This window comes from Silene latifolia, unplaced genomic scaffold (assembly GCF_048544455.1).
Source record: "Silene latifolia isolate original U9 population unplaced genomic scaffold, ASM4854445v1 scaffold_362, whole genome shotgun sequence".
Lineage (NCBI taxonomy): Eukaryota > Viridiplantae > Streptophyta > Magnoliopsida > Caryophyllales > Caryophyllaceae > Silene > Silene latifolia.
The window spans coordinates 52,846-113,956 of NW_027413291.1; the positions used below are offsets into that span (position 1 = coordinate 52,846).

Genomic DNA, 61,111 nt, shown 5'->3' on the forward strand with positions numbered 1-61,111 from the left:
TATGATTAAACACGGCTTAGTAACTCGGAAAAAGAGTAAGAAAAGGAATACCTTACGAGAATAATTCAGGATATTTAGCTAACATAGAAGCTTCAGTCTCCCAAGTCTCTTCTTCGACATTTCCACAACGCCAAAGAACACGGACTAGAGGTACAACTTTGCTCCTAAGTTGCTTGTTGGCTTTTTCAAGAATCCGAATTGGCCTTTCTTCAACCGCCAAGTTAGGCTCCAATTCAAGAATCTCTTCTTGGATGATATGGCTAGGGTCACTAATGTACTTCCTCAACTGAGAAACATGGAAGACATTGTGAACCTTGCTCCGATTTGGGGGCAATTCTAAACGGTAAGCAGCAGGACCAATCTTTTCAACCACCCGGAAAGGTCCAATATATTTAGGGCTCAAGCTTCCTTTTACGCCAAACCGTTTCACCCCTTTCATAGGTGACACTTTAAGGAATACTTGATCATCAACCTCAAAAGAAAGTGGTCGACGACGGACATCAAGATATGATTTTTGCGGTCTGAGCGGCTTTCATCCGCTCCCGAATGATCTTAACTTGTTCGACGGACTCGGTCACCAAATCAGGTCCTAACATTGGAACATTTTGGGTTTGATCCCAACAGACTGGAGTACGGCATTTTCTACCGTACAGAGCTTCATATGGTGCCATTTTAATGGAGGCTTGATAGTTGTTGTTGTAAGAGAACTCAACCAGAGGTAAACATTTCTCCCAGGAAGTTTGGAAATCTAAAGCACAGGCACGAAGAAGATCCTCTAAAGTTTGAATTGTTCTCTCGGTTTGACCATCAGTGGCGGCGTGAAAAGCAGTGCTCATCAATAGTTTACTACCCAAGGCTCTCTCGTAATGCAGTCCGAAACGAGAACAAAATCGAGGGTCTCGATCCGAAACTATATCTTTAGGAACCCCATGATAGCGCACTACTTCATTCACATAGGCACCAGCTAGAACTTCTAAACCCCAGGTCTCTCTAATGGGAATAAACCGAGCACACTTAGTCAATCGGTCCACAACCACCCAAACAGCATTCTTCCCAGTGGAAGTCCTGGGTAAAGCCATCACAAAATCCATGGATATAGACTCCCATTTCCAAAGAGGAACATCCAGGGGTTGAAGCAAACCCCCGGGCTTTTGATGCTCTATCTTTACTTTACGGGGTGAGGCATTTATCGACATACTCCATAACTTCAATCTTCATCCTAGGCCACCAGAATTGCAATCTCAAATCTTTGTACATTTTGGTACCTCCCGGATGAATGGAGTAAGGAGAAAGGTGTGCTTCATCAAGAATTCTTTTTCTCAAATCGGCTGCACTCGGAACATAGATTCTACCATGATAACGAAGATACCCATCATCATCAATCTTACAATCCTTAGCTTGCCCAAGTTGAATTTTAGCTCGAATGGATTTGAAAGTAGGATCATCGGGAAGGCAAGCACGGATCTCACGGTAGAAGTCGGGTTGGTGACATGGCATCAAGATGATGAGAGCCCCTTTTACAAGGCTTACTCCTAATTTTTGAAGTTCTAAAGCAAGTTCAGGAGGTAATTCCTGAAAAGAATTCAAAGAATGACAGGATTTTCTGCTAAGAGCATCAGCCACCACATTAGCTTTTCCTTCGTGATAAATTAGATCGGCATCATAGTCATTCACCAATTCTAACCATCTTCTTTGTCTCATGTTCGGCTCTTTTTGGGTAAAGAGATATTTCAGGCTTTTGTGGTCGGTGTAGATGTTGCAATGGACTCCAATGAGGTAGTGTCTCCAAATCTTCAAAGCATGCACCACCGCAGCTAATTCAAGATCATGAGTCGGGTAGTTAACTTCATGAACTCTAAGCTGTCGAGAGGCATACGCAATGACTTTCCCTTTTTGCATCAAGACACAACCTATACCATGCTTAGAAGCATCACAGTAAACATCAAAGTCCACTCCTTCTTCAGGTAAGGTCAACACCGGAGCGGTAGTCAACCTCTTTTTCAATTCCTGGAAGGCATTTTCACACTCCTCAGACCACACAAATTTAGACTCTTTCTTCAACAACTGAGTCATTGGCCTAGCAATCTTTGAAAAATCCTTCACAAACCACCGATAGTAACCCGCCAAGCCAAGGAAACTACGGATTTCAGAAACATTGGTCGGACTTTTCCAATCAACAACGGCTTCAATTTTGGCAGGATCTACCATAACGCCCTCTTTTGAAATGACGTGCCCAAGGAAGGTCACTTTAGGTAACCAGAATTCACATTTAGAGAATTTAGCATACCATTTTTCACGGCGCAGAATCTCCAAAATAGCACGAAGGTGTTGGACATGTTCTTCTTCAGATTTAGAATAGATCAGGATGTCATCAATGAACACTACAACGCATTTGTCAAGGTGTTCTCTGAAAGTACGGTTCATCTGATCCATGAATACTGTTGGAGCATTGGTCAAACCGAATGGCATCACCGTAAACTCGAAATGACCATATCTCGTACTGAAGGCGGTTTTAAGAATATCAGCTTCTCGGACTGGAATTTGATGATAGCCCGAACGAAGATCAATCTTAGAAAAAGTGGAAGCACCTCGGAGTTGGTCGAAAAGATCATCAATTCTAGGAAGAGGATATTTATTCTTAATAGTAAACCGGTTAAGTTCACGATAATCTATGCATAATCGCATAGATCCATCCTTCTACCTTACAAAGAGAACAGGAGCACCCCAAGGTGAAGAGCTTGGTCGGATAAAACCTTTGGCAATCAAATCATCCAACTGAGCCTTCAGCTCTTTCATTTCAGACGGTACCAGCCTATAAGGAGCTTTAGCAATAGGGCCGGTACCAGGAATGAGATCAATAGTAAATTCAACTTCCCTTTCAGGAGGAATTCCCGGTAGCTCATCAGGAAAAACATCGGGAAATTCACATACTACAGGAATGTTCTCTTTAGGAGGCAGAGAGGAAGAATCAGAAGGAGTCACCATACACAAGAAGGCTTGATGACCCTTTTTCATCGCATTGACAAACTTCATAGCAGAAATTAATTTAGTACCGGTTTGTCTTTTAACCATTTGATAAGACACACGGTGACCTGAAGGGCTTGTAAGAATTATTTTCTGGTCTCGACATTCAAATCGAGCATGATAAGTATGTAACCAATCCATGTCCAAAATGACATCAAATTCTTCAAGCGGAAATTGGAAAAGATTTGCTGGAAATATAGATCCCACAATAGAAATAGGGACTTCCGGATAGATTTTAGAACAGGAAAAGACATCACCAGAGGGTAAGGATATAGATGTGCTTTCTTCTTGTGATGATTCAAGTGATAACTTATCGGAGAGTTTCATTGAAATAAAAGATAAAGAGGCGCCCGTATCAAATAGTACCAAACAAGGAACATCAAAAATAGAAAATGTACCAAGAATGATATCGGGGTGTGCCTAAACCGCTCGGCTCATGACAAAATCCGACCCTTCGGCCTCACCGGCCCACCTTTGGGGCGGCAGAGTAGTAGGAGCCGTCACCTTCTTCTCCGGGAAACATTGGCCTTGTGGCCCGGTTTGTTGCAAGAAAAGCATATGATAGGATCAACGAAGCATTTACCAGGATGTCTTTGGTTTCTTGCGATTATAGCACACTCGGTCTTTAGTACCTTTATTGTCGTTAAAAGCTGAAGATTGACCACCCCGGTTAACTTGCACATTAGAAACAAATCTCCTCTTGTTTGGGTCAGAGGGAGAAGAGATGAACCTGGGTGAAGGAGTATAAGGCCTAGAAGATGGATATAAAGGCCTCTTGCCAAGATTAGAACTGGTTGCACGAGCTTCATTTTCAATGTCTTTCAGGGAATTCTTAGCCCATAAAGCATCATTGTAAATTGAAACAAAGCTAGTGGAATCCCGACGGACCATGCTTTTGATTTTAGGAGAGCTTTTCAAGATAAAAGAAGGCTTTTTCGTTGTCATCCTTCACCAATCTAGTTGCATAATGAGCCAACTCGTTGAATTTATCAGTGAAGGTCTGAACAGGAAGGCTTCCTTGCTTTAATTCCATGAATCCTTTCAACTTCTGCTGTTTAAGTTCTTGCGGATAGAATCGGGCCTCCACTAATTCCTTGAAACGTTCCCAGTCAAATCCCGGTTCAGATGAAACGGTAGGCCCAGTCATGGACCACCATCGATCCGCTTCGTACTAGGAAGTGAGATGCCGACTTCACCTTATGTTCCTTCTTAACATCATACAACGTAAAGCTTTTCTCCAACTCCCGAAACCACCCCGTAAGAGCAACTGGATCAATCTCTCCACCATAAGTGGGAGTGTTGATTCGGGTTAATTGGTTAGCCACCCAAGTATAGGTGCTCGAAGTACCCTCGGGAGGAGGGGGGAGGAGGAGCTTGTTGATTCTGCTGATTTTGTTGGTTTTGGAGAATTTGAGTAAGAACTAGTAAAAGAGCATCATCAATTCTTCTTGGCGGAGCCATCTTACAAAATAGAAAATTTAATTAGTACCTATCAATTAGCAATCACAAACAGACTACCACATAAAATCCTAAATCTACCCATCCTACCCATCTCTCAAGTTTATTATTTAAAGGTCAAGTGATTTAAGTGGGGTGCACAAACGTGCGTTGGGAGCAACAAGCTCTGATACCAACTGTGACACCCTCATTTTTAGTGTTAAATAAACACGTAAATTCTACAGAAAAACTGACAGGATATGTTTGTAATTGGTTCAACTAGATAAAACCTGTAATTTTTAAAACTTTCCTAAACCATTCACAAACATTTCCAACTTAAGAGTGCCCAAAACCTGCAAATGCTAACAAACTAATTTACATAACATAACTAAAGACGCGGGAATATAGTGATACAAACCAAAATAGAAGAGGGAGACATATGTCCCTTCAAAATATATACACAACCAAAAGTTAAAGGTTTCTACAAAATATAACCAAACTAAGTCCAAGGTTCTCTTGCTCACTAGCTCGTCCGTGTACCCCAACTAAGCATCATCAACCTGTCAATCGCATTTTATACAAACACGAAAGCCACAATTCAGTGGGGAGTAACTTCGAGTCCTCCCAGCCACGAAATGTCATATTTAATGTAACATGTAGTGTAACATGTAAACAATATGATAAACAATTTAATTATCAAGTATTCTAACCTACGACCCCTAAACTGACCAAATTAAACTATCATGTGAAACATATAACAAATAGTAATCCAAACTTTATCAATTGTAACCGGCTTACATCTCACCTATTACAATTCATAAAATCACCATACAAGAAAGGACAATATATCAAAGACAGGCATAAGTTCTTAGTCCCGTCAATAGTCACTCAGAACTCGAGTCTATACCACGAGGTAGGGAAGGTAATCGAACGGTATCTTGGCTCAGAGGTTCTATCAAAACATGGCCAAGACACAACACAACCCTAGCCTAAAATCATGAGACCTAGACATGCGGATACACACCACCGCACCCAAGACCCACAATTTTTCTAAAACAAAGTGAGTACCCTAAGGAGTCCACCAAAGGGTTGGCTAGTACTTAAGTTGACCACTTACTATCAAAATAAGTAACGAGGTCATGCCCCAACTTGGATATAATCCCACCAAGTCGGGCACACAAAGGCTATTAAGCGGTGAACATATACTCGTCAAAGACTATAAAGGCCTATCTATGACAAACACAACAACCTGCAAGAAGTATTCAATACCAGATCCAATTCTAACAATATTAACAATATTAAAGGTTTCAGGGAATCTAGGGCCGTTTCTACAATATAAGAAACTATTAAATTCAACCAACAACACATGTGAACTAAAACTTAATAAATGGCCTAAAACAAGAAAAAAGGCCGATTATCCAATTCATATAAAATTTCATCCAACCGAATTTTTACCCGCAACCCTGGTCTGCGGCAGTGCACGGGTTAAATTGCGGTGACCAATCACACAATTGATCGACATCGATTGATCAAAGGGACCAAGGCTCGATTTTCGGCATAATCATCCAAACATTACAATTATCGCTATAAAATTCATTTTGAGCCTATTCATTACAATTTCATTTTATAACCTATTCTAACATGTGTCAACTACCAAAATAAACATAATTTTTACTATCAACATAATTTTTACTACTAATATGATTCATTTCAAAAGATTACCCATTTGTTACTTATACTAATTATAACATTAATTAACCCGAAATGACAAATAATGCATGAAAAACCGCGAAACAAGCAACGGATCGACCGGGCCGGCCGTGGCCTGCGAACTCTTGGCTTCTGGCTGCCGCCACCCCCAACCCTCCATTTCTCCATTTTTGTTCAGTTTAACATCGTCTGAAGCATCAATTAATCATTCCTATACTAATATGTTAACTTAAACTAACCAAAAGACATGAACTAAACAAGAAATTAACCCATATTATCATGTGACATAAACTACTCAAATAAAAATCACCAAAATCATACAAAAAGCAAAGAATGTGACGATTATTCGTCGAGTAACTCGAAATATGTTACCTTAAGCTAGAAAATGAGCAATTAGCACCTTGAATACCAAACCCTAACATGCAACTAGCCACTATCTTCAACAATATACGAGTCTCCAAACTCGTCCTCTAAATCTTCACCTAAATAAACAATAAAAACACAATAATAAGTACAAAAACCGAAATTTGCCCAAATTCGTCTTAAATCAACATCAAGAAAACTGAAATTAAAACATACTAGGATGTAGATCTTGAAGAGAGGATTCCGGAAATATAAATTTTGTGAAAATCGGACTAGAAACGAGTGAGTTATGATGAAATTAGCTTGGATTTTAAGATGAAGATGGTGGTTTTTGATTTGGAAATGTTAGAACATTCAAAGGGATGTAGTTGGGCAAGAAAATCAGAATGAAAGGTGAAAGGGAAGGGGGTGCCGCGGAAAAGGAAGAAAGGAGACGGGATGTGACGGAATCATGAGTCGGTTTGGCTCGTTTTAAATGATAATTAGAACCGCTTGTCAATTGCAAATTCCGACAAGACCAAAGTTCTTAAACACGAGATTACAAGAAAATTGAATACTCATACGACCCATTTCCAAAATCGTTTGCCCAATTTTCAATAGAGTTGTCATTTTTCCCCGATATGCCCTTATTTCGAAATAAAAAGTTTTTACACGGTTTAAACTATTTTTAAACATTTCGAAACTATCAAAATAAATACTTTTCTTCAAAATATAATAAAATTATATTTCTTTGAATTATTATTACTTCAAATACATTAATATCAAATTTTACTTGATTAATGAATTACTTCCGCAAAATAATAATGGTTCAAAATTACGGGGTGTTACAATCACCCCTCCTTTTAAAAAGTTTCGTCCTCGAAACTTAGAAGGAGAATTTATAGTATACAACATCTTAATAATATAATCATAGGAAAAATATAGGTATCTTTTCAATGAAATGGTGATACTCGTTGATCGACAAGAACATCCACATCCATATCAAGATATAAAAATATTTCTACACCAATAAATGAGAAAATCCATTATTGGGACGTCTCCAACAACGAGATTTAACATTCACTAATGTTAAAACCATTAAAAATCATAAAAGTATTTTCAAAATTTTAGTTTAAAGTTCTATAATAAGAATAATATCTTTACTAATTATGATTAAACACGGCTTAGTAACTCGGAAAAAGAGTAAGAAAAGGAATACCTTACGAGAATAATTCAGGATATTTAGCTAACATAGAAGCTTCAGTCTCCCAAGTCTCTTCTTCGACATTTCCACAACGCCAAAGAACACGGACTAGAGGTACAACTTTGCTCCTAAGTTGCTTGTTGGCTTTTTCAAGAATCCGAATTGGCCTTTCTTCAACCGCCAAGTTAGGCTCCAATTCAAGAATCTCTTCTTGGATGATATGGCTAGGGTCACTAATGTACTTCCTCAACTGAGAAACATGGAAGACATTGAGAACCTTGCTCCGATTTGGGGGCAATTCTAAACGGTAAGCAGCAGGACCAATCTTTTCAACCACCCGGAAAGGTCCAATATATTTAGGGCTCAGCTTCCCTTTTACGCCAAACCGTTTCACCCCTTTCATAGGTGACACTTTAAGGAATACTTGATCATCAACCTCAAAAGAAAGTGGTCGACGACGGACATCAGCATATGATTTTTGACGGTCCTGAGCGGCTTTCATCCGCTCCCGAATGATCTTAACTTGTTCGACGGACTCGGTCACCAAATCAGGTCCTAACATTGGAACATTTTGGGTTTGATCCCAACAGACTGGAGTACGGCATTTTCTACCGTACAGAGCTTCATATGGTGCCATCTTAATGGAGGCTTGATAGCTGTTGTTGTAAGAGAACTCAACCAGAGGTAAACATTTCTCCCAGGAAGCTTGGAAATCTAAAGCACAGGCACGAAGAAGATCCTCTAAAGTTTGAATTGTTCTCTCAGTTTGACCATCAGTGGCGGCGTGAAAAGCAGTGCTCATCAATAGTTTACTACCCAAGGCTCTCTGTAATGCAGTCCAGAAACGAGAACAAAATCGAGGGTCTCGATCTGAAACTATATCTTTAGGAACCCCATGATAGCGCACTACTTCATTCACATAGGCACCAGCTAGAACTTCTAAACCCCAGGTCTCTCTAATGGGAATAAACCGAGCACACTTAGTCAATCGGTCCACAACCACCCAAACAGCATTCTTCCCAGTGGAAGTCCTGGGTAAAGCCATCACAAAATCCATGGATATAGACTCCCATTTCCAAAGAGGAACATCCAGGGGTTGAAGCAAACCCCCGGGCTTTTGATGCTCTATCTTTACTTTCGGCGGGTGAGGCATTTCTTGACATACTCCATAACTTCAATCTTCATCCTAGGCCACCAGAATTGCAATCTCAAATCTTTGTACATTTTGGTACCTCCCGGATGAATGGAGTAAGGAGAAAGGTGTGCTTCATCAAGAATTCTTTTTCTCAAATCGGCTGCACTCGGAACATAGATTCTACCATGATAACGAAGATACCCATCATCATCAATCTTACAATCCTTAGCTTGCCCAAGTTGAATTTTAGCTCGAATGGATTTGAAAGTAGGATCATCGGGAAGGCAAGCACGGATCTCACGGTAGAAGTCAGGTTCGGCTGACATGGCATCAAGATGATGAGAGCCCCTTTTTACAAGGCTTACTCCTAATTTTTGAAGTTCTAAAGCAAGTTCGGAGGTAATTCTGAAAAGAATTCAAAGAATGACAGGATTTTTCGCTAAGAGCATCAGCCACCACATTAGCTTTTCCTTCGTGATAAATTAGATCGGCATCATAGTCATTCACCAATTCTAACCATCTTCTTTGTCTCATGTTCAGCTCTTTTTGGGTAAAGAGATATTTCAGGCTTTTGTGGTCGGTGTAGATGTTGCAATGGACTCCAATGAGGTAGTGTCTCCAAATTTTCAAAGCATGCACCACCGTAGCTAATTCAAGATCATGAGTCGGGTAGTTAACTTCATGAACTCTAAGCTGTCGAGAGGCATACGCAATGACTTTCCCTTTTTGCATCAAGACACAACCTATACCATGCTTAGAAGCATCACAGTAAACATCAAAGTCCACTCCTTCTTCAGGTAAGGTCAACACCGGAGCGGTAGTCAACCTCTTTTTCAATTCCTGGAAGGCATTTTCACACTCCTCAGACCACACAAACTTAGACTCTTTCTTCAACAACTGAGTCATTGGCCTAGCAATCTTTGAAAAATCCTTCACAAACCACCGATAGTAACCCGCCAAGCCAAGGAAACTACGGATTTCAGAAACATTGGTCGGACTTTTCCAATCAACAACGGCTTCAATTTTGGCAGGATCTACCATAACGCCCTCTTTTGAAATGACGTGCCCAAGGAAGGTCACTTTAGGTAACCAGAATTCACATTTAGAGAATTTAGCATACCATTTTTCACGGCGCAGAATCTCCAAAATAGCACGAAGGTGTTGGACATGTTCTTCTTCAGATTTAGAATAGATCAGGATGTCATCAATGAACACTACAACGCATTTGTCAAGGTGTTCTCTGAAAGTACGGTTCATCTGATCCATGAATACTGTTGGAGCATTGGTCAAACCGAATGGCATCACCGTAAACTCGAAATGACCATATCTCAAATCGAAGGCGGTTTTAAGAATATCGGCTTCTCGGATGGAATTTGATGATAGCCCGAACGAAGATCAATCTTAGAAAAAGTGGAAGCACCTCGGAGTTGGTCGAAAAGATCATCAATTCTAGGAAGAGGATATTTATTCTTAATAGTAACCCGGTTAAGTTCACGATAATTTATGCATAATCGCATAGATCCATCCTTCTTCCTTACAAAGAGAACAGGAGCACCCCAAGGTGAAGAGCTTGGTCGGATAAAACCTTTGGCAATCAAATCATCCAACCGAGCCTTGACTCTTTCATTTCAGGACGGTGCCAGCCTATAAGGAGCTTTAGCAATAGGGCCGGTACCAGGAATGAGATCAATAGTAAATTCAACTTCCCTTTCAGGAGGAATTCCCGGTAGCTCATCAGGAAAAACATCGGGAAATTCACATACTACAGGAATGTTCTCTTTAGGAGGCGAGAGGCGAGAATCGAAGGAGTCACCATACACAAGAAGGCTTGATGACCCTTTTTCATCGCATTGACAAACTTCATAGCAGAAATTAATTTAGTACCGGTTTGTCTTTTAACCATTTGATAAGACACACGGTGACCTGAAGGGCTTGTAAGAATTATTTTCTGGTCTCGACATTCAAATCGAGCATGATAAGTATGTAACCAATCCATGCCCAAAATGACATCAAATTCTTCAAGCGGAAATTGGAAAAGATTTGCTGGAAATATAGATCCCACAATAGAAATAGGGACTTCCGGATAGATTTTAGAACAGGAAAAGACATCACCAGAGGGTAAGGATATAGATGTGCTTTCTTCTTGTGATGATTCAAGTGATAACTTATCGGAGAGTTTCATTGAAATAAAAGATAAAGAGGCGCCCGTATCAAATAGTACCAAACAAGGAACATCAAAAATAGAAAATGTACCAGTAATGATATCAGGGTGTGCCTCAGCTTCTGCTCGGCTCATGACAAAAATCCGACCCTTCGGCCTCACTGGCCTCACTGGAGTAGTAGGAGCCGTCACCTTCTTCTCCGGGGAAACATTGGCCTTGTGGCCCGGTTTGTTGCAAGAAAAGCATATGATAGGATCAACGAAGCATTTACCAGGATGTGCTGGTTTCTTGCAGTTATAGCACACTCGGTCTTTAGTACCTTTATTGTCGTTAAAAGCTGAAGATTGACCACCCCGGTTAACTTGCACATTAGAAACAAATCTCCTCTTGTTTGGGTCAGAGGGAGAAGAGATGAACCTGGGTGAAGGAGTATAAGGCCTAGAAGATGGATATAAAGGCCTCTTGCCAAGATTAGAACTGGTTGCACGAGCTTCATTTTCAATGTCTTTCAGGGAATTCTCAGCCCATAAAGCATCATTGTAAATTGAAACAAAGCTAGTGGAATCCCGACGGACCATGCTTTTGATTTTAGGAGAGAGCTTTTCAAGATAAAAGAAGACTTTTTCGTTGTCATCCTTCACCAATCTAGTTGCATAATGAGCCAACTCGTTGAATTTATCAGTGAAGGTCTGAACAGGAAGGCTTCCTTGCTTTAATTCCATGAATCCTTTCAACTTCTGCTGTTTAAGTTCTTGCGGATAGAATCGGGCCTCCACTAATTCCTTGAAACGTTCCCAGTCAAATCCCTTGTTCAGATGAAACGGTAGGCCCGATCATGGACCACCATCGATCCGCTTCTCGTACTAGGAAGTGAGATGCCAGCTTCACCTTATGTTCCTTCTTAACATCATACAACGTAAAGCTTTTCTCCAACTCCCGAAACCACCCCGTAAGAGCAACTGGATCAATCTCTCCACCATAAGTGGGAGTGTTGATTCGGGTTAATTGGTTAGCCACCCAAGTATAGGTGCCTGGAGTACCCTCAGGAGGCGGAGGAGGAGGAGCTTGTTGATTCTGCTGATTTTGTTGGTTTTGGAGAATTTGAGTAAGAACTAGTAAAAGAGCATCATCAATTCTTCTTGGCGGAGCCATCTTACAAAATAGAAAATTTAATTAGTACCTATCAATTAGCAATCACAAACAGACTACCACATAAAATCCTAAATCTACCCATCCTACCCATCTCTCAAGTTTATTATTTAAAGGTCAAGTGATTTAAGTGGGGTGCACAAACGTGCGTCGGGAGCAACAAGCTCTGATACCAACTGTGACACCCTCATTTTTAGCGTTAAATAAACACGTAAATTTCTAGAAAAAATCGACAGGATATGTTTGTAATTGGTTCAACTAGATAAAACCCGTAATTTTAAAAACTTTCCTAAACCATTCACAAACATTTCCAACTTAAGAGTGCCCAAAACCTGCAAATGCTAACAAACTAATTTACATAACATAACTAAAGACGCGGGAATATAGTGATACAAACCAAAATAGAAGAGGGAGACATATGTCCCTTCAAAATATATACACATCCAAAAGTTAAAGGTTTCTACAAAATATAACCAAACTAAGTCCAAGGTTCTCTTGCTCACTAGCTCGTCCGTGTACCCCAACTAAGCATCATCAACCTGTCAATCGCATTTTATACAAACACGAAAGCCACAATTCAGTGGGGAGTAACTTCGAGTCCTCCCAGCCACGAAATGTCATATTTAATGTAACATGTAGTGTAACATGTAAACAATATGATAAACAATTTAATTATCAAGTATTCTAACCTATGACCCCTAAACTGACCAAATTAAACTATCATGTGAAACATATAACAAATAGTAATCCAAACTTTATCAATTGTAACCGGCTTACATCTCACCTATTACAATTCATAAAATCACCATACAAGAAAGGACAATATATCAAAGACAGGCATAAGTTCTTAGTCCCGTCAATAGTCACTCAGAACTCGAGTCTATACCACGAGGTAGGGAAGGTAATCGAACCGGTATCTTGGCTCGAGGTTCTATCAAAACATGGCCAAGACACAACACAACCCTAGCCTAAAATCACATGAGACCTAGACATGCGGATACACACCACCGCACCCAAGACCCACATTTTTTCTAAAACAAAGTGAGTACCCTAAGGAGTCCACCAAAGGGTTGGCTAGTACTTAAGCTGACCACTTACTATCAAAATAAGTAACGAGGTCATGCCCCAACTTGGATATAATCCCACCAAGTCAGGAACACAAAGGCTATTAAGCAGTGAACATATACTCGTCAAAGACTATAAAGGCCTATCTATGACAAACACAACAACCTGCAAGAAGTATTCAATACCAGATCCAATTCTAACAATATTAACAATATTAAAGGTTTCAGGGAATCTAGGGCCGTTTCTACAATATAAGAAACTATTAAATTCAACCAACAACACATGTGAACTAAAACTTAATAAATGGCCTAAAACAAGAAAAAAGGCCGATTATCCAATTCATATAAAATTTCATCCAACCGAATTTTTACCCGCAACGATCTGCGGCGTGCACGGGTTAAATTGCGGTGACCAATCACATAATTGATGACATCGATTGATCAAAGGGACCAAGGCTCGATTTTGGCATAATCATCCAAACATTACAATTATCGCTATAAAATTCATTTTGAGCCTATTCATTACAATTTCATTTTATAACCTATTCTAACATGTGTCAACTACCAAAATAAACATAATTTTTACTATCAACATAATTTTTACTACTAATATGATTCATTTCAAAAGATTACCCATTTGTTACTTATACTAATTATAACATTAATTAACCCGAAATGACAAATAATGCATGAAAAACCGCGAAACAAGCAACGGCTTACCGGGCCAGCCGTGGGCTGCCGTGTGGCTGCACGAACTCGCGGCCGCCACCCCAACCCCATTTCTCCATTTTTGTTCGGTTTAACATAAATCGAAGCATTAATTTATCATTCCTATACTAATATGTTAACTTAAACTAACCAAAAGACATGAACTAGACAAGAAATTAACCCATATTATCATGTGACATAAACTACTCAAATAAAAATCACCAAAATCATACAAAAAGCAAAGAATGTGACGATTATTCGTCGAGTAACTCGAAATATGTTACCTTAAGCTAGAAAATGAGCAATTAGCACCTTGAATACCAAACCCTAACTTGCAACTAGCCACTATCTTCAACAATATACGAGTCTCCAAACTCGTCCTCTAAATCTTCACCTAAATAAACAATAAAAACACAATAATAAGTACAAAAACCGAAATTTGCCCAAATTCGTCTTAAATCAACATCAAGAAAACTAAAATTAAAACATACTAGGATGTAGATCTTGAAGAGAGGATTAGGAAATATAAATTTTGTGAAAATCGGACTAGAAACGAGTGAGTTATGATGAAATTAGCTTGGATTTTAAGATGAAGATGGTGGTTTTTGATTTGGAAATGTTAGAACATTCAAAGGGATGTAGTTGGGCAAGAAAATCAGAATGAAAGGTGAAAGGGAAGGGGGTGCCGCGGAAAAGGAAGAAAGGAGACGGGATGTGACGGAATCATGAGTCGGTTTTGGCTCGTTTCGACAATAATTAGAACCGCTTGTCAGTTGCAAATTCCGACAAGACCAAAGTTCTTAAACACGAGATTACAAGAAAATTGAATACTCATACGACCCATTTCCAAAATCGTTTGCCCAATTTTCAATAGAGTTGTCATTTTTCCCCGATATGCCCTTATTTCGAAATAAAAAGTTTTTACACGGTTTAAACTATTTTTAAACATTTCGAAACTATCAAAATAAATACTTTTCTTCAAAATATAATAAAATTATATTTCTTTGAATTATTATTACTTCAAATACATTAATATCAAATTTTACTTGATTAATGAATTACTTCCGCAAAATAATAATGGTTCAAAATTACGGGGTGTTACAGAAGGAGCGGGTTCTTGCCTTTCAGCAATATAGGCAAGGAAGCTCTTATTATAATAACCAGAGTGGAGTCCATCCCAATTTAAGATGGACTAGTCAGAATGTTTTAAATCCTACCTCGCCTCCGCAGCAGCAACAAGCTTACGTTCCTCCTCATAAAGCTCAACAAGGCTTTCAAAAGCCTCCATCCTTTCCACCGCCGCAACAAGGTGCTTCCTCAAGTGGTGTTAGTGAGATGACCGAGTTGAAGTCAATGATCCAATCATTGACTATACAGTTGCAGAAGAGCGACCAACAGAAAGATGCGTCGATAAAGTCACTTGAGTCTCAAATTTCTCAACTCGCGGCTAACCAATCTTCAAGGAAGCCGGGTCATTTACCGTCTCAACCCGATAAGAACCAACATGAGATGATAAATCTAATAAATTTGTGAAGCGGTCTCTCTTATGAAGGACCCAAGGTGTCGACTGGTGAAGACATATCAGACCCGGAAAGCACTGCTGCAGGCCGTGAACAGTTGTCAGTGGACGAAACAATGCTGAATCCAAGGAAAATCCTCGATCGACTCATTTCTGGTGGTCGATCGAGAGAAAATGCAGGAAATAGTACTCGATCGAGTGAAGCTGGGGTTCGATCGAGTACAGCTGATTTTGAAGAATCCGATCGAGTAGAGGAAACCCCTCAATCGAATGAATTTGCTGAGAAAAGTGCTCGATCGAGTGAAAACGTATCTCGATCGAGTGATGCTGATAAAGGGAATTTCGATCGAGTGGCTGATGGTGTTCGATCGAATGAAAATGTTGCTGAAAGACCTCGATCGAGAGGAAAAAGGGATCGATCGAGCATAAATATTGATGAACCTGTCGAGACATTGGCAGAAAGAAACAAAGGGTTAGAAATTTCTATCACGGTTCCCTTTCCAAGGCGATTGCAGAATAATAAGGCCAACCAACAGTTCGGGAAATTTGCTGAAATCCTGAAGAGCCTTCATATCAACGTTCCTTTCGCCGAACTGCTTACCCAGGTACCCTCTTACATGAAGTTCATGAAAGAAATTTTATCGCGTAAGAGATATATAAGTGACCATGAAACGGTAGCTTTGACTGAAGTAGGGTCCGCCTTAGTTCAGAATAAGACACCACCCAAACAATCAGACCCGGGTAGCTTTTCGATTCCATGTCATATAGGGACCCACTTAATTGACAACGCGCTATGTGACTTAGGAGCTAGCGTGAGTGTCTTACCTTTGTCTCTCGCTAAGAGACTGGGTTTGACCAAGTTTAATTGTACCAATATGACCGTTCAGATGGCCGACCATAGTATATCACGGCCACTAGGTGTCTTAGAGGACATACCTGTGAAAATCGGGAGATTCTTTATTCCCGTTGACTTTGTGGTCTTAGACATACCCGAAGACTCTTATACCCCTATTATTTTAGGGCGACCATTTTTGTTTACTGCTCGCGCAATAATTGATGTCGGGGGGAAGGCCCTTCCCTTCCAGGTAGGCGATGAGGAGCTGACATTTTATCAGTCTAAAGCTCGTATGGCCCCTATGCAAGTTCAACCTTGAAATGCCTTACCCTCTATTGACCCAGACACAGACACTCCAGCTGAAAATATTGAGTATTGTGCTGCTATAGTGACACCTCCGCCTCAGACTGAGAGCGAAAAGGAGGACCATTCTATTGTTTTCCTTACTGCAGGTACATAGAGAGTGGATACTGGAGATGCCATCAGTCATGGTACAGTGAAGGTCAAATTAAGTGATGAGAATGCCGCCAATGAAGATAGGAATGCAAAAGGAAAGAAGAAGGTGAAGGCGTATGTAGACGCAAGCTATTCTCCTTCCATCAGTTCGAGTTCAAGCTCATGGCGATCCAAAAGGACGGTCCGCAATGCTGAAGGGACCTCCTCCAGTCAGAAGCCCTCTTTTGGGCTACTACAGTGTTTTTGAAGATGAGTGGGGAATGCCCCGTTGTAACACTTTATAATTTTGAATTTCCGTTAGACCTTTTAATTGCGTTTTTAGACTGTTAGACTATAGCGTAGTTAGTTTTAGTGAAACCGAATATAGACTGCGTATTTTTTGAATTTGGTATTTGCGGGAAGTATTTCTACGTGTTTCTATGCAGGTTTGGGGAAGATTTATCGCATTGGGATGTGTGCCAAAGGAAAACAACTCGATCGAGTACTTTTTGTACTCGATCGAGAGGATTGCCCAGAAAAAGAGTTCGATCGAGCTGTTTGAGGCTCTCGATCGAATTGTCAAAAATTGAGAGTTCTCAATCGAGGAGACTCTTAATCGATCGAGTAGAATGAATGGTGAAGCTCTCGATCGAGTGGTTTCAAATCACTCGATCGAGTCAATATGCCTTATATCACGCAGGGAGACTTCCTTTTTCTCTTTTATTTTTCATTCTATTTCTTCTTCTCTCCTTATTTTGCGATAAACCCTCGACAAAACCCCCAAATCTCCATTTTTTCCATCCCCTTTGAAAAAATCACCACCCACATTACGCTCCTTACTTGTATTTCGACGAAAGCCCTCATTTTTTGCCCTTCAAATTCGACTTGGTTGCCGTTTAATTTGGGAATTAGGGTTTGCTTGAGTCGGGTTGAATTCCGATTATTTCTCGCGTTCTTTGTCGATTTCTTTGCATTTTCTTGTGGGTAATCAATCAAGTAAGTCATCTTCCCCTCTTTTTTGTTCTTTAATTGCTGTTTTTCGACCTTAATTGAGGGGTTAGGGTTTCGAAATTTCTGCTCAAATTGGGGAAAAACGATTTGTCCTTGTTAATTATCTGATTAATGTCTTATTTGATTGATTAGGATGGATAGTAACACCATGCCCTCTACTAGTTCTCTTGCCCCCCATCCTGTCCGAGACGGTGGTCCCCTCGCCGCCACCGTCGTTTCGTTGTTACTACTACCGCCGCTCTCGCTTTGCTGGTATCTTGTTTCCTCTTCGGTGACGACCCATTTGCGTCGTCACCCGTCGTCCAACTGCATGTGTCCGCCTAGTACCCTTGATTCCCGGGCTTCTTCTTCGGGTGATGCTGGACATGGACGGGGTCGAGGACGAGGCACTCCTGCTGCTGGACGTGCCACTGCCACGTTCCGTGACGATGACTTCTTGGACCCGCATCCTGACTATCCTGAGGTACGTTTTGTAAACTCGATTCATCGTACTCGTTTTTATAACTTAGAGCATTGTGACATTACTTCTACGAAATTCTTGTGTCGGACTACCCTTGAGAGACTGGGGATTTACGAGCCTGTTGCTGAGTTGTTAAACGGGACGGGGATGACTGGGTTGACCACCATGAGTGCACTGACCTATGCGGAGCTGACCCTTGAGGTTTTCAGCTCCTTTACCTTTTCAGCTGCCGCTTATGCCACAGACCCGCAGAGCTCTTGTGTCTCCTTTCGGTTGTTTAACCGGACTACCACCTGGACCTTAGCTGAGTTTGGTAGTAGGTTAGGTTTGTCTTCCCACGGTGAGCCGGACCCTCCTAGGAAGGTCCTACGTTTACTTTGGCGGACCTTGGCACATACCCCTTTTGAGGAGCGCAAGCTGGCTCATGTTCACCTTCCCCCGGCCCGTTACTTTTTACGTCTCCTTGGCGGGACAATTTTTGGCCGTAAAGAGCCTAACAACATTAATAATGTTGAGTTGTCGATTTTGGGGGGCTATTTAAACATTGATAGCGAGGGCCCCTTTGTTCTTAACATTGCTTATCGACAAAGCTCAAGCATTTTAATAATCTTTGTCGGGCGAAGAAGACGGCACCATTACCTGTGGAGGCATAGCCTCCTACCTCGCCCGTTCTATCTTCACTGACTTTCCCCGTGACTTGGCACATGTAGATAAGGAAAAGTACCTAGATGTTTCTGCCATGTTGGCAATGTTTTGGTTAGCTTCAGACCAGCGGACTTGGAAGATCTGTGGTTCCTTGTCCGTGACCCTTCCGTTTCCCGGCCTACCTCGTCTTACACCTTTGACCACTGTGACAGGGCGGTTGCCTCCACCTTTGCCTTCCTACCACCTTACACTCGCTCCACCTACCACTTCCGCTCCAAAGAAGCGGAAGAGACCTGAGACTGGAGAGGGATCCACACCGACTGAGGCTGGGCAGTCTTCCACGCCCACGCCTACACCGATCCCTATCCCCACTCCTTCTGTTACACAGCCGGTCTACCCGGCTAATTTTGTTCCTCCTCCACCCTTTGAGGCGTCTGAGGTCATGGACCAAGAGCGCCGTGACGGTTTTCTTCTTGAGTTGCTTACCAGGCAGGCTCATATGAAGCGGGATATGGCACTTACCTTGTTCCCTTTGTACGAGTATCACATGAGGAGAGGACGTCCCATTCCTGAGGGCTGGCCACACCCTTCTTTCTACCGGTTCCTGGCGGAGGGGTACCCGCAGCCAGAGAACGAGGGAGACACAGGCGAGCAGGAGGAGAGAGCCAGAGCTGACGAGAGGAGGAAGAGGGAGCAGGAGCGAGATCCTGACTACACAGTGGTGGGTGAGGAGGAGGAGGAGGATCTGTTGACGAGTAGCTCTTTGGTCTACTCACTTCCCGGATTTTAAAATTTGGTTTGGGGAAGTTCGTCATTTAGTATGTATTTTTGCTCTTTTATTTATTTTCATCTCCTTATTTATTTATTTTATTCATTCATTTATTGGTTGTTTAATCCCTTTCCCATTATATATACTACTGGTGTATGCTGGAGGACAACGAGGGCGTTGTCCGTTTTGGTTTGGGAGGGTATTGCATCCTTTGAGTCTGCATTTGCATTTGTTTTTGCATTCACGTTTATTTTTCTGCTTGCATTTGTTTTTTTTTTCAAAAAATGATGAAAAATCCAAAAAAATTAGAAAAATTCTAAAAATCAAAAAAAATTCACGTTTCATTTTGCATATAGGTTGAGTCAGAACGGTAGATTTCCGTGATGATTTTGCACTTTAACTTGTCATATCACTTAAGCCTTGCATCTAATTGGCAGTTAATAGCTTAGTCATGCGTATATCTACGAGTTAATGTTGAAAATATAGCTGATTGTATAGCCTTGACCTAACAAAATTGGCAAACTACCTTATAATTTCTAAGTTTTTAGAGCCATATAACTGGTGTCATTCATGACCAGTTCATGTAGGAATTGAGAGTAGTCACTCCTTGCATAGCATGTTCATCACTTTTACACTTTTATGATATTCGATTGCCTTTTGCTTGCATACATTTGGGTTTGTGGTCGGTGTCACATGCAGGGAGGTGCTTACAATTTCCCCTTTCTTCCATTTTCACCCATTTAGCTCCACATTAGCCAAACTTAGCCTTTTGACCAATTAACTACACCCAAATTAAGCCTGCCTGTCAAGCTAGTTTAGTGTACTTTTTGTGGTATATATCTCATTGCTGTGAGTTGGTTTGTTCTCATTTATATGGAGTTGGTAGAAAAGAAAGAAAAGTGGGCAGGAAAATGAAAAAATCATGGAAAAAGAAAATGAAAAAAAAAAAGAAAAAAAACGTGAGAATCAGAAAAAGAAGAAAGAAAAGAAGAAAAAAGAAAGTTGGAAAATAAAAAAGAAAGACCGTTTAAAAAAGGGAAGTTTGTGACGGTCTTACTCCTATGTTTATTTTATATCATTTGAGGAGTTGTGTTGTGTTTGGTTAGTGAGTTTTGTGCCAAAGAAGGGCACTTGTGTTCGATTTCTAGTCAGCTGAGAATTGGATGGTCTTGTATGGTCTTATTTAGGTGCTAGCTTGACGCTTTACCTCCACATTTCCATAATCTGTTTTGCCTTTTCTTACCTGTAACTTCACTCTCCCATATCATTTGTAAGCCCTCGGCTGTGACGGACATTGTTGGTTGAATTATATGTGCGCTGATTAGAATCGTCTATCATTTTTGTTGCATGCATGTTATGTGGGTCGCAGTTTAGGTGAGTGACTGTTTTTCCTCTTCTTCTCTTACACATATACTTTCACCCTTTGCTTCATGAGAGAAGAGTGACCCGTGAGAGTCCGATCTTAAAAGGTCTTGCAAGGTCGACAGGTCAGCTTATTTATAGACATCATACAACTCGTTTGCGTTGACTGCTGTAGCTATAACTGTTAGTTTTGATTGCATTAAATGGTTTAAGTGCACAAGTTATAGCTAGCTCTGAGTTTTCATATACGTTCCATTAGTTTGTATTTAGTTTACTCGAGGACGAGTAAAGATTCGGTTTGGGGAAATTTGATACGTGCAATTTATATAGACTTTTTAGCCTCTTATTGCACGCATTTCTATGCCATTTCTATCGTTTTGTATTGCAAAATGCCCCGAATTGGCTACTTTGGTTTGTTTTGTCGTAATTGCAGAAATGGACTTAAAAGTAGTGGAATCGTGCCTTAGTCGTCCCACTTTGCATGCATTTTAAGGAGACAGAGATTTAGAGCAGAAGTCATACCTCGGGAAGTGTGAAGGGAGGTCCTTGGAAGGCTAACCAAATGAGTCATGGCTGATTTAGTGGGTATCTACTCGATCGAGGAGATTTGATGGTCGATCGAGTGGTTCCTATGCTCGATCAAAGGAGGCTAACTTGGAAGTGTTCGATCGAGAGCCTCAGTTGCTCGATCGAACGGTTTTGCTGGAGAAGTACTCGATCGAGGGGAATAAAAAGCCTCGATCGAGTGACTAGTTATGTACACGGGTTAATTAATCCGTGTTTAGGTTTATCTTTTGTTAATTTTTACTTTCTTATATAAGGGAAGTCGAGATTAGGTCATAAACATATCTCTTATCATCTCTTAATACCTCTTTACTGCTCTTTACTCTCTTAATTACACTTTATTTCTAGAACTTTGCTCTTAATTACTGTTACTAGTTGTTCTTTACGCCGGATTCGCTTGATTGTAATCTTTCTCTACTCTCAACTTTAATCTAATCTTTATTGCTTCACTTTAATTCCTTGTTCTTCTATTCTTATTTCGTTGTCTCTTAATTATTGTTAGTATAATTCATCCTTTAATTCTCTCTATCATGTCTCTTAGCATGTTTATGTTTGTTGTTGTTGATTGCATTGTGACATGAGTAGCTAATCTCCTTATGTTAGGATTAGGGGAGCCATGGTAGTAAAGTGATGATGTTGTGAATAGGATAGGCGATTTATTTGTGAGAATCTGTGACCATAGCAATATAACTGTAACTTGTTTAGTAGAGTGCACGCTTCTAAATAACTTTAATCTGGTTAACTTCGCTCCTAGATCGGAAGATTGGAATGAACAGACTTGCTATGAACAGTAGACTACCCTAATGAGGACGGAAGTTAAGTTAGTTGTAATCTAGGGTGGATAGCGGACCGGAAGGACCTTTCCCTTGCCCTTCTCACAATAGGTAGTCTAGACTATTTACGATCGAGTTAATGAACCGCCATGGTGAACCGAAATCGACATACTTCTTTTACCTGATTACATATCTCATATTTTCTTGCTTTATTGCTCCTGTCTCTATTTCTCTTGCCTTACATCTTTAGTAGTTTAGAAAACAATTTTAAAACCCCCCAATTGTGACTTAGACAGACGTACTTGCAGATAAATACTTAGCCTCCTTGTGGAGATCGACCCTACTTACCGCTAGCTTCTGTTAGTTGTACTTAGGTATTTATTTTTGGTACCTAACGACGGTATCAGAGAGCATCAATCCCGGTGATCATATCGCAACTAGAAGGCTTGCATCTCACCTCTAGTATTCGATAGGACCAAGACTCTTACCTGCAACCACATAAGACATAAACTCTCGTGTAGAAAGACATATGACAATGACCATAATCAAGTAAGACATTTACTTCTCTAAGACTTAATTCCTTCTGGTAGGACGACGATAATATATATGGTCCTAGTCTAAATCTGGCCAGACTCTCGGGATGTACTTTACCCGATTCGACAAGCGATACGCATTTCGCATGCAAGACTCGATTGACAGAACGGAAGTCGAGTACCCCGAATTCGGCATAACGGCATGAAAGAGGCGGAAAGAGCACAGGTTAACCAACACTTGGCAGAACAGCACAAGTAAGGCGTAAAAATAAGTCAAGCAAGAAGGCATAGCATTATGGCATTTTCAAAAGAATACTACTCATTACAAGTAGATGTTCAAGATAAGCATTCCATACTTGAAACTCGATAAAGATTCGACCATGAACAAGTAAGAACTCATATGTGGAGTATATAATACCATTCAAAATGGAACAAGTGATAACAAATGACTTAAGTGATACAAAACATATGGGAAACTGTAAACAAATGAATATTAACTCAAATATTAAGTATATAGCATCATTTCATGCTTTCCTATCATGAATAAACATTTTATTTCACATTTACATGTTACTTGAACAAAGTATAAACAACCGATAACAAATGAATTACTTAATACGAAACACGAGGAAAAACGTAAACAAACCAAAATCCGAACCACCCATAAGCATATACAAGTCAACAAGGGAAAACTTGGGTCATGATACGAATAAAAAGCATAAACAAACATCATACACAAAGGATATATATTTATAGAACTTGAAACGGTAAAACGGGCGCCATTTACTCATACGGACTTCGAATCGAGTGATTCAAGTGGCTAAACCACTTAATTTTTCGACACCGGTCCATCTGTCATAATTTTAGTGGTGTTGGAGGTCGTCCCGGTCCGGAATAAGGGGTGTCCCGGCCGGCACGGGGTGAGAGATTAAAGGTGGCTTTAAGACGGATTTTAAAGCATGAATAAAACGGTATTTTTCCCATACAAGCAATTCAATTCATACATGGGTATGTACTTAAGACGGAAGTTAACCAATTTGCTCAAAACAATAAGAAGAATCGACCCAAAATAGTCCCACAACTTGGCTTGGACAGTCCCTTACCATGGTACAAAAACAATTTGTGCAACCATTTTGAGACGAGTTTTTAAGCATGAAACAAGACGGAATTCACCCAAACAAATGACCCAATTCATTCATGTATATGTACACAAGATAAGTGCTAACAAATTAACCCAAACCAACAACAAAATCACCACAAAATTCGAGTCAAAACATGGCTCAAAGCAACCCTTTCTCACGGTTTTGGTCATTCTTTTGAGACCGTCTTAAGACAAAATTTTAAGCATGTAAAAGACAATGTTGGCCCATTTAAATTACCACATTCATTCACCCATTTCATAAGGAAGCTAAAGACACAAACTTTACTCAAATTAACCATGTAAATCTTGTATAAAACCATCACATTCAACATGGTACAAAACAAGTAAAGGTAAGAAGTTTGTTCAACAAAGAAGTAAACTACCACATAAACACACATAAATTTAACATAATTTCAAGTAACCTATCACCGTTACCTTATTAGGTCCTTAGTCTCTAATAGAATCGTCTAACTTGCACGAATCCACTTCCGGGTCAACTAATCCTTCTCCTAAACATAAGAAAACACAAATTAAGACTAAGAATCAAAATTAGAAAAGGGGTACGTGTATAATATGGGTCGGCAGCCCTATATAAGGAGGAAAGTCGGTTCCGTTCCTACCTAGAAAGATGAAGGGCGGTAAGAGGAAGAAATAGGCGCGAACATCACTTGATTCGGATAAGAATTGTGCAAGTTATGGTGATTTTAGTGTTTATGGAGGAAAGTGTATCAATAGAGTTGGGACATTGGTGTGTTTGCTGAAATTTGAGCAAAAAGAAAGAGGATAGGGTTTATGTCTAATGATTGGTGAAGAGATAGGAGTAAGAGGAAAGCCCATTAGTCATATTAGGCCCTAAAGGCTTAAATTGAGTCGATATACAACTAAAATACGTCTCAAACCTATTACAAATTTAAGACGGATATTTTTATTAACATTAAAATTATTATACATGTAAAGCCGCATTTTTATAAAAACGTATTTAAAATAAAAATAATAAAATAAAATGGCTAATTAAATTATAAATGTCAAAACGGGAAATTCTCGGGTGTTACAGTTCAGAAGCATTCAAAAATCCAATCATGTGAACAAACCGAATATTAATCGAGTTCATGTTCTCCGCGTGTAAATTGTCATTATTGATAACTGGAAAAGTTACAATTATGTATTTAAGTTTATGGTTTAAAATATACTCCTAAGAAATAGTTGAGCATTTTTAATAAGAGAGGCAATAGAGATAATAAAAGCTAAAATAGGAAAATTTATATCATAATCTTGGCGATATTAGTAGAATTCGGGTGATAAAAAATATGCCCATTAAAATTGAGTCTAAGGGATATACCTACAAACATTAAGAGCCTGAACGGAGTCTTAAAATAAATGTCAAGGAGAATTAATATTTTTAAACATGTTAAGACTCTTATTAGGTGCAGGATAAAAATTGTCTAAAGTCATTCATATTGTAATAATTAATTTTATTTCAAATTATATGTTATTTAGGCATTTATAAGTATATTATAAGTTTATTTTTTAATATTTTATAATCTTATTTCTTTAAAGATATTTTATTTAATTAGATTTAAAAGATGAGAAAGTGAAAATAATATAATGACAAAACGAGCTTGATTCGAACTCGAACTTCAATTTTTTATGTTCGAAGAGTTTCGAGCCGAGCCTGAGCCCACTAGAACTCGAGCTCAACTCGGTTCGTTTACACCTCATAATACATTCATGGCCGTCCTTGAGACTTACGGGGCGCGGTGCAAAATTTTATTTTAAGGCCCATATTATCAATGTAATTTTAGCGATTAAACAGTATCGACATGTACCTATGTTTTCTTATACTATACAATAAATATTATTTCTAATCATAATATGTATAGTCGTTTAATGTAGATAAATTTCAAAGAATTATATAATTTAATTTTGCATATAACTGTAAAAATTAATATCCATTTGTGACACTCGTTAATTAATTGAGCTATATATATCTACATAGTATAAAAGTTGGGTTTTTTAAAGGATTTCTATTGGCTAATTTTTTCTTCTTCTTTTTTTCTTTTTTTTTTAAATGGGCCCCCCCATTATCTCTATAGAATTAATTACACCACTCTTACTCTCTTAATCTTATTTAATTAAGATTACATATTTACACAAAACAATATAAAACCATATATTATACAATTACACATTAATAAATTACAATTAAAAAAATTAAAAAAATTTCAAATAATCGTCCTCCTATTTCTAAGCTAGACAAATAAAATGTGAACAATGCATATTGATTAATCATCCGGAATTAGTAGTCAAATTCATAGTGTAAATCAAACGAAAAAAATCAGCATGACTATATATTATACTCCAACATCACAAATTTAACAAAATAAATATATTGATATGACATTTGTGTTAAAAGTAAAATAATTAGAACTAAATATATGGAACTATTTGGTCAATTTCAGAAAAAATGTCAAATTTGTATATAAAACATAAAAAAAATACTTTAAATTTAAAGTATCGTAAATGTAACATGCAAAACAAAATCTAAATTTCAATGAAACAACGATGTGTAAATAACTGCAAAAACATATGCTCTACAAATAAATTTGGATCTCAAGTAATCTAAAATTACAATCTTTCTTAGAAAATTACTCAATTTGTAGAACAATCAATAAAAGTGACTAGAGTCGTGTACAAAACGAATTTTACATGAAAAATGCAACAATTAAAATATCTAACCTTGAAAAAATCTAACTAATTAAATCAATGTTTGATTTGTTTATCTACAAAATAAAATAAAGAGCATGATACATATTTATAGTGTCTGATATGAGCGTTAGGGTTAGTAGGGTCGCTGAAGACGTTTATATGGCTGGTCGGGTGTATGGGATGCGATTTTATAATTTGTAATTGGGCTATCATTTTCTAATTTATTACTTCCCCCGACCCAACTGTTTGTTAAACGGGTTATTTCTTTTAATGTTTTTTATTATTAATAACTCTATTAAAAACATAATTATTTTCATCTTAATTATTTCTATTATCACTATTTATATTTAACATGTTAAATTAGTTTTATTATCAATATTCAGCTTACCACGTTAAATTTTATTGTAAGTAGACGTTTTTGAAAAAAAATTTGAAATGACTAAAATAAAATGAGTGTATATTACCTAATATTCATATCTTATATATTAGCTCAACGAGGCAACAAGCAAGCGAGTATCATCACTTGCGTGTGTTCATATTGATCCCCAACTAGATACTTCACTGCGACTATTTATAATGTCATGATATTGAATCTTATTTATATGCTCCTATATTCAATGATAACGCCCGTGCATTTTTTGCACGGGTTTAAAACTAGTAAATAGATTAAATAAATGTAATTAGGCCAAGTAAACTGAAAACATAAAAAATTAAAATTTTATATAGTAAACTAAATTGGAGCCAAAAAAATTATTAAAGAAATTAAGAAAGAATTAAAAAATATAATTCAAGCATCTCACCAAAAATGATCATCGAAGAGTAGACATCTAACTGGAAAAATACAAAAAGAACCTTAAGATGTTTTTTTTTTAAAAGAAAAGAACAATTCATTAATAAAATGCAATACGGCACTTACAAAGAATAGGTATAATCGAAAACAAATCTAATGGAAATCAAAGAAAAATAATTTTCTTATAAACTAGGGATCTCAAAATAGCAACTGATAATTCGGCTCGTCCTATAATCTCTATCTTCATGAGTTCATGTAGCTTTTAAGGGAATCCTTCGTTTGATTTATGAGATAAAATTTACCTCTGACTAGTTCCAAAGATCGTTGACAAATCACTTGTACCCTTTAAAAGAACACGCTACGAACCATCAACGAACTACATTTGACTATATTATTGATGAGACTAAACCCACGAATAAAAGGAAAAACCCCGAAATAAGAGACGGAAAAACAATTCTCACCAAAAGGGAGACTTTTATTGAATAGAAGAAAATAGATTTGCATACTATTGATTAAAATATGAAATAATTTTGGGGCTTATCATCGATTGATAATCAATAGAAGCCCCGCGAATAACTGATGGAGTTTAGGGTTTTCATAGAGTTTTTTTTCAATTCGAACCATAAGATGTTAAAAGAACACAAATGAGGAAATATTTTAGTGACTGAGGGGCCCACCACGAACAAACAAAGCTAAAAATGTTCATTGGAAGTTGAACTCGACTCTGTCCGTTGAAAATCGGCGACGTGGCAATTTGCTATCGGTAGAATAGTGTTACTTAATGCTAACAACTATAAGTTCTATAAAAAAGCAAACGTTCAACCTGACTCTGCCTTTGAAAACTGACGTACGTGCCAATTTGCTATCAGTAGAATGACGTTACTTATGTTAACAACTATAAGTTCTTTAAATTAAAAAAAGCATACAAATTGGGCACTAAAAATTTGGGGCCCCGGTTCCGTCGAACCGGTTGAACCCCATAAGGCCGGCCCTGAATTTGTTTTAGAGTATTTGGATGAGTCTTAAAAATAAAATTAAACAAATAAAAAAGTCTCAATTGAGTCTTAATATAAATTGATACGAGTAAAATATTTTATCTTAGTCAAGACCTGTCATGAGTATGGGATATAATGTTATGTTATTCTTACGTCATTCTTTAGATGAAGTTAAATAACTTTTTTGTCGCCATAAAATTGTTGATTTCGCTAGTTTAAAGGACAATATTACCTTTTTTTTCTTATAAACATTCAATTTCCTTAACCCCATTATATCATCTTTAATATTCATAATTTTTTGAATTTTTTTTCAAAATAGGGTTATTGAGCAAATTATTTCTCGTTTTATGGTCGGTTTCAAACTATTTCTCCCTATTGGGTCCACGTCATCACTTTTCATTTTTTTTTTACCAGATTTAAGTTTAATCGCTATTCCAAATAGCGATTTTATTCATTTTGCATAAAATCGCTATCCAAATGGCGATTTGACACATTTTTAAATTAATCCCAACTCTAAGTTGGGATTGACCCAAAAAAATGCAAATCGCTTTGCGCATTAGCGATTTGGCCTAAATCATTATCAACTTACTTATCCTCTTTACTATGACAAATATCCACTTGTTTGTCTATCAAGGCTTTACTCTTAATGCATATCCCTTTCCCTTTGCAATTATAGTGTTGTTGGCTTCTGGGTTTGTTCAAATTTGGTATATTTCCTTCCCGACTGAAATTCTGGTTGCCCGAAAACAAGGGAGGCATACGACGACGGTGCGGCGAAATGTCTCGAAGCTGCTGACAACGCGTTACCCATCAACTAATTAAACGATAGTATGAAAGTCTTACCTTATTTTGACCTATACAGTGCATACAGGAACGACAAAGATTGGTCGCGTCGGTGCTAAAACAGAGTATTCGATTACATACCAGCCCTCGCGGCCTCGCATAATACCTATAAGTTTCTAAAGCACCATTCATGAATATACACTAACCTATCTCTCTGATGTTGCCGCCTTTTCTTCTCGGCCTAGCTCTTTAATCAACCACTTTTGCTCTCAATTTCCCATCACTCCAGGTTGCTTTTGTTAATCTTTACTTTATTTTTCTAAGATTATGATCTTTCCAATTTTACTGCGATGTTGTTTGTTAGTGCTACACAGTAGTGTGATCTTCTGCTCTCAAGGCTAAATCGCTAATGGGCAAAGCGATTTGCCTCTTTTTGGGTCAAAAAAATGACTAAAAGAAAGGTGCTATACAGTTGGGATTAATTTAAAAAAAAAAAAATCAAATCGCCATTTCATATAGCGATTTTAAGAAAAATGACTAAAATCGCTATTTGGCATAGCGATTTAACTTAAATTTGGGTAAAAAACAAAAAGTGATGACGTGGACCCATTGGGGAGAAATAGTTTGAAACCGACCCTAAAACGAAAAAATAGTTTACTAAATAACCCTATTTTGAAAAAAAATTCTAATTTTTTAATATTAATGATATCCTCTTTCATACATATTTATACAACATAATCAAGATTTAAGATAAATAATTTTCCTTCTAAATTTTCCTTTAATTTATTTTATCTACTGTACTTTGTAGTTTTTCTTGTGCGCACTCTACTTCGTAGTTGGCGGTTCATATCAAATACACCATGATTGAAAAATAATAGAAATTATGGTAACTTCTGGATTAAAATAACTTTCGTGAATAATTTAATTAAATCAGTTGATACATTAAGATTGTTTGTTTGACCCAAAAAGAACTATAATTGATCGAATAATTTGTGTACAGTTAGAATTTAAGGTATAAAAGTTGGAGTAAGATCAACTACACTAGGATCATAAATCCACTGAAGTTTAAGGAATAAAATTTCACTAGCATTCAAAAATCCAATCATGTGAACGAATCGAATATTAATCGAGTTCATGTTCTCTGCGTGTAAATTGTCTTTATTCATAATTGAAAAAGTTACAGTTATGTAACTCTAAGTTTATGGTTATATACACCTTCAAAAAAAGTTTATGGTAATATAATTCTTAGAGATAGTTGTGCATTTTGAATAAGAAAAGCAATAGAGATAATGAAGGCTAAAATTGAAAAATTTATATCAGAATCTGGCCAGTATTAGTAGAATTCAGGTGATAAAAAGCCGTACCCACTAAAACTAAGTCAAGGGATATACCTAAAACAACTAAAAACCTAAACCGAGTCTTAAAATAAATCTCAACGAGAATTAATATTTTACATGTGAAGACTCATATTGAGTGCATGATAAAAATAATCTTAAGCCATCCATAGTACACCAGATTAAACTAACATAAGAAACAGGAACTCTACAGTCTGAAAACTACCACATTATTGAACAAAGGCTTAGTTCAGATTTTAAAAACCAGGTGCAAGATCATGGGTTTGTTAGCGAAATCGACCAGCGGCTTTGGATATCTGAGTGTCAATGGCCTCAGCCTTGTCCTAAACCCTCCAACAAGGATCAAAGCCTTCATTCTGTTTACGAGTGATTAGAACCTCACCTAACCTAACACAAAACAAGCACATAACAAATGAAAGGATATATGGATGAAACCAAATGATATTGATCTTGCTATCTTCTCATGTTTGTACTGCATGAAAAGAATCCAATAACATCTCAATCTAGGTGTACCATCAAGTCATCAACTATATCAAATATTCAGCAAAACATATGAAAAAACTATACTAGCTTTTCATAGATTGATTATTAACTTCAGCAAACTTATTTTGTTTATTAGTTAGGTATAAATATTGGCTCAAAGATGATATTTATACACGGTTTTTCTAACGTGTGCCTTAAGGATATATATTAAAAAGCTAATTAGAGAAAGATTGACAAGAATATATCATGGGAAAAGGTGTACAACGGTATAAGCTCATCTTTACCATAATTCATGTAAAAATTCTGTAAATCTTTCTTTAATTAGCTTGTCAATGAGTGACCTTATAGCACAATCTAGAAAACCAATTTATAAAATAAAAGAACGCACAATTAACAAAATTTCATGATAAAAAACCATCATATATTGTCATGAGAATTCAAGTAGAACTAGACAATTCGAACCTCGTGCAACTAACAGAATGCATCTCATACCAAGCAAAAGTAATGGAACCATAACTTAAGTATCATATGGGAAGCTCAATTTGTTTTACCAAGTTAGGGTTTGGGAACTTAAATATCATTTCAAATCAAGAATTTGAAATAAAAAATCTGAAATAATAGTTTACAAATTCAAATTCTTTGTTTGTGATAACGGATTTGAAAATCTGAATTTTGATAATGCAAAATACCATTGTTCAATAACAAGATCACTATTAGTTTTGCTTCCAATCTTTACCCTTCTAATTACATTCCAAAACAATTTCCCCAAAATTTAGGGTTAGGGTTTATCCAATTTGAGAAGAAGCATAAACTTTAATCAAATATGGTATAGAAATATTACATCGAAATCGCGCCTTACTCTTGATCATACAAATAATCGCTCTTGAATTTTGCAACAATTTCCTCGTCACTTTTATCTGAATCGGCGAAATCGTTGGAATTTTGCGATTCCAACGAAGACGATTCACCAACGAACGATGAGCATGTGATTGTCTTTAGTGGAACTGGATTGAGGAGACTCATCGAGCAATAACGGTGATGACAGATAATATGCTTCATCTTACTGAAGCAAAGACTGATTGTTGTATGAAACTACTCCGAGGTAATCTTTTTCAATCACTACATATAATTAACTTCAATGTCTCTACAAATCCTTCTGATGTGATGTGATGTGATGTGAGTAATTGTACGTACCTTAATAGATAAAACGATTCTTAATAAATGAATGTTTATGAGCCATGTAATTTTTTTTCCACATAATTAGAGATCCTAGTCATATTCATTTAATGAGTTCTTATCTGGTACGAATATGAATAGAGTAGTTTCAAAAAAACCAAGAGCAAAATCCTATGGTTGGAATATGTGATATCCTCCTAAGGGGGTGTTTGGTTCACGCGTGGGTATGGGTTTGGAATCGGGAATCATACCTGGGTGGTATCGGGTTGGAACTTGATACCTCATACCTTGTGTTTGGTTCAATTTTGAGGGTATGGGGTTAGAAACTAATCAAAGCTAAAAACTCTTCAAAATACAATATTTTTAATAATAATTTTTATACTATTAAATCATGTAGAGAAAATTTAATCAAATAAATATATAAAATGATTTTTTTACAATTATTTTTATCACTTTTTAATATTTGTAATTTGATACCATGGGTATCAATCTCATACCCACCCCCCTCCCTGGGTATGAGAAACCCATACCTCATGGGTTTGAGGTATGGGTATCAAACCTTCAATTTTGTCAACCAAACACATGGTATGGGTTTGGTTCATTCCAAACCCATACCTCATACCTATATTGGGTGAACCAAACACCCCTTAAGAGAGTTAATTGGACCAGTGTTTCCTCCCTCAAAAAAAAGTTGTGATAAAATCTATATATATATATAAAAGAGAGTTTTTTCGAGCGATTCTAGACTGTCCACATCATCACAAATTAATTTAGGAAAGTTGTATAAATAATATTTTTGATGTAAAAAATAAAGTGGTAAATCGTTTAGTTACTATAATAATATATATTTCCTATTTTATAGTTAAGCGATCTTTCTAATTTTCATATAAAAAGTTTTACATTTCATTTGGCAAAATAATGTCGGTAAAAAAATTATGAAAATAATATAATTAGATTCGTGGTAAGAAATGCTATCATTAGAGTATAGATTTCATATAATTTGCACATATTTTGGATGCTGTATTTCTTAATATGTTATATGTTCTACCTTGAATGTATAAATATTAGAATTTTCCCATATCGAAAGATTAACACAAGGTGAGTTGATCCTATGATTATAAATATAAGACATCATTGGAACTCAGATATCAACCCAAAATCTTTTGAGTCTCTCAACTATTGTCTTAGAGAGTTACTAAGAGTTAAGATTTTGTATTATTATCTCCATATTATGATATAAAAAAATAATGTGGAGGATATTTTAATTATTATAATATATATTTTTTATATTTTTTACATTTCATTTGCAAAAGTATCGTTAAAAAAATTATGAAAATTATATAATTAGATTTGTGATAAAAAAAAATGCTATCATTAGAGTAAAAATTTCTTATCAATCTGCACATATTTTAATTGATAAAAAAAGAAAAAAAAAATATGAACATAGTATAGTATTAATCGGGTTGGATGTCAAACTAGGTCCGAAAAAAGATGGTGTACTTCTTACTTCTTAGTGTGTTATTTGTCCACATTAATAATTTAGGTGTTGTTAATATATAATGTATAAAGAGTAAAATTGTCCTACATCGGAAATTACTATAAGATGGGGTGATCATATGATATAGTAAAAAAAAAATTATGAAAATAATATAATTAGATTCATGGTAAAAGAAAATTGTTATTATTAGAGTATGGATTTCATATTATTTGCATATATTAAAGATGATATATTTCTTAGGAGTCGTTTGGTTCGAGATAAAGGAATGAAATGGAACGGAGTATGATATCATAGATGTATGAGATTCCAACTTCATTTCATCTCAAAGTTATTTGATTCAATCTAAATAAGTAAAGGGAAGGAATGAAGTTTATTAAAGGGGAGAAGGTGGATGTGAGTTTTCAAGGGGTTGAGATGGAGTTAGAATCTATTGAATATCCAACTCCTCCAAAATCACCCAACCAAACATTTGAATTGATTCAATCCATTCCATTCAATTCCATATTAGCCAACCAGGCACCCATAACTATGTTATATGCCCCACATTGAACATATAAATAATAGGATTGTCCCATATCAAAGGATTAACAAAAGGTGGGTGGACTTATGATTATAAATAGAAGGCATCCTTTGAACTTAGATATCAATCCAAAATCTTTTGAGTCTCTCAAATATTATCTTAGAGAGTTCTTAGGAGTTTATATCATTATCTCCATAATATGATATTAAAAATAATGTGGAGAATGTTTTAATTATTATAACACGTATTTCATATGTTATACTCAAGTGATAGTTTATAATTTTTATATAAAAGCTTTTTCATTTCATTTGACCAAAAAGTATCTTTAAAAAAACTATGAAAATTATATAATTAGATTCGTGGTAAAAAAAATTGTTACCATTAGAGTATAGATTTATTATCATTTACACATATATTTATACATTATATATAATCTCTTTTCCAGGATGGCTCCCAGGCCCGGTTCTGAGGGTAGTTTGGAGGGGCGGTGGCCTAGGGCCCGGGTAGAAAGGGGCCCATTCTTCTAGGGCTTATAATAATATTAGTATAATTAGAAATAAGGAAAGGGAAAAAATCATATTAAAAAAAAAAAGAAAAATAAATATATTTTAAATGCGTCTACTTGAAGTAAACCCGAGTGCGTTATATATGCCATGTGTTTGTCATAGTTTGAATCTTGCTCTTAGCTATATGACACATTCTTGCACTAGAGCTATTTCATTTTTTGGAATTGTTCAACGCTTGTATACATTGTTTTTTGGTTATACAAAAAGAAGGAAAATTTTGCTTGCTATTGTTCCTGAACTTATTTTGAAATGTTTATCTAATCCTTGTTGGGAGAGTCGAATTAAAAGTGTTAAATCTATTAGATTTCAAGCTCCTCAGATAAGAATGGCTTTGTCAGTTTTATACGATTCTTGTGGTAGTGATGCAAAGTCGAAAACTGAAGTGTTTTGAGTTTTTGCTTGATATTGTTATCTGGTATGAAATTTTGTTTGTTATATATATGGTTTTGCCTAGGGCCCCAGAATACTCAGGAACGGGCCTGATGGCTCCTATTTATAATCATGGGATCACCCCCTCTTATGTTAATCTTTCGATGTGGGATAATTTTATTATTTATATATGTAGTATATAAGTATATTCATCACACTAGATTATGTTTTAATGTGGAACATATAACATACTAAGAAGTACACAATTTTTTATATTAACATTATATGAAATCGATACTCTAATGATAGCATTTGTTACCACAAATCAAATGAAATGTATAATTTTTTATATAAAAATTAGAAATATCACTTAAATATAATATAATAAATATTAAATTATAATAATTAAAAGATTCTACACTTTATTTCTTTCATCCAAAAATATTATTTATAATACTTTCCTAAATTAATTTTTAGGAAACTCCACCTTGATAATCATCTGAGGTGGGACAATTCAACTATTTATATGTAGTATTCACCACACCTACATTATTTTTCAATGTGGGACAAATAATATACTTAGAAAAAACATCATATCATATATATAAGTATAGAAAAATCGTACGAACATAACATAGTGTATTTCTGACAATGTTATTTGTTCCATATTGAAAAACAATGTAGGTGGTGTTAATATATAATGTATAAATAGTCGAATTGTCCCACATCGGAAAATTACTATAAGGTGGGGTGAACCTATGATTATAAATAGGAGTCATCTTTGGCACTTAAATATCAACCAAAATTTTTTTGAGTCTCTTAAGTATTGTCTTATTAGAGATCTCTTATTAGAGTTTCTATTATTATCTCTTTAATAGAAAAAATTATTTATTATTAATTTTTCTCGCATAATCAATAAACGGTAGACGTGTATGTATTTATCATTTATTTTCTTTGAAAGATATATTTTAATAATAGGTAAACAAATGATTATCATGTAAACATTAAAGTTTTAGAATATTTTTTTCATTATAACCAAGTTAATTAACCCGTTGCAACGCACGGGCTTTCAACCTAGTATTCATTATTTTAAATTTTCCAAAGACTCTCTCTCTCTCTCATCCAAGATCTCAAAACTCCTTCTTCGTCAAGATATTTCTTCATCTAAATCTTCAAAATATTCCTTCATCTACATCCTCATCTGCAAGCAACATCATCAACTTTCTGCAAACAAAATTATCATCTTTTTACAAAAATATTCATCCACGACAATGGCAAAGATGATCTAATTGTGGTAATATATGTAAGTATATTGGACACGCATTTGTTGTTACTGATAGGGTGTCGCAACCTAATCAAAGATAAAATACCCTAGACACAAATGAATGTAGTAATAGGGGTCGAACATAAGGAGACAGGAGTTGCTAAACAAGTTGTTATGGAGTCAATTCTATCAGTGTCGGTTATCGATTGGTTTTGGTTGGGTTTATGAAACAATAATAATAAAGGAAGAGATTAGGGACGTCGGGTCACACATGCAAATTATGTAAATGCTCAAGTTAAACATAGGAGTTGATAATATCATTAATTGTTTAGGCTTAAAGACAACCACCTCTCGGCCTTATTGTCAATCATAGAACGGGTCCTAACGAGCTCTCGCTATGGCTAGGTCGTCTACTAAAACATGCTTAGTCTAATTCAATTGCGTGCCTCTCGACTTATAAAAATGAATTAACAAATTTAATCTAAGATAGTGGCCAACAATCAAAGACTAACAAAACAATGTAAACATGTGATAGAAACTTTTAAACGATAAAATAACATCCCAATTCAACAATTTCAAAAACTATTTATGCATGGCTTCCCTTATTCCCTAGACAAAATAAACTACTCTTGCATAATGTAAACTAAACTAATGACAAATGATAAAGTAAACATGATAACTAACTAATAATGGATATGATAGAGGAAATAACAAAACAATATAAGAAATAGAATTAACTCAACAAAGGAAATGAAACTTGGAATTGAAGAACAAATGCTTTAAGGGAGTGTTTGGGAACCTTCATTTCATTTGAAATGTTATATTTGAAATTTGTATTTTGAAATAATGAAATCCAAATACAAATTTTGGTGTTTGGTAAAATTTTAAATTACACAATAGAAAACAATTATGAAATCAGGATTGATATTTCATAACGAAGTATTAACGCAGTCAAACTTTACTCTTTGAGGTTAGAGGTAAGAATTGTCCCATTAATTAATGAAATTATGGAGCAGCATCAACTATTTTTCTTCTAGCATTAATTTGTTAGCACCTGACAGTGGAGGGGAAGAATGGTGTAGAGTGATGACTGATGAGGATTTGGAAATGAGGGGAGTAGAGCCCGTATTTCAAATGAGCTAAAAATCAGTGAGTTGAAATTTGAATCAAATCCAGAATATTTCCAAATCCAAATATTTTGATTTGCCAAACAAGGAATTTGATTGAAATGCAGATTTCCAAATGAAATCAGTGTTTCCAAACAGACCATAATGGAAATTGTAATACAACTTTGAAATGCTAAAGGAAATGTAAATAACAATAAGGAAATCTAACCTACATTCTATTCTAAAAACTAAGGCTAAAACATATATAAAAGTGTGTGGAAAGAGGTGTAAGAAGTGTGTTTGAGGTCTCGGATCAACACCCTTATATAGGAGTAAAAGATAAAACGTAAACAATTAAGGAGGAGGTAACCCCGATCGGGGACACCACACCCCGATCGGGGTCGTGGTATTTTATGTTGTTTCTCTTATTTCCATCTTAAATTGCATAGAGAATCCAATGTTGCGTGTTAATGCTTCATAATTCCTGCGGTTGAATGCTTCAAATGAAATCCTAAGTTTGCATGGACACTTGATCATTTGGATTTTACTTGGGCTTATATTTTATTTCTTTACTTGTGTATCAACCAAAGTTAGTTTCGTGCTCGGGATTTTCTAATTCTTCCCAAAATGCCCCTACGCTTCCCGAAACACCTTTGCATGATCAAGACTTCCTCTTATTAGCCTCGTGAACTTGGGTGAATGCTAATTGACGAGAAAAAGCTACTGAGTGCTTCATTTCCTACAAAAAGCAATGAATACAAACAAAATCACCTTGAACACGGAATTAGCTCACAAATACATTAATAGAAATGCAATAATCAAATAAACCGAGCTAAAATAGGGTGTTAAACTATATATAAAATGGACTTATCAGTTACTGAATTTGAATAATATGTTATCAGTTAATATATTATGTATTTTTAATGAAAAAATAGTGTTTGCATGTTTTATTGGTGATGATTTATGAAGTACCTGGTACCAATTGTTATCATTTCTTGCCATAATTTGTAGTCATTTGTATTTCCATATTTTGCATATACATTAATGATTTGTTTTTATATTTATCTAATTATGTGACCATTTATTTATTAGTAAATGCTTAATATTGTGTTTGTTTTAGGGACTTGCAAAATTACGCACACTAATTTACTTAATCCCGCACATTTATTCCCCGTATACCGAGTGTGTCCCTTTCATTTCTCACCCTCACCGTGAGAGAAACAAGAGAGAGAGAGAGAGAGAGAGAGAGAGAGAGAGAGAGAGAGAGAGAGAAAAGGGAAAAGAAAAATAGATGAAACGCACAACTGGCTAAATCCCAACCCCCAACAACCCCTTCCCCCACAACCCTCCTAGCGCAGCCGACCACCCCTTCCTGCTACCATCTCCGCATCGACAACGACATCCCGCCACCTGCAACCTGCAGCAACCACCAAATTCGATGACACATGTCTGACACGCCGCCTCCTCCGACTAAGCAATTGTTATTCAAGTTAAAAATGTGTGTGAGATTAAGTAAAATAATGGAATAACAGTGAAAAATGTGTGTGATATAGTAAAAGGATGTGCGAGATTTAGCAATTATTGTTAAATAGTATAGAACCCGTGCAATGTATGCACGGTATCTATGGAGTTTTACTTTTCAGTGTATTATTTATGGAAATTAAATTGACAATTCATTTATTTTTCATGTTTCTCATCATTGTATTTTGATTTGAGAAATAAAACCGTAAGAAGTAATGAAATGAGTATTTCTTTGAAAACTTTTTTTTACCGAGAAATTAATGAAGTTATTTTAAAATATTTACTGATAACATATTTTTTAGCCGCAAATTTTTATCATAAAAAGTCAATGAATTTTTATCATAAAGTTCTTTAAAAAAGTATTTCTTTATCATAAAAAGACATGAGATAGATTTTTTACGAATGTGAAATATTGGATGTTATAAATATTTAAAGCTAAAATATTATGCCCATTTATAACCTACCATGTCCATACCTATAGTATATGCTAAAAATATCAAGCCCTATTCTAGGAAATATATTTTAGGCAGGAAAAATTGAAGTTTCGCCTATTCTTTTAGTAAATAGGGGATTATGTTACTGACTTTGTCTAATATGCTACCATCTTTGAGAATCTTTATTATTAGTAATTAAAATGCTAGGAATCTTTGTAAAATATGTTATTATTTTTGTGCACTTTGTCACGATTTACGATGCAAATATAATTCTGTGATACAAATATAATCATGTATATAGACATATAGAAAATATGTTACCATTTTATTTAAAATGGGGGTGAATTTTGAATAATGTCTAGTATTACATTTGGCACTCTTTTCTTATTGGATCTTCTATTATTTTGTTACCATTTGTGTTTAATTTGTAATGATTTTTGAGTATTTGTTACCCTGTTACATTTTTCAGGATTCTTCATATACTAATATATCAATTTGTTTCCATATTTGTCTAATTATGTGATCATTTTTTTCTAGTAAATGCTTAATAATGTCTTTGATGTATTAGATATCACTTGCTAAGTACGAAGTAGAATAATAATTATGTTACTGCCTATTTACAATATGTTACCATCTTTTTGAAAAACTTTAGTAGTTAAAATGCTATGAGTCTTTTTTATAATAACTTACTGTCTATGTGCAATATGTTAGCACGTATGATGCAAATATAATCATGTAACATTTGTAAATAATATATTAAAATGTTACGTACCATCGTATAACATGTTATTGTCATGCAGTTTAACAAACATGTTGATGCGTAAAGCGGAAGCGGAAGCGGAAGCGGAATTCATTTTTGGATTGTTTTTGTGTTTTTGTTTGTGTATGAATAAAGGGATATTTGTTTCGATATCTTGTGAAGAGATCGAACCAATGGGATATTTGCTATCGTTAGACCTATAACGATAACAATGGGGGAATTACTCGAAACGCGTTAAGTAATTCATCTTAAACTTCGAAACGCGTCCTTGGTTTAAGGCAAGACTCGAAACTCGTCGATCTTTAAGGGAAACATGAGAAAGCCTCTCAAATTTCAATTCAATTTACTTCAAACATGCATCCCTTACAAATGAGAAGAATCGGCCCTTATATAGCCGAATTCTCCTTGGCCTCTAAGTCTAGTATTTATTGTTTACATGAGTTCCTAGGTGCCTAGTTTTTAGCTTTGACTTAGGAATAAAAACTAGGCTAGACTTTGGTAGAAAACTAGGCAATGACAAAAAAAACTAGGATGTAGAAAAACTAGGTGGTTCTAAGAACCTAGCACACGGCTTTCTCACGGCTTCCACACGGGTCCAATGCATCTTCTCTACGGCCTTTCACGGTTTAAGGAGTTTCCTTGCGGGTTTCGGATCCCTAAGTCGAGATCACGCATCACATGTTAAAGAAGAAAGAAGAACATAGAAGAGGCGTGTTGTTGCTAACATTAATGATGAGCATGTCGATGACCAAGTTAATATACGCAAGATAGTGCAAGGTACGAAAGAGGATGTCGTTGGTGTTGGACTGGAGAAAGAAGTCATATGTCATTTTAATTTGAACATTATTTAAAGCTAATTATACTTTCATTAACATTTTAATTTGAACATTGTTTAAATATTCTGCTTAAATGGTATGGAATATGTTATTTTTAATAATATTGTACTGATGTGATAACATATTGTATTCAAATGGTAATATAGTGAACTTTTATCAAATGTATTAGCTTGTAAAATATGTTGGTTCAAGATGTAAAATTTAAAATATAGAACTAACATGGTAACATGTTCATCTTAAAGGGTGACAATATGTGTTTTTGGTCATGTTTTAATAATCTAAAAACATTTTATTTTTGAATTCATAGAATAAACAATGATAAGTACATGGTAACATGTCACACATAAATGGTCACATGTATTATTATCGTGGTCTCATATTCAAATTCGGTGTTTATTCTCATATTTTACGAAATTGTGAACGATTATTTCCGAATTCATAGAATAATTATTGATACATAAATTTTAACAAATAATACCTAAATGGTAACATATTCTATGGTAACATACTTCACTCAATTTGTAATATATTGTGCTTAAAGGTCTGAAATATGATGCTTTATACAATAATCTTGTAATACAAAAATGTGACCATCGTCTCTTACTTTGTTACCTCACAAGTTTTATTAATTTTATATGTGAACTAAAATCACAATGGAAGCAAAAACCACATCAACTAGGTACATATTAAATTAATGTGGTTACAAAATTCTCTGGCGATTGCTTTAAAGAAAAAAAAAATATGTGCTTGAGAGTGTATTTTTAATTATAAATCGTACATAAGCTTCCATTTTCAACCTCCAACAGTTCAACCCAAGTAGAGACTTTCAAACTTTAATAATACATGCATAAATTGTAATGGTCACAATATGATGAAACCAATATACATTTAAAAGTAATGAAAATTAAAGAAAAAAATATAATACAAGAACCTTATAAAAAAAGGAAATAGATAAATTTATCTATGTGAAACCCCCCTCCAAAATCATTTCCAAAACAAGTCTTGCAAAATAAAACTAAAGTATAAACAAAAAACCGAAATTTATGCAAATTATATAATTTATAATAATATATTTTTCAAAACGAAAAATCTTTTATGCAAAATCCAACATAACTCATCAAAACCTAGATCTATACACAAAGATTAGCAACTTTATAATTTTTAAACCATAATTGTTATCTTAAATATAACAATTAATCTCTCTTGCGCAAGAACAAAAAGTAAATTAAATAGTTGATTACCTAGAAAATGATACAATCTTGAAGCTTCAACTTTTCTTGATTTTGATCTGGACTCAAAAAGCCTACTAAATTAGGGTTTCAAATTATAATGATCAGTAAGTTAGATAGAGACTAAAATTTAGGAATTGGTAAGTTATGGATGAAAGATGAATTTAATTGGTAATACTTTCAGAAAAATTCTTGTGTCCTCCGGGAGGACCGTACTCCTTACACCTAACCTTTTATAATATTTTATTAGGTGGATTAGTTAGGTGTAAGGAGGACGGTACTCCTGGAGGACACAAGAATTTTTTTCATACTTTCAATATGAATGGAAGATGAATTTTTGATGTTTGAATATGCATGAAAGATTGAACTGAATATGGATAATGTATTCTGATGAAAAATCTTGTTGTTTTGTTATATATGAGACTTGAGAGTGTATTAAATGTGTTGATGGTTTCCTATTTATTAATAAAAAAAAAACTAGGTGAGTCAGGTATCAATAAATGCAAAGGCATGCCCAATTGTTGGGAAGCAATAAATGCAAACGAGTTTATTTGACTCGTCTTAATGTTTCAGACGGATATCTTTGTCTGAAACAAGAATTTGTGATCGTACAATATATGGTTGACATATGTCATATCATACTAACACTTCATATTTATTCATTCATTCTGAGATTCCTGGGTTTATACAAAAAACAGGTGATTACCAATATTCACATTATACCAAACTCAAATTCATCAAGTTTTCACACATACCTCTAAATCCAATCAAAACGATAATAATTACCAAAATTTTCTTACTGTACTGATTAAGGCTAAGGCTCCTGAAGTCCTGATCCTGAGGGTCGTTGATGTTAAGGGTAATTGCGGCTAGATATTCATTGCAGCTCGATGCTGATGGCAAAATGTAGTATCAGTTGGATATGGTTGGTTTTTCTTAACTTTAGTTGTAAGAGCCCCGAACGACCAAATAATTATCTCCTCTTTGCCTACTATAATTACACTTACATGGTAATCCCGAGCTATTATACCCTCCAAGTGTTGAACACATATTTTACCATTCTCGTAGATGACTACAAAATAGTCCCTCAACCCTTCCATTTCCCTTAGGAGGGTACACATATTTGTGATTACGATCTAACTTTCTTACGTGGTTTTAATCCCCGTAATTTCACCATCATGCACCATTTCCAAATGTTAGTTTAAATTATTCCACTTTATAAAAAACAGCGTCAAACAAAGGGACAGGAAAAAGTTTATTGCACGCAATTTCATGCTGCGCAGTATCAGCATACTCCAAGTCAAGTCTGACACATCTTGACTTTTGGTTAAGTCAGGAGATTTGGCTATTTCTGAGGAATATATGTGCCTAAATCACAACATATCAAGCAAACATTACCTATTGCTCTATCCACAAGACCCCCCATCCACTCGATACATAATAGGTGGTCGTACGCACAGCGCATAACGGGAGGTCTAAATTCGTGGCAAAATGCTAAATAACTGTGGCTAAAATACTATCTTATGATAAAATTCATGTTACGGCGCAAATGGTCGTGGTAAAGAAATATATCGAGAAAAAGGAACATACATCGAATTTACTACCTCCTACTTTATTTATTTTTGAGCATATGTGTATTTTTTCTAAGCTTATCATCTCAAACTTTATTTTTTTTTGAGCATATTTGTATTTTTCTAAGCTTATTAAAGTTTATAAGTTAGATTTTAATTTTTTTTCCCCATCAAAACTCAAATTTAACTAAGCATATATGTAATGTTTTTTAGTTTTATTGTAATTTTTTGAGCTTAATGTTTAAGTTAATGAACTCAGAAATTTTATATTAAAACTCATAATTTTTAAAACAAAACTCGGAAACTTAATTATAATGCTCAGAAATTATGCAACTGGTGGTAGTATATCGGATGTATAATCTATCCATACATGGGGAAGCAAGATCATGGCTATAATGGATTTTATTTTTGCTACGAATTCTCTCACGGCTAATAATTTCTATGACAACATATTTATTATTGTGGCAAGATATATAAAAAAATGTAAGAACATTGGATTAATTCACTTATAATAAAATAATAAGACATTAAAACATGAGCAAATGATGAATGTTATTATTGAAATAATTACCCATCCATTCACAAATGCATACAATGGAAAGTACTCAGTTTTCAAGATCTCCGCCGTATACTTTGTATCCCGAATACAATTGTACAACTTTGTAACTCATTGATGTTGTAGTTGCGAATGTGATAGCCTAAACCTTTGAATCCCTAACTTAAGTCATATTGATTTTTGATGATACAAAGAACTAATTGGAAGAATCCTAAGTTTTTCATCATACTCATAACGTCATAAGGGATGAATGTCTCAACCCCAACTAAGAGCAAAGTGTGACAAACCAAATTGTAGCATCTACTTTGTGTCGTTTCTCCGCCTCAGCCATGTCAAACAAACACTTTCCAAAAAAAATACAAGTTATTAATGGCAGTAACTCATAAGAGTTTTTATGGAAGGCAACAAAATCCCAAATTAACTGATATTAAAATAAAATTGACTGTACTGATTAGTTACTTAGTATTGTATTACTTCAATTTCTTATGCATTTGTATTCAACATTTCTATTGTCAGTATCATTAGTTTGATTGTTCTGCATCTGACCAATTATTATCTACAAGTTCACGCTACATTTAATCAATGACTAACGGCAAGATAGTGGGGTCCTAATCCAATTACCAATTTTTTCGATAGTCAATAAAAATAACATACATAATGTCAAATGATAAGGTGCTTGGCAGGGGTGCAATAACTTTATTGATAACAATTTAATGACTTTTCACAATTGTTAGTATGTGTGCAAAATTAATCTCAAACGATAATTGTTTTGTTCAGGTATTTGATTTCCAATCAAATAACATGAATCAGAACGAATAATCTCCTGACATGGTGGAATATTTTGACATCTTACTAGCTATATGTAATCTACTACGTTAATTATACACAAGTGCTTACATATTATATTCGTAGTAAGAGGTCAAATGGTAGTGTGATACTACCAAAAAAAGTTACTGATATAGTGATACTTGATATTTGCTCTATTGCAAACAGGCATTTACAAATCCCTATTCAGCCAAACACTGCATATTTTTAAACTCGTGCAATTTTGAAAAGATATGTTCTTATAATTATTATATCGGTAAAAAATTTTAAAGTTTTATATTTAAACTTTTGGTTTATAAATTACATTAAACTAGTATTGGTGTTCGGCTTCGCCCAGGCTACATCTACTTACCATTAATTTTTTTTTCATTAAATAAAATTACTTAATGTTGCATAACTCATAAATTTATCATTAATATATTTTTCTATAACATATCCTAAAATTACGATTAAATAAATTTTGAGACAAATTCACTACTTTCGCTATTAATATTCTACTCTTATTAATGAAACAATAGTAATAACATTCACTACTTGCCCGTAATCATTGTTACTTTCACTACTCCCGCCGTAATTATTGTTACTGTCACTACTGCCGCTAGATCTGGCAAAAAAATGACACGACACGAAAACACGACACGAACCCGACACGAATTTAACGGGTTTGGGTTGAGGCTTAATGACCCGTTTATGTAAGTGAGTCGACACGAACACGACACGATATTTAATTGGGTTGGTTTGGGTTGAGCTCTCTAAACACGAACCCGGCACGAATAACCTGTTTACTAAATTAATCCTAATTATTCTTGATTCTCCATCACGTAAATATACGTAAACACTCCAAATATGGACATTACACGAAAACCCGACACGAAATTAACGGGTTAGGGTTAAGGCTTGATGTCCCATTTATGTAAGTGGGTCGACACGAACACGACACGATATTTAATTGGGTCGGGTTTGGGTTGGAAGGTTTGTAACCCATTTACATGTGACACGAACACGAACCCGACACGACCCGATCTGTTTGCCAGGTCTAACTGCCGCATTAATATTGATAATTTCACCACTCCCGCCGTAATTATTGTTACTTTCACTATTGCCGCATTAATATTGATTATTTCACTACTCCCGTTGTTGTTTCTACCACTTTCCCTAATCTCGCTGATATATTTATATAAATATATTACATATATGCATTAAATCAAATCGAAAGAATTATACAATATTATATATTATGGAATCTAACTTGAATTATTTATAACCTACTTCTATCATATTTTTGTATGTTAAATAATTAACATATCTATACATCTAATAAACTATAAAGTTTAATAAAATTGCATAGATTTTAAATTTAATATATAATTTTATGATGATTATAATTAATACCATAAATGTGCATGTTTATATTAATTAATTATTTTATTTTAAGGAAATTGACCATCTTTTACTCCTCTATAAATATTTAGGAAAATTACCAAGCATCTTCTTTCTTGTAATCTCCTTAAAATTGACCATCTTAATTAATTATTTTATTTTAAGGAAATTAATCATCTTAATTAATTATTTTATTTTAAGGAAATTGACCATGTTTTAGTCTCTTGCAAATGTTTAGGAAAATTACCAAGCTCCTATATATTTTAGTTTTAATCCAAACTATATAATATTTGCATTGAGATCCCTTAATCGGGTCCATCACACGGTGCTAGTAATTTAAAACTATATAGTATAATTAATTTGTATAACTTTCTTTAATTACATTGAAGTCCCTTGGTTTCTGGAATTAATATATAGTATTGATTTGTATATAATTAATTTTATGTTTTGAGTGATGTTCGAGTATAAATTTAAAAGGATTATCAATTGTTGCATAATAAATTATGGAACTTGCTAAATCCCGCACACCATTTTACTAAATCCCGCACATTTTTTCCCCTTTTTCCGAAAATATCCCTCTCATTTCTCACACCTACCAGGAGAGAGAGAGAGAGAGAGAGAGAGAGAGAGAGAGAAACCCAAAAAATAAACATCTTGTCATTCTCTCCTACGCCTTCCCTCTCCCTGCTCCAGCCACCACTCCCAACGCCGACCACCATGTACACCGGCCCTCCCAACGCCGACCACCATGTACACCGGTTGAACGGACGTACTCCGTGCCAACAGACAAACCTCGTATGCTGATGCTGGTCGATGGCAAATATATTGATTATTAAAGCATTTCAATTGAATCAATGTAATGATCGTAATATTAAGGCTCTGCATTTTCAATTGCTTTGACAAATGTTTTGCTCCAATAACAAAAATAAAAGTCTGCAAATGCTTTAATAACCAAAATGGTCGGTCATTTCAATTAAATTAACATAATAATCAATGACTATCCAACTAATCGACAGATTTTTTGATCAAATTAGTCCAACATCAATTCAAATCCTAATTGTAAAAAAAGCCCCTTTTTTTTTAAAAAAAAAAAGCAATTAAATCAATTTAAAGATGGTATTGATAAAAAGGAGATTACATCTTTTTTTTGGTGTTGACCAGGAGTATCCTCTACCGACAGTTGGGGCAATCTCCTTCGGGGTAGTGAAGGCAATTTAATGGGTTGACCCCTCCCAAGTTTGGCTTTTTCATTCGCAAGAGTCGGGAATCGAACCCCTGACCACTTGTTTAAGAGATGATAACCCTTACCACTCACACCAGCCAACTTTGGTAGATTACATATGGTATATGCGAATTAAGATCCGTAATTATCGAGTTGTTAATGAATTGGTTAAGTTTGCGAGACAGACAAGAGAGATAACCGTTTTTAGGGTTTTTTTTATGATAAGGGTAGTTATGGGATATTAGGGCAAAATGTGTGGGATTTAGTAAAAGGATGTGCGGGATTTAGCAATTGCATAAAAAACAACAACTCATTTTGTAGTAATAAATAATTGTTTTCCTTTTACCAAATGGATTATCTCACAATGTAAGATCGTCTTACATTGTAATTAATCAATTACTATTATTTGTTCTTAATGTTCATTTTTATACTTCTGGTTTGTTTCATACTTTCATGTATTTTGTTTCATACTTTCATGTAGGCACCTCAATATTTGGTATCTTATCTTTATTAATTCAGAAGACAATACTGAATGGAGAATGCGCCACGTCATTTGCACAACGTTTTTTTTTTTGAAATTCAGGTTATGGTGGGTCCCGTTGGTGTGCAAAGAATTTATTTCTTCAAATCGTCTGCCAATACAACCATGCGACAATTTCTGTCTTAAAAAAAATTTATAAAATAATTACATACAATCGGAATAAATGAAATTAATTGCATATAATCGGAATGAATTACAAATCGGAATAAATGAAATAAATTACATATAATCGGAATGAATTACATAATTAATAATAAAATTACATAATTACGAGAATAAATTACATTTAATTACGGGAATAAATTACATATAATGGGAATATATTACAGAAATTAATGAAATTAATTATTACAAACAATGCGAATAAATTAAATAACTTAAATAATTTTTAAAACTAGATAGTACGATGTTGTTGACCGCTTAGTGAGAGATCTATGTGCCGAATATGGTGACACTCTTACTGATGTTAATCCGTCTGTAACTGAAAATGAACATTCACCCGGTAGTTGTGGTTTTAACGCATCCTATTTACGTGGAGAATGTTCATTTCCAGTTAGATCACTGATATAAAACTATTAGATAATTACAATAGAAATTTAAAAATAAAATATTCGTCAAAAAACATTCATACCGTCCTAAATACAAACCCGTGCAATTTTGCACGGGTTTAAAACTAGTTGTAATGTAATCAAAATGCTCGAACTACGCAAAAACTACTCTATGACCCTCTCATCCCTATAAAAAAAGTGACCACTTTTTAATAAATAGTGATCATTTAATGTTAAAAAGAGACCACCTTTTAATTACTAAAAGATGATCACTTTTTCTAAAGTGTTCACTATTTATCGTAAAATGGTTACTTTTTTTTAAATTACACGGGTGTTAAATCAAGATTTTATATATTTGTGTGCATTATATTGTAGGGGTGTTAAATCAAGATTGTTACCTATAAGCTAAAGATATATTTTTTTCTAAGGCAATAAAAAGGATTATGGGCGGCACATTAGAGGCCCGTTTACTAGAAGTATTTAAATCATGTACTTTTACTCTTAAAAAGAACATTTCTAAATACATAAATTCTCATTTGTGACGGCCATATCCGTCGGCTGTCGCAAGCTTGTGACGGGTCAAATACTATCCACATGAGAAGATAAGACAAAAACCAAAGTATCTAGAGAGTAGCATTCTGTTTTGTCTTATCTACCCATGTGGATAGTATTTGACTCATCGCAAGCTTGTGACGGATATGTCCGTCACAAGGGAGATTTGGTGAACATCAGTACAACAAAGCAAAGCCTACACATATTCATACAACTCCTATGACACCAAGCTTCTAAGTTCTACCGTTCATTTTTTTTTTTTTGACAGCTGGGAAGAAAGAGTTTTACATTATAGTGGTACGGCTAACTAAGCCATACCTATAAACTACAACATAAAACACCCGAGTATTACTAATAACATAAACTAAAACAAGGTAAAAATTGCATCGGTTAATAACATAGTGCTGATGGCGTAAGACGGAAGTCTGAACACGCTCTTCAAAATCAAAATCTGCTCCAATCGCTAATGAATGAGCAACGCCGGCCAAAGGAAAATACCCAACTTTGTTTGTCTTGTTTGATGTAGCTTCGGAGAAATACCTGCAACAAAACCCAAGAAAGGGTCTCGGAGATTCATCTCCTTGGCTGAGAAGATCTTCCTCAGAAAGCCAACGAGCCTCCACAAACTCATTTTTACTCGTCTTTATCGATACAACTTCGGAGAAATACCTGCAACAAGACCTAAGAGAGCGTCTCGGAAATTCATCTCCTTGGCTGTGATACACCTCATCTGGAAACCAACGAGCCCCTTAACCCAACGAGAGAGAACAAAGTGCACTTACGCCCCAAGGACGTAGAAAGAAAAGACGGAAAACAGACCACAAAAATTTGTCTCCAAAGGAGAGCAAACTCCTACACTTTAGGACACAACCCCGTGACCAGAACCTCGTAGCCAAGAAAAGCGAGTAAAAAGGTAGAAAACAAAGGGGGAATCATTTAAACATCCCCCTAACCAAAACCAACTCTGGAGACCGCAGTGAGTTGGGCTCAACACTGACCCGATGCAAAGTACCATTCATCCTAATTACCCCGGGGATAAGGGGACAGGACACCCCAAACCATCCACCCGAGCTTATTATATGAATTAACAAAAAGCGGAAAAAACGGAAATACACATTAATCAGTGGTGAAACCACCGCAACCGACCCACCAACGACACTACCAAAGAACCCGACTCCACCCTACCAAACACGCCTCCACAGACAGACAAAAGGCCCAGCCGCCACGACTTTACTCGTACCAAAAAAGAAACAGACCCCACAAGCCATCCACGAAGGTCACAACAGACCCAACAACCACCAACCCCGAAAAAGACACTGAGACTCCAAATTCCACAACGAACCCCCCAGTACCATCGGCTACATGCTACAAAAGCCAACCTAGACAACAACCCAGCCCGACACGCCAAAACAGGAAAGGGAACGATCGGAGGGGAGAGGGGCGAGGGAAGGGGAAACACCGAAAACGTTCCAAATCCACCACTATAAACAAAAGGACACCAAAAAAGAGCATAGCTCGAAGACCAGACCAACAACCCTTAAGCAAAACGGGAACATACCAGATCGGGGAAAGGGGCGAGGGAGAGGGGGAAACAACCCTGATTGGCCAGCAAGTTCTTCGATGACAGGACAGGAGAACGGAGGAACGGAACGACCTCAGAGCACCGACACCAAACCAAACCAGTCCACCGGACGACCGAGACGGAACCACAAACAGACTTCAACAAGAGGAGAGAAAGCCGACGACAGATGATTGGAGCCCAGTGGAGACGTGACTAATCGCCGGAGATAGGTTAAAGGGAGAACCCATCTCCGGCGATAGGGTAAGGGAAGCAGGAGAGGAAGTGTGTTAAAGGGTGTGGCGGCGGCTCAATCAAAATTAGGATTGTTTTGATTTGTTTAGAGAGAAGGGGGAGGTTATTTTCTTAGAGAGAGAAGTGTTTATTTCCAGGTAAAAATTAGTTCTACCGTTCATGTAACACACATTTATTCACCATTTCTAACTTTATGAATCCACAAACTTTAATTACCTTTCAAGTTTCATGTCACACACATTTGTTCATCTTTTCTAGCCTCGGAAATCAACCAACTTCAATCACCTTTCATGTCACACACATTTGTTCACCTTTTCTTGCCTCCGAAATCCACAACTTCAATCACCTTTCACTTTCATGTCACACATTTGCTCACCTTTTCTAGCCTCGTAAATCCACCAACTTCAATCGCCTTCGCTTTCATGTCACACACACTTGCTCACAATTTCTAACCCCAAAAGATCCACCAAGCTCAATTAACACGGCATTGCGAAAGCATGAAGACACTAACTCGTAACAAAACAAAGAAATAATATACACTACTCTGTTAAGCTATAAGTAAGCAAAAAACCATAAGATCTTACAAAATGGGTTAGTGGAAAGGTACATCGCAAAGAGAAAAAAGATGAACTTTCGGAAGCGATAAAAACCATAAGATCTTACAAAAGGTACATCGCAAAGAGAGATGAACTTTCGAGCGATAACCTGATCGATCAAGTCTTGGTCTTTCAACAAAGGCGCTTACGAAGCTTCTTATTTGAAATTGATTATTATAATGATGACGGACAATGTAAGTCGAAAACTATTAACCTATATACTCGTATAGTCATATCTCTCTACATTATCATAATAAAATATAATATTAGCCAAAATAATACTCCATGTTGAATATAATTGTTTTCTTGAATTGAGAATTGAGATAGTTGTCAATAGCCAATTTCATTAGGCCATTCCTTTACAAAATTAATTTGTATACTTTCATTTACTAGCAAATTTAGTAATCTATTCGGCCGAATTTACATGCCCCAACCAGTGGAATTTACATGCCTCGGTAATACTCAAATATCTCTCAGTCTTGGCTCCACCACTGGCCCCAACGCAGACTCTCATTCTTGGCTTACAATCATACAAGACTTACTGCAATTTTGGCTCCGTTTTGAGATCCATTTTATTCAAAGATGAACAACACAACAATATGAAGACGTATCAAAGAAATACAGAAAATCTATCTAAAACAAAGACCCGTAATCCTTTTCGTGATCTACCCCTAATACACTTCTAAACTCCCTACCACGAGTACAAGACAATGTTACAAACATTAAGATACAAATAAATCTCCGGAGCGAAAAATAATCCTATGGTAGCTTTATTCTCCATTTACAGGGAGGTAGTGTACACTCATACCAATAGGATTGTAAAGGTAATAATGAAGCTGATATGCCTTGAGAAATAAGAAGCTTGAGGCGCCATTTTTATGCATGCTCATCGTTGGCATGATTTGGAATTTCAGACTGGCTATCCAAAGGCATGTACTGAGCCATGATAGCTCGGATCTCCGAATCCATGTATTGCTGCAAATTGGGTTTAGAAGACAAAAAAAAACACTCAGATACAAGGTATGAATAATTCGCTAAGCACTAATTCTCATATCACGAGACTGACAGCTTGAGTTGAAATGGGTTCGTCTCACATTGTATTAATATGAGACCGTCTCCAAGGGAACCAACATTTTGACATTTCTTATACAAGTACGCCCAAAACTTGGTCAAAAGTTATTGGTCAATCAAAGACTTCGAGCACACAAACATCTAGCTCACTTCGTACTTTGTAGTACTAGTGAACAAGCCACGCTTGTTTATGTTCATATAAATAAATACTTAACGGAAAGTCACACAGGTCGTCATTTTAAGCTTCATGTAAATGGTTGTGCTGGTTCATACTTCATACTACTAACATAAAGGGTGTAATTAAGCCCAAAAGAATCCAACCCATGTATCGGAGTATCTTTTCACTTAATCACCTGTCCACCACTCTTTCTCTCCTTAAATCTATCCAAAACCACGCTCTCTAACTATGAAGTATGAAGGCTTTGATTATAACACAGTTTTTGCAGTTCGATCCACCTTATTTGATGAATCGGCCTAGATACATCAAATCTCACTCGTGATTTTAGATTTGAAGAACGGAAAAAAGATTGCAGGCATAAATCAGGCGCAGAATTCTATTTGTAGGTACCGAGTAATAATGTAAAACTGCATGTTATTTACTCAAATACTCCCATAAAAGTAGTTACTAAAAAGTTATTTGCATGGGTATTTGGGCAAATAACATGCGGGTTTAGAACATCTTACTGTCAAACATTACAAGAAACTTCCTGTCAGATAATAATGCCTTGCAAGAAACTTTAAACGATCAATTAAAAACACATTTAAGCAAAACATACCCTGATTCTGTGTTTGTAAAAAAGGTATCCTCCACCAGCACACATAGCCAAGGCTAACAAAATAATCCATATAGCTGTCCCGGTTGACTTTGACTCAGAGCCGTTTTTACCTACAGGACAATGATGACAGATTATGGACTTGTGGCATTAGTAAATAAACGATTACAGCAGACAAGTACTAAGGCTAAATAACTCACTTATGCATGTATCATGGTCTCTGATGTACAAGAGATTCCCTGTACACGAGCAGTCATAGCTACCCCATGTGTTCTTACAGTTACATTCAGAGCACTGACAAGCTTTCTTCTCTTTGCATTCATCAATATCTGATTAACAAGACAAGCAAGTACAATATAAAGAGCACATTCAGGCATTCAGCTGCCTGGTTCTCCAAATTCGTTGCCATACAGTAAATTGATTGGAAAAAAATAAAAAAATAACAAGCAGAATAGATGAAATTATTGTTGCGTAATCATCAGATCCGACAACACACGTTAATTTACTACCTCCCTCCATCTCATTTACATTTGTCCCATTTTGACAATGACGGTCAACTTGAACCATTAATCTCTCTCCCAATATTAAAATGTAAAATTTGTCGGTTTTTTTACTACTCTCATATTATCTTCTCAAAATTGTTGCAACTATCGTATAAGTAAGATAAATAAAAAAAAAAAATAGTGCAGATTCTGAAAGTCAAAGGAGAAACCTACCAACTTCAGCATCGATTTGAAAAAAATTGAAAAATGTTCAAGGTTGAACACAACACCCAGGACACGATGTACTTTAGCCGACTTCATGATTTTCTGAGTAATAAGGTAGCCTAAGACCTCTGTGTTTTATTAACCTATTAACTTTCAAGCACGGAAGTGTAAATGCAGTTGAACAAAACTTTTAGCCTCTAACATTGCTCAACTTTAACAAGTGGTACCACTATTTTTTTATGTCTCAAACTAATTTATCAATTTCAGCTACTAAAACACCAGTTACAGACAGTAATGCACTATCAGCAACTCATCCAAACTACAAGAATCTACAATGAGAGTCAGCAAGACTTTTCGCACAGTAATAAAATTAAATGTATTGTCGCCCTTTCTTAAAATTTGGAGACTAGAGACAGGGGAAGCTGTACCTTCACAACTATTCACACCATCACCCTTGAACCCTGGAGGGCATTTGCATCCATCGTCATGGTCCTGTCAACATATGAGAATAAAATTCAAATTTAGTGATTGAGCACTAATGTATAGTAAGAAATCAAACTGATATATTAGCTCTTTCAGAAAATAAAAATAAAAAAATAAAAAAATAAATTCAGTAAAACATTTTATTGCTTGCGTTTTACACCAGTAAAAAAGCAAACTTACAACACAAGCTGAAAAAGTCTGCCCAAGTCGAGTTTCATGCCAGCAACCTCCATGGTTTATCTTGCATTTACCAGGTCCATTTGCTAACAGAGTTGAAATAGTCAACTTAATAGAAATTAAAAAATGTTATGCAAATCTATTTCACATGATAAATTCTTGGCATAAAAAAATGACAAATAAATGCCAAACTGATATAGAGCGCGGCCATCTGAAACCGTGCCTATGGAGAAAAGCGGAAGATGGGAGTAGTTTTTGCTGAACAATCAGGTTACACATAACCATTGAACCATTTGCCTATAAATTTCAATAATACATATAAACATGCTCAGCACCAACTACCCAGAATATTTCAAATATTTGTTCTTAAGAAAATAGAAAATCAACATATATCATATAGGCATTAAACAGAAAAGTGAAGAGAAGTAAAAGTATAACAGGTCGCTTTTGTTGTGACACGGCTACCATGTTTTACTGAAGGAATATGCACTGTAAGTCAGTCAATCTAATGAGCATCAGCATGTGATACCAAGTGTTGCTTGCAAAAGAGTTACTCCGTATTAGTTAACTACTTAGTAATCATTTATAAAACACAATCCATTTCCCATTATGCATCTCAATAAGTATCATAGGAAAAGTGAATCTTGTTTAGTAAAGGCTAGTGAAGCAAAAAAAAAAAACAAAAGGAAAAGAAAGAGAAAAAAGTCAAGGAAAATAACACCACCACAACCCCAGACTGCGAAAATACTGCAGTACGAAACAAACTTTTAACCCCTTAATGAATGATGGATGCTTAACTTTTTACTATGGTGGCCAGCCCATGACTATTTAAGTATAGTATTTTTTGTTGTATCTTGTTTAATTGCATTGAAAGCTTTAACTAGGTAAGAAGTTAAACATTTTCTTTCATGGACGAAAACAGGGTGGTTTTGGCATGGAAGAAATCAATGACATGGACACTGCAGCAGACACATTTCCCCCCTGATACAATCTATTTGAATGACATGATACATATAAGTGTAAGTATAATAGCAGTGGACATAGAGACCAATTACGATAAAAACGGATACATACCAAGCAAAATGACAGAAACTAATCATACATATAAACCCATAAAGTATAAGCAAACATAAATTATCATCATGAGCCTACAAATATGCAGTGTATAGAAAATGGAATAAAAGCCCTACGTTTGCATGAACTGTAGCCATCTCCTTGAAACTGCACGCCATTTGCTAGAGGGCATTCACATACTCTTCCACGAAATGTATCCTAGAAGAAAGACAAAAACTCAACCATTAAACCAAAGACATTGGGGAAATAAGGGACGGAAAAAAAAAAGAAAAAAAAATATCTTATCAGTACCTTGCATGCAGTAACATTTGCTGCCTTGTCTTGCCAACAACCACCATTGTTATCCAAGCACTCATTTGTTTGAATTTCTGTCATGAATCATGATGCGTATCAATAAATAACATACAGCTACTAACTATATCAAAAAAATTGCCGCCTAGGATCATGATCTCAGAACTTTACCATCAGTCAAGCAAACAGCAGGTTCAGTGGTTTCTTCAAAGCCAGAACAGATGGCCTTCAGTACAGCTCCTTTCTCCAACTTGCCTGTGAACATCATGTCAAGCATGTCAGCACTAGAGAACATTCTTTAAAAATACAATACCATATTACCCCAATGCCTCACAGGCTCCGCATATTGCAGGGGAAGGGGTCAGATGTACACAGTCCCACACTCTTACCCGCCCTGTAGCACTAGGGAAATGAAGAGGTTGTTTTCGGTGACCCATAGTGAAAAACGCACAGTGAATCAAACTGAATGATTGTTAGTTCACAAATAAAATAAATGCAGCAAGTTTAATGAGCCATTTTGCTTTATTCCATCAAAGTCCAATATGGAAACACAAAACATTATTTAAAACGGAAAATTCACGTGGTACCCTGAACTTTGTCATTTTGCACGTGGTACCCAACTTTTTAAGTTTGTGTACATAATACCCTCCAAGTTTAATTTTCATGCACAACATACCCTTTTTGTCGTTATAAAAAACCTCAATTGCACATAACTCTTACACCGGAATTCAGAATAGGCCATTTTTTTTTCCTAAAATGATGATCTCGTCATAATCTACGATTTGAGAAAAAAAAATTGTCGACTGACATTTTATAGGGTTTATTTTTAATGAAATCTCAAATCAACCATATTTTCAATCTTAAATTTCCAAATGACCATTTTCATTTTATCAATTTATAGATCTCGAAAAGGTAATCAATTTGGAAAAAAAATTAATTCCGATTTCTGGTCTATGATTTATGTTCATTTGAAAATTTTAAGAACGATAAAAAAGGCACGTTGTGCTTGAAAATCAAATCTCAAGGATATCATATGCACAAACTTAAAAAGTTGGATACCACGTATAAAATGACAAAGTTCGAGGGTACCACGTGAATTTTCCGTTTATTTAAATATGTAACTTTAAATGTTGCGAATAAATACCTCGGTACTGACGATTGTTAACCACAAGTGTAGGCAGTATGGTTACATCACCCCTAGTTCCTTTTCCAATCTAAAAAGAATTTCAAACCAAAAGTGGTATTAATTTAATGGATATGTTGTACTTTGTAAACAAGTACGGCAAAAAAAAAAAAAAAAAAAAAAAATCTAGTTAACAAAAAAAAAAAAAAAAAAAAAAAAAAAAAAATGTCCTATTGCTTACCTGTGCCTCCTGCTCCTCCTTCAAGACAGGATTGTCTTCATCAGCGTCTGGGTCTCCCATGCACTTCTCTATCTTCTTCATGTCAAGTCCTGCAGTTAAGAGCGTCTAAGTTGAGCATTCATGCAAAAATTACCTAACAGAGGCCACTGGCCTCCTCCCCTCCCATTAATAATGTCGTTATTAGTCTTTAGCCAAATGATGTCGACTTCGACTGGTAATTATTCACAATATACTATAGTTTCAAAATCTTACAAGTGATATTAATGGTATAGATGTATCTGCACATGATACATTTACATTAAATTTGTACTCATATATGGAGATATTGATGATGAAAATTGACATCAACTGATCACCAAAGTCAAGTGGCAACAATAAATTTGCGATAGAGATAGTAATGCTTACCCAATGACTTGATTACTCCCTCAGCACACTCCTTATTGTATTTCTTCTCCTTCATAGGACATCTAATCTGAAAATCAGTCACGTAATCCCACCAAACCCAGGGCTTATTTGTCTCATTTGCTACTTTATAAACGCAAAGCTGTCTCAAATTCTCAACTACCACATCTTTACCCTCATAACCTTTGCTGAAATCTTGCTCGGGATCAGGAGCACAGTATCTTCCATGATTGATGCATTGGGACTTGCACTGCTTGCTTATTGTGAATGCCTGAGGGCAGTACCATGTAATATAATGAGGTGTGAATTGGGTATAACCTCCTTTCTCAAGTATCTGACCTGCACCTTTAAATTCCTTCATAAATCCCATCAACATTTCACATTTCACACCACATTCATCGTTGCTAGTTGTCCATAGCTCATATTCTACACGATCATCAGGGTGTGGGACAGCTTCTCTCCAATCGAGATTCACATTGACCATGTCCCCATTGTTAATTGACTTTTTCAGTGTTTCCCCAAAACTCTTTTCAATAAGGGCAGAGGGAATAGTTATGTTCTCGATGTATTTAGCAGAAGTACTATCTTCTTCAGGTGTATCCATGGTAATCAATGCTTCCTGGACATCATCTGCAACGAGGACAGCAGCAGCACCTGCTTGCTGGGCATTCCACACCTTCAAAGCAAAAAAACAATCTGGGAACACCAACAGAAATCAATTAATACTCTGCATAATGATTTAAAATCAACCAAGGAAAACATAATAAAGAGAGGGACACCAGCCACAGAAAAGGAGCAAGTTCCCAGACGTTACCACAGCCAATACCACATTTTCGCACCATGTTGCTCATAAAAAAAAAAAATATTCCATTATTATATGACGGAAAATTACTGCAGAACACCAGTTAGCTACTACCTTCACATCTAATCAAACCAAATAATCCAAGTAGGAATAGGCACAACAGATTTCAGCAGCTTCACTGACTACTCAAAGCAATCTATTCATTAGTTTAAAAGGCAATAACATATCAATGAATCAAGAATATCAATATGTTCCGGACCACTTTTCCACAAATCATCAGAAAAATGAGAACTATAAACAAATATATACTCTTCGACTTATTCAACTGCAAAAACAATAGCTTCAGCTTAAGTAAGAGTTCAACAAAACCCAGTCAACTTAATTCCACTGACTTGTGCTAACAGACTAGCTACAATTTACACACGAAAACAAAAAATCGCAACTTGATTATTCAACAACCCAGACTGATCATAGAAGTAATACGAAATCACGCTGATATTAACAGCTCATATAGGCATATAACTACATTATTGACCATGTTCAACTCAAAAGATCATCAGTAAACATCTAGTCAACTCCAGTTGACTTACTTCAATCTACCGATCTTACATGCTTAACAGCTCAAACAACTACAATCTTACGCATCGGCGACATTCATACAGCAATCCAACACCAGTAAGTACACTATACAAAAATCAACAAGCTAGTAAGTAGTAACCTTATCCACACAACAAATACCATCACAAACTACAAACAGAAACTGCATGAATAACATATCTAACTAATTTAAGACAAATAACAACATTACCATAATTAATCCGAAATCGCTTCAACAAAATTCATCTATACACAATCAACCAACAAAGCTACATATAATCAACTTAAATTACAAAACATCAAAAGAACACAACTTTCACACCAAAACACGATCAAAAACTACAAAATCAATCAAAAACAGCAACAAAAAAATTAACAAAAAAAGGGATTAAAGTAATTCAACCTCCGCGATCAAGCAAGACGAAAGTAGGCAAAGCTCCAGGTTTTTTCTTAAAAGAAATATCAAAATCTGAAAATTCTTTACACCCTTTTTTATTATCCTTAGGATAAACAACAGTACCAGCTAAAGTACCACCATATTGAGGTATACCAAAATTACCAATTGCAGTATCATAATTACCCTTAATTTTATCTGGGGATGTTAATCTTAAACTGTTCTTTTCTACTACAAACCTAGATTCAATTGAACAAACCCAAGCTAATAGTACAAACCCTAATAATGTTAGTGTTGATTTGGGGATTTTTTCTCTCTCATTTGACCACCTTGGAGACATTTTTGAGTGTGAAGATGGGTTAGAGAGAGTATGATTTTTGGGGGGTTTAGAATTAAATTTTTTAGGGATTTTTATAAATTATTTTAGGGATTTTTTTAATTTAATTATGAAGGTGGAGATCTTGAGGTGAATAAATAATTGAGTTGATGGAGATGAGGATGAGAGAGATGGATGAAGAACAGAGGACAGTAGGAGACCATGGGAGATTTAGGATTGATTATTTTACTTGTTGCAGGAAACTTCTTGGACTTGGAAACTTACTACACTTAATTTGTGATTAATCTACTTTTAAAACTGGATAATTACTTAATTAGGTGTTTTTATTTACTTTTTTTTATACAAAAAAAGTGAAAATATAGATTTTGTTTATCGCTTATGGCAATTTTTTCATTAGTCATTTTGTTACTCCTATCTTTTGGGGATGATAAGTAAACCGATATAAAATTTTTGTATGAGAAGTGAACTGTTAACCGGTGTATTTCAAACTGTTTCATATTTGAACCTCAATATTGTGATGTATGTAGGATAGTAGAAGTAATTTTGATGTATTCTCAAATTACTCGATTCCGTTACTTTATTATAAACGGTTTTCTAACATTTATCCTTAGTGCATCAACTTAAACGGCAAGTTCACGGCATGGAAGAGAGTTTTAGCTTTG

At 35.7% G+C, this 61,111-nt stretch overlaps 1 protein-coding gene across 1 annotated transcript; it reads right to left on the reverse strand.

Moving 5' to 3' along the window:
- Positions 1–52,531: 52,531 nt before the first annotated feature.
- Positions 52,532–60,731, reverse strand: LOC141639383 (vacuolar-sorting receptor 3-like). Its single transcript, XM_074448525.1, has 12 exons — positions 60,122–60,731; positions 58,323–59,015; positions 57,918–58,006; positions 57,698–57,767; positions 56,725–56,808; positions 56,554–56,630; positions 56,379–56,460; positions 55,192–55,274; positions 54,957–55,020; positions 54,022–54,150; positions 53,825–53,934; positions 52,532–52,952 (listed from the first exon to the last, which is right to left on the reverse strand). Exons 1-12 carry the CDS (start codon positions 60,450–60,452, stop codon positions 52,854–52,856), a joined length of 1,911 nt encoding a protein of 636 aa, XP_074304626.1. The 5' UTR covers positions 60,453–60,731; the 3' UTR covers positions 52,532–52,853.
- Positions 60,732–61,111: the final 380 nt, after the last annotated feature.

What these genes read in the sequence shown, in the direction of transcription:
- LOC141639383 (XM_074448525.1), bottom strand. Translation starts at nt 60,452, where the DNA reads ATGTCTCCAAGGTGGTCAAATGAGAGAGAAAAAATCCCCAAATCAACA. An exon ending in GGGAGTAATCAAGTCATTGG is followed by an intron (nt 58,007 to 58,322) that starts GTAAGCATTACT and finishes TCTTAACTGCAG; the next exon opens with GACTTGACATGAAGAAGATA. An exon ending in AGGAGGAGCAGGAGGCACAG is followed by an intron (nt 57,768 to 57,917) that starts GTAAGCAATAGG and finishes AATTCTTTTTAG; the next exon opens with ATTGGAAAAGGAACTAGGGG.